Source organism: Triticum aestivum, chromosome 5B (genome assembly GCF_018294505.1).
Source record: "Triticum aestivum cultivar Chinese Spring chromosome 5B, IWGSC CS RefSeq v2.1, whole genome shotgun sequence".
In the NCBI taxonomy this organism is placed as follows: Eukaryota; Viridiplantae; Streptophyta; class Magnoliopsida; order Poales; family Poaceae; genus Triticum; species Triticum aestivum.
Window position 1 is genome coordinate 355,005,717 of NC_057807.1, and position 72,089 is coordinate 355,077,805.

Here is a 72,089-nt window from a genome sequence, read left to right on the forward strand (position 1 = left end):
GGCCTTGAGGTGCTGCTTAAGGATGAGCTCATCCAACAAGGTGAGGATCTCCTCTGATTTTTGCCAAATTTTCATTCTGATCCACTATACGATGAATTGCTATGAGCTGCTTCTGCTTCTGCTATATGATGCATTGCTATGAGCTGCTCCTGCTGTTGCTATATGATGAATTGCTATGAGCTGCTGCTGCTATATGATGAATTGCTATGAGCTGCTACTGCTATATGATGAGTTGCTATAAGGTGCTCCTGCTGCTGCTGTATGATGAATTGCCATGAGTTGCTCCTGCTACTGCTATATGATGAATTGCTATGAGCTGCTCCTGCTGCTGCTATATGATGAATTGCTATGAGTTGGTGTTGGTATATGATGAATTGTACACTGCTGCTATTGCTACTGTTGTATGATGAGTTGTCATGAGTTATTGCTGCTGCTATATGATGCTTTCAGGTGGTGCTGCTATATGATAATAACCAACCACTTGGAGCATTGAATTTCAATTAATAATTGTTCTTCATTTAAATGTGGGTCATGTGTTCTTCGTTTAAATTAGGCAATGGGATCTCTATGGAAGACATTAACCAAAGTAGATTGTGCCAAGTAGATGGTATCTTTGTATTTGCATTTTGAACAAATAGTGATGGTTTGTTTTCCTATCATATTATTTACTGCATTGGGTTCAATTTGTGATGTTTGCAAGTCAAATTATTTTTCATATGGGCAGCAAAATGAAAAAATATAATGCAATCTAGACTTATCACTGATCATACCAAAGATAAGCTGAAAAGGAAGGCAATGAAAAGAACTGGTTGGCTTATTACCTGGAGATTATATTCACAGCTGCTTAATTTCTTTGGATAACTCATAATAATTGTCCCTAAGAAACTTGGTGAATAGAACTGACATATAGATAACATGGCATGACGATTGCAATGGAGGAGTGACCTACCATTGCACATTGTATAGGCTCATCGCTGCCTCTCCTTTTTTGCGATGTTCCATGAAATTGCCACATACATCTTATACTTTTTCATTGTGTAACCCTATCTGCAAGTTCACACGGCTAATTTCAGACATCTCTACATGATAATACAATGCATATCCCTTGCGCATATTTAAACCACCTATTAATGATTGTGTGCATAGCATAAACTAGCCATGACTCTGTGTGATGGACTAGCAGGCACTCTAAGGGAGCCTAATGTAGTGCACTAGAATTCCTACATGCCACCTACAATATTGTGTAATGTACTACATCCGTTCCTAAATGTATGTCTTTGTAGAGATTCTAGTATGGACCACATACAGATGTATATAAATACATTTTTGAGTGTAGATTCACTCATTTTGCTCCGTATGTAGCCTATAGTGGAATCTCTAGAAAGACTTATATTTAGGAATGGAGGTACGAGGTAGTATCATGTATGACATCTACATATCTAATTTAGCAGCCAGTAGTAGAAATCATTGTCTGCACAAAGGGATTACTGGTCGAAAATCCTAGCAAAGCACGTTGGCAGGCACACAACAATACAAGACAGAGAGAGACGCACTTACAAGATTATAGCAATGCCTCAGTCCAGGATCTTGGTTGGCCAAGCTGTTAGATCCAGAAGAAACATCGTCCTTGTAGTTTTTGCCAGCTTCATAAAGGTAATAGTGACCTGTTAGTATATTTGAAGTACATCGCAGGGGATGCTGGATGGGTTTAAAGGTGACAAGTACCTAGGCTGTGGCGCGTGGTTGGCATCTTGCCAGACGATGGGAATCAGGTTAGAAACGTCAAGGGTGATGACGTTGCACTGGCTGTCGGGGTCCGGTAAGGAGATCTAGAACCGTCGAGTAGGGTGTTTGTGGGGCGGCTCCGGTAGGGTGGACTACGGTGTGGGCGAAGCGAATCTATGGCCGTGGACGAGGGCGTCGGTGAAGCTGCTCCGGTTGTTGGGTTGAGGATGGTGTCAATGATGCGGATCTGCGGCCGTGGACAGGGCGTCAAAAGCAGCTCTGGTAGGTTGGATGAGGGTGCGACGAAGCGGATCTGTGGCCGTGGACTTGTGAGTTGGCAAAGCAGCCCCGAGAGGGTTGAGAATGGTATAGGCAAAGCTACTCCGGTAGGGTTGATGATGGTGTCGGTGAAGCGGCTCCGATAGGGTTGAGGAAGGTGTCGGCGAAGAGGATCAGAGGTCGTCGGTGGGGCGGCTACGGGGGGGGGGGGGGTGGACGAAGCATCTCTGATGGGGAATATGAATGAGCTGCTGTAGATGCGATGCGGTTGACGACAGTACCGGCAAAGCAGATCCGGCACCGTGGACAAGGCCGACACTGAATGGGCTGTGGTATAGTGGTGGATGAGCAATCTACTTGTTTCTAGTGGAAGTGGGAGGGGTAGATACAGTCGCAGAAGCAGATCCGGTGAGGTGGACGCCGTTGGCAGTGAATGGGCTCTGGTATGCTCGTGGATGAGCAGTCTAGGGTTTTGAGAGGGAAGGGGTAGAAAGGCCGATGAAGTACGGACGGCGTGATGTAAGATGCTCTGGTGCTATGAAGTTAGTCGTTTTTGCGGGAGGGGGAGAGGAAAGGGGGGTGCCGTGTGGTGGGGGGGATAGGAAGTTACCAAAGCAGACCTGACCTATTATGTAGATGAGGGCAGTATTGTTACTGTTGTTCTACGTGCACCAAGGACAAAAGGGGAATTTCGCATGCTAAAGACTAGGTGGCGGAAATTTTAGGAGGCGGGAGATTTTGCCGCCCGCGGGATCGTTCGTATCCAGTTTCAACTAATTTTGGACCGTACTAACGGGAAGGTTTTGCGAGACTATGTACACGGGGCACGCGTCAGCAGTTAATAACTGGTGTGAAGTCCACCCCAGAAAAAAAGACAATAACTCGGGATGATGCGCAGATAACTTGGACGTTCACACGGGCGCGGCCAACCGTATGGGTGTAGAGGCGTGTTCACAAAAAAGGGATCAAACGCTCAGCCTATGTATTTCTCGTGTAAATAGATAATTTAGTGCCATTAGTTATTTACTTTAAACATAATGTATTGACGTGTTAGTGTAGAGGCACACAAAAAGAAATGGATATTGTAGTCCCACAAAAGAAATGGATATTGAAGTCCTCTACTTAAAAGTGTTACCTCATATGATTACATACGCTCCATTTCATAAATTGCGTACCCGTTGAATTCATATATGAATATTACATATATTACTTCATAATAGAACCTTAAATCATCCAAGACTAATGAATTTGAATGCAAGAGTAACAATGGTGCATATACATGATAGCTACATTTGTTGTTTGAAGAAACATCACTGTAACTTTGGCATGCACAATTGAAAAGGTTTATTTAGATAGAAAAAATGTGATATGTGAGTGTCCAATCTTTATAGCGTTGAGTCGATATTGTACCTTTGGCCACGATACGAAGTAGATATTGATTTATGTTCAAGCAATGCACGTCCACAATCGCTAGATAGTGATACATGAATGAATTGTGCAATCTCTCTCACACGCATACATATCTCATTTCCCCGTGGGCATTAGAATCACACACGCGCACTTTATGTATTTCTCTCCCTCCTTCAAGGTTAGAATTCGTCTTTCTACCCCGTCCTACAAGTCTATCACATAGAAACATACACGCTCTCTTTGTCGAACATGCCCACCCCTTTAATTCCACCCACCCACAGCCACTAATGTCTCAAAGGATAATTATGTCTCTCACACATATGCCTAAGGTTAATTCGAGTCCGGAACCATATGAATACATACAATGGGATTCCAGCAGAGCACCTTTTGTTTTGAGATCTTGCTCTCTCTCTCTCTATCTCTCTCTCTCTCTCACACACACACGTAGACGTTGTTTATCGCTTCATTTTTCCGGCACTTGCATGCACACCATTTTTTATCTCCGTGATGCTTTAAGTATGCCTCGCTGCCTATCCCTATCTACCTATCCCTTAATATAGATATGGGTCACACAAACTCCTTCTCCCTACTAGCAAGATGCCCATGCGTTGCACGGAACATCAAGATGCATTTGTATGATTAGTTTATCTTGTGGGAGAAAAGGATGAATGAGGGAATGCCTTATTTGCAAATGTGGAGAGGGGTGTGGGTATCTTTTTGCAAAATTGCCATAGTTTCCTTCCTATTCATCAGATATAAATCGTATGGCCTATATTGCAGGATGGCAGGAACACTATCAGCACCAACTCTGTTTTTTTATAAGAGTAGGATTTGTAAGTGTCACTGCCCCCCCCCCACCCACACACACACATAGTTCCCGACACTGAAGGAGTAGGGTGACACCTCAATCTTGATACTAATCTATCGACTGGATTCTCTCTCAAACACGCACACACACACACACACACACACACACACACACACTACCCGACACCGAAGGAGTAGGGTGGCACCTCGATCTTGATAGTAATCTATCTACTCCTCTTTCAAACACACATAGATACACACACACACACACACTCTAGTTGTGCCTCTGTGCCTACCGTGCACACTCTCGATACATATTTCTCTCCCTCCTCTCCCCCCCCACAACCCCAACAATGATAGTAGAAGGGTGACAACTCGATCTGATCTTAATCTGTCAATCGGTTTCTCTCTCAAACATTGTGTCTCTATGCCTCGCTCAAACACATGAGATACGTCTTTTTCTCCGTAGCCCCCTCGATATGTAGACTTCTCGTGCACGCACAACTGTAGTGACGATGATGCTGAACCCAATGTGCCCTGTTTTCACCGGCCTCATGTGATAGTTTTCACCATGTTTTCTGTTAATTAAAAAGACAACCTTTTCTTTGTTACTACTACTGAATCTGAAATCATTCGGGGAAGACATATAATATATCACTTCAACCCAATTCGCAGTAACTGTTTTAAAAGAAACTAGCTAGATGCCCGTGCATTGCACGGAACATGAAGATGCATTTCTATGAGTAGTTTATCTTAAGAGAGACTAGCAAGATGCCCATGCGTTGCACAGAACATCAAGATGCATTTATATGAGTAGTTTATCTTGTGAGAGAAAAGGATGAACGAGGGAAGGCCTTATTTGCAAATGTGGAGAGGGGTGTGGGTATCTTTTTGCAGAATTGCCATAGTTTCCTTCCTATCCGTCAGATATAAATCGGACGGCCTATCTTGCAGGATGGCAGGCACACCATCATCACCAACTCTGTTTGTATCTCTAACTCCTATAAAAGACTAAGTTGGTGAGGATGGTGTGTCTGCCATCCATCATTTCTGACCATCAAATCTGCATCTGACGACTATGATGTAAGTCATGGCGTTTCTGCAACAAGACACCACTTCTCTGCTCCAATTTGCAAAAAACCCTTAGTATCTTGAAACCAACCACATCCCTCCCACACCTCATCAAAACAGCCACAAGGAATATATTTTGAGTGAAACCTAATACGAGTATATTTTTAGTGATATATACACCAAACTAAAGTGTTTTTCTTTCAAGTTTGTGAACATGTACTATTCTATTTTGGATCCGTTGCAACGCACGGGCACATTGCTAGTAAGAGTATAGAAAAGGATGAACGAGGGAAGGCCTTATTTGCAAACGTGGAGAGGGGTGTGGGTATCTTTTTGCAAAATTGCGATAGTTTCCTTCCTATCCGTTAGATATAAATTCGACAACCTATATTGCAGGATGGCACGCACACCATCATCACCAACTCTGTTTTATACTCCCACCGTTCCTAAATATTTTTGTTTTTAGAGATTTCAATAAGTGACTTCATACGGTGTAAAATGAGTGAATCTACACTCTAAAATATGTCTACATACACATCTGTATGTGGTACTCCATTTGAAATCCGAAAAAGACAAATATTTAGGAACGGATGGAGTATAAGAGTAGACATGGAGATATATCTCCAGCATGGTCTATAACAAAAATATGCTGGATTGGTTAGCGTCGGATGCTCACAACGCGATGACCTGAGTTCAAATTATGTCTTTAACTTTAGATTTTTATATTATATATTACTTATTTAATATATACTTCTTTCGCTATTGTACTGACAGTGGAACCCATAGAGTACTTAGAATACAAGATTAAGGACGAACTTGTTTCTTTTTAACTTTCTGTACGAAGCTGTATCCACCATGCAAGCCATGTGTACACTGTACATGCAATTAACTTTTTATAGAGGGAGAATCATACACGCAATTATATAGGGCGGACGGGAGGAGCTCGGCTGGTGTTGCGTTTAATTCTGACCCGCTCATGAACAGACGTGTGGCCGGAGTAGGTTTCTCGGTTTGCATGCGGGTTTAATAGACAAGTTTGATGGAGGCGAGGAGGCGTGTTCAGCCGGGCGTGCAGCGGGAGGCACAGTACTATTCAATTTGACAGCGGACGGCGCAGTTCATGATATGGCTTTAATGCAGACGAGGGAGGGGTAGCAGTTCCCGAAATGTTGAACGACCAATGATGCATCCTCCTTCGATTAGCATTGTACATGCATGAGGGAAGTAATGGGAGGATGACCGGAAAAAGTGGTTGCACGATGTGAATGTAACGCAGTTTGCACTCATATAAAGACGCCCCTCCATTCCAATGCATCTACCACATCGTACGCACCTAAGCATTTGCCTAAGCACCTACACTAAGCGCAAAAGTGCTCACTCCAAACCCATGGCGGCGATGCCACCCTAATCGGTCTCCATGGCCGGAACCTCTTTCAAGCACTAGTGGCCCTGCGACTGCCCGCCAACACCATGAAGAATATCCACCTGGAGGTCGTGCTTGCCGCGAGGCGCCTTGCCCTGCAAGAATTCGTCGACCTACACATCCACATGTATGAGCAAATCGTGTACATAGGTATCTACAAGGCCATTGAGGACGCTACGACGTTGGCCTTCCTCAACCGGTGGAAGCCTTGAATGCCTTTGCTGAGAAGCACCTTGACCTCGCCACAAAAGTCGCCCCTCCTTAGCCGTCGGTCGGTGGCCCGATGCACTAAGTTAAGGAGGAGGAGGAGGTCGTACATTGATGGATGCATCTTTGTTCTTGCCTCCCATAACCACCACTACGATCGCATCATCGTGGCCTTAATTCATATTGTGCTATTGCATTCTCGTTCCAGTCAATATCGACATGTGCAATCCCTTTGCTTAATTATATGCATCACTGTAACTAGTACTCCATCCGTCAATTTATAAGTTGTGATTACCTTTTCCATCAACTTCGTGCAACGCACGGGCATCTTGCTAAAACACTAGAACATGTCGTACCGCATGTGACCAAACCGACGATGCGCCAACCTAGCTACTACGTACCCTGCTTATCTGGCGGAAATAGCCTCGCCCTAGAGTTTCCAATCGTTATTTCTATCTATCGATCGTGCCAAGGAGCAGAACCAAATGTTATAATTTACACATTTTTTCTACTCCTACTCCTACAAAAGACTCAGTTGGTGATGGTCGTGTGTCTGCCATCCGTTGTTTCTGGCCACTAGCAAAGTGGCCCGCTCGATGCGCAGGCTAGGATTTACAAATGTAATTTACATAGTCAATATCTTAGCCTTTTATTATGAGACCATATTATTTGATTTGTCTAAAGAAGAAATGGGACCAAATTGGGTATCATTTACAAAATGATCCTTTCGCAACATAATTTCATCTTGGATATATTTGTTTTATTTTTGACATTGGAATATATATGTCTCCAAGTAAGCATGTACCAGTAGCAGTGATTGGTGATCATAACAAAAGGGTGAGTATCTAGTATACACTCACTATGTGTAAGAAAATACCAATTCATGAAGTATTATGGTCGGGTACCTTGGTAATCGGTCAGAAACGTATCAGCAAACTTTTCCTTGAGGTCACCCATCTCATCCATGTGCTATAACACCATTGACAGCAAAATTTCAAGAGACATAATCATGTGTATATAAAAAATAAGACTACAAACTTGAGTTTACAAACCAAAGATAAGAGAGTTGAACTGAAATGTTCAATAGATTTTCTATAAAACAACACAATGGAGAACAATAAAGTTTCGAACAGTCTCTCTGGTTGCATAATGTGGAGGATATTAGAATATTATACCGATTAGTATTTGTGTTAGTGTTATTTTTCACATCACATAGGAAATGACATCTCTTTTGTTGTAAGTATCTGAAACTGTATGCATTGCAAGATTGTAATTAATCAAGAACCTCTAACAATAGCCAAGAGACGTAGAACATTTGAATCATTTCTAAGACCATCTCTTCTGTTGAAAGTTATTGATTTTTTTTTACAATTACATTTACATTGGAAATGAACATAATTAAGTGTTTGGACGCAAATAGGATGAATAGAAGAAAACTATTGGAATATCCAGGGTTGTAATAACATTCTTATCCTCCGAATACGATGTCATACTTTTTGCAACTAAAATGTATAGTCATACTTAGCATTATTTGTTGTTTACAACTGTTTTACCAAAACATTTTCTGTCCATCAGTCTAATCATATACACATAGTTTGATTTTCTATCTTGCTCATCTTGTTTTTGCCTATTATCGTCGGCGAATTTCTGACACTGTAATTATCCATGAGAAAGTGATCCTAGTTATGGGTGTAGAGTGCATGTACAGTGTAAAAACCTAGATAATAATCATTGCAAATATTAATTTATGTTCATATGTATTCGTATTACCAATGTCTTTCTAGAGATTTCATCTATAAAAATTGTATGTTGCTTGTATATTCTGAAAAACATCTCCATGCCTCACCCATGTCATTCCCTTGTTATTTTGGATTACCCCACATTGTTTTGTTATGACTTATATATTATAGAAGAACCGGAATTACATTGTTTGCACAATTAATATCATAATTAACATGATCTATTGTTTTTGGCTTTTATTATTGCCGAGCAAAATAGTTTTCCTTCCATCATATGAAACAACTTACACATGTATAATATTGGACTCGATCCATGCCTGGTGTCATGCTTGTCTTGCACTAGGTTTTGTACATGCATTTTCTTTTCTTTCCAGATTAACAATTGTATTGTGCTTACAGATAGCAGCTGTGAACATAATCAGTGGTTGTACCAGTCAAAGAAGAAAACACCTAATCTCGTATGTGTGCCTTTACCTCGCTTTATATTGTCCATGGATAAATCGGTCTTGCATTGCATATTTTTAGGCTAATCTGTCTTGCATTGCATGGTTGCATGTATGGTGCATACAAAGGCAAGATTAAAAGCTCAGACGCTGATATGCATACACATGGATGATAGAAACGGCTGGCCAAGGGAACCAAGTTGAATATTCTGTGTAGATACCTAAGCAGATATGTAGACTGGAACACGACGGCTGGTCGACATAGTAGATACCTGAGTTGATACATTGATCAGAATACGCAATGCAATGGCGGTGGCCGGACATCATACATAGTAGATCGGGCAGCATACGTTCCTAAGATGATAAGTATTCCCTTCGTTCCTAAATATAAGTTCTTTTAGAGAATCCATTATAGACTACATACTAAGTAAAATGAGTGAACTTATACTCTAAATATACATCCGAATGTAGTCTCTTATTGTGAAATATGCATAAAAGAATTATACTAATTTTGGAACGGAAGCAGTAGGTCAGAATACAACGACGGCGGTGGACATCGTACATACCTGACATGCTATTGGGTTGGAGTCAAGAAGCATTTATGCTGCATGTGATGGATGACTGGATGATCAGCCTCGGGGTACCCCGAGGCCAATGGGACAGGGATGAAATCTTACGTGGGGATATGCAAAGGGGAGTTCGTAACACTTTTTTTTAATCTTTTACACTTGAGAATGCATGGGTGCTATAAGCAAGCTAGGTTGGCTTGGGCCGTAGCGTTTTTATAGAGGAACATAATAGAATAGAACGTGCTCATATATATATACATACATATATGAAAACATAATAGAATAGATGTTTGAAATCAGAATTGATTACAGTGATAACATGCTCACGGTAGCCGCAAGTTGTGAAGGTATCTGGAAAAAAATAGTTTACACTTACATACACTTTCCTGGATTATGGACGTGAGATCTATACATGTGTTGTATGTGCAAGGGTATGCGTATTATTTTTCTTCTATAGATTGATACGTGAAGGGTGGGTTTCTTATCCCTAGAAAAGTATGTGACAGATGCTACATAAAAAATAAAAAGGATACATGAGAGATGTGTAAGCCCCTGATGGATACGTGAGGGAGATTGGTTTTTTCACTTGGAAGATTGATACGTGTGGGACATTGCCTTCTTTTTTTCCTTCATGGGTGGATACGTGAGAGGCAGGTTTTCTTCCCTGGGACATGTGAAAGTTAGAGTCCAATAGATTATAATGGCAGTGGTGGGTAATTTGTTGACATACAATCTAATCTAATGGCCATAAATACTTAGTCTATTGAATTGACGGATGGATGTTTCTAATTTTTGTGGTAATTTCTAAACTATTTCTCTTTTTTCTGGTTAACCCGTCAAGTACTTTTTATATATAAATAGATTAGATCTGCATATAACGGCTGTGAGGTAAGTTGTGGCATTTTTGCAACAATAGCCCACTTCTCTGCTCCAATTTGCAGAAAACCCCTCATTATCTTGAAAGCAACCACATCCCTCCCTCACCTCATCAAAACAGCCTAAGAAATATATTTTGAGTGAAAACTAATATATTAGGAGTATATCAAAACAAGAGTGATTTCTTAAAATGTTTGTGAACAAGTACTACTATTCTACTACGTTGGATCCGTCGCAACGCACGGGCACGTTGCCAGTAAAAGGAAAAGGCCTGCCGCGTTTGCATCGCACCCCCACACGCCCGGGAGTCGGGAGTACTCCACGGCCCGTCCGGCATGCCACATAGCTAGGGAAGGCGTGTTGCCTAGCATTTTCACTTTCATGTGAGACCATCATTGAGCAAACCGACCATTGGCAAACCGCACCCCGCCCGCCGCCGGGTTGCAAAACAGAAACGAGGGAAAGATCTAGCTGTAGCACGAAAACATAATAGAATAGATGTTTGAAATCAGAATTGATTACAGTGATAACATGCTCACGGTAGCCGCAAGTTGTGAAGGTATCTGGAAAAAAAATAGTTTACACTTGCGTAATCTTTCCTGGATTATGGACGTGAGATCTATACATGTGTTGTATGTGCAAGGGTATGCATATTATTTTTCTTCTATAGATTGATACGTGAAGGGTGGGTTTCTTATCCCTAGAAAAGTATGTGACAGATGCTACATAAAAAATAAAAAGGATACATGAGAGATGTGTAAGCCCCTGATGGATACATGAGGGAGATTGGTTCTTTCACTTGGAAGATTGATACGTGTGGGATATTGCCTTCTTTTTTTCTTTCATGGGTGGATACGTGAGAGGCAGGTTTTCTTTCCTGGGACATGTGAAAGTTAGAGTCCAATAGATTATAATGGCAGTGGTGGGTAATTTGTTGACATACAATCTAATCTAATGGCCATAAAAACTTAATCTATTGAATTGACGGGTGGATGTTTCTAATTTTTGTGGTAATTTCTAAACTATTTCTCTTTTTTCTGGTTAACCCGTCAAGTACTTTTTATATATAAATAGATTAGATCTGCATATAATGGCTATGAGGTAAGTTGTGGCATTTTTGCAACAATAGCCCACTTCTCTGCTCCAATTTGCAGAAAACCCCTTATTATCTTGAAAGCAACCACATCCCTCCCTCACCTCATCAAAACAGCCTAAGAAATATATTTTGAGTGAAAACTAATATATTAGGAGTATATCAAAACAAGAGTGATTTCTTTCAAGTTTGTGAACAAGTACTACTATTCTACTACTTTGGATCCGTCGCAACGCACGGGCACGTTGCAAGTAAAAGGAAAAGGCCTGCCGCGTTTGCATCGCACCCCCACATGCCCGGGAATCGGGAGTACTCCACGGCCCGTCCGGCATGCCACATAGCTAGGGAAGGCGTGTTGCCTAGCATTTTCACTTTCATGTGGGACCGCTGTTGAGAAAACCGACCATTAGCAAACCGCACCCTGCCCGCCGCCGGGTTGGAAAACAGAAACGAGGGGAAGATCTAGCTGTAGCACGGAAGCCAAGAAATTTGGTGTCTGATGGGGCTCATTGATAGAATGTTATTTATTCATAACTAGCAAGATGCCCATGCATTGCACGGAAAATCAAGATGCATTTATATGAGTAGTTTACGTTGTGGGAGAAAAGGATGAACAAGAGAAGGCCTTATTTGCAAATGTGGAGAGGGGTGTGGGCATCTTTTTGCAAAATTGCCATAGTTTCCTTTCTATCTGTCAGATATAAATCGGATGGCCTACATTGCAGGATGGCAGGCACACCATCATCACCAACTCTGTTTTTTATAAGACTATAGATATAGATATAGAGAGTAGAGATTACTAGTTGGTTACCAAATCTCATGTGTGCAATGTACGTGTAGCTTACTAGTTGGTTACCAAATCTCATCAAGGTTTGGCACGAGCTTGTACTACGGGAGCACCACAAGGCCTGCCGCAGGAGTTACATTTCCCTCTCGGGGCACACGGGACCGAGCTTCAGTGGCTTAGTGCACCGGCCTACGAGTCAATGACATGCGGACCTTAAATGTGGCTGGCCCACATGCCATTCTCATGGTGGTGGCGTGGTTTGCGACTCACTCGTTCGAGATGAACCGGTCGGTGGTGGCGTGGACGGGGTGAGGGTGCCACAGCTGGGCGTCGAGACATTACGAGGCATAGATGGCCACACCGGTGGGTACTACCTGTAGTACAGAAGTACTCCAGTTGAGGATTGATGCTCGGGACGAAATGTGTCACAGCCGCTGGATGAAAATTCGATGGTGCGGGAGTACAAATCGAAGCAGGCAAACCGCGTCCAATCGGGTATGGCTGTGGTAGAAAGTTGATGGTCGTCGCAGTTCTGCTGGCCCGCATGTCATGCACACAAAAGGCAGAGGAGCGGTGGGGCCGAGAGGGATGAGGCGCATGTTGGGGGACGTCATGCCGTGGGTTGGAGCGGTGTCTTGTGGGAATCGCGTGTGGGTGTGGCAGTGGTAGAAACAAGAAATGTGATGGTCATCGTGGTTCAACTTCCATGGACAAGCTGTCATGTCTGCTGACACATGCATTGCATACCGCTCACTACAAGGAGCAGTAGTAGAGAAAACTTGTTCCAAAGATACCATTTTTCTGATAAAATTCTCGAGATATCATTAGTTTTTACACATGGGTTACTCCTGCAAGTGTCAATCACAATAGGTGTTTTGTAAAAAAAATGCATCTTGATGTTCCCTGCAATGCACGGGCATCTTGCTAGTTATAGAAGAAGGCCACACGGGCATCTTGCTGTAGAGTGTGCCATCGATCGAAACTCAATTTTTTTTCAGACGATTAGTGCACTGGATGCCGTGCCATGCTACAAAATGTTAAAAAAACAGCTCCAATTTTTTTAAACCTATTATCTTCAAACCATCAAAACAGCCTGAGGAATATATTTTGATCGAAGCATGATTTAATTTTACTGATATATGTATATCAAAACTAGAGTGTTTATATTTCAAGCCCGTGAACAAGTATTATTCGACTACTTTGGATCCATTGCAACGCACGGGCCAGCACATTGGTAGTAGTAGTCTCTATCTCTATCTCTACTCTACTCTTATAAAAAACAGAGTTGTTGATGATGGTGTGCCTGCCATCCTGCAGTATAGGCCGTCCGATTTATATCTGACGGATAGGAAGGAAACTATTGCAATTTTGCAAAAAAATACCCACACCCCTCTTATACTAGCAAGATGCCTGTGCGTTGCACGGAACATCAAGATCTTCTGGGAGAAAAGGATGAACGAAGGAAGGCCTTATATGCAAATGTGGAGAGGAGTTTGTCGGATAATGGGTTCCGGCAAAACCCTGGGGTGACCACGAAGATCTTCTCCCTACCGAAACACGCCCACAACCTCGCCGCGATTCTAAGCTAGCACGATGAACAACACAAGAGACACGAGGTTTATACTGGTTCGGGCCATCGTTGTGGTGTAATACCCTAATCCAGTGTGTAGTGTGGTGGATTGCCTCTTGGGCTGACGATGAACAGTAGAAGGGAAGAACAACCTCGCGAGGGGTGTTCTTGTGGTGGTGTGCTTGGAGAGGAACTGATCTGTCTCTGTTGGCTCTAGATGAGATGATCCCCCTTCTGCTGTGGTGGCTCTCTCTATTTATAGAGGCCCTTGTCCTCTTCCCAAATATTGAGCAGGAAGGGAGCCAATGTCGGATATCGGGTTCCGGCAAAACCGTTAAGGTTCAAACTCTGGGGTGCGCACGAAGATCTTCTCCCTGCCGATCCACGCCCCAAAACCTCGCCGCAAATCTAGCTAACACGATGAACAACACAAGGGACACGAGGTTTATACTGGTTTGGGCCACCGTTGTGGTGTAATACCCTAATCCAGTGTGTGGTGTGGTGGATTGCCTCTGGGGATGATGATGAACAGTACAGAGGAAGAACAACCTCGCGAGGGGTGTTCTTGAGCTGGTGCGATGTTCTACTTGGGAAGGATTCGATCCCATCCCCTCCTACTATGGTGGCTATCTCTATTTATAGAGGCCCTGGTCCTCTTCCCAAATATGGAGCGGGAAGGGAGCCAACAACGGCCCTTTTGAAGGGGGACAGCTAGTACAAGCTATCCTGACTAAAGGTGGTCTTCCACTGCCAAAGGCGCTGGCGATGACGCTGTCTTGGGCTCCACGGTGACCTCCGTCCTGCCACTCTGTTGGTCTTGGTCTCGTTGCACCGATATGGAAACCTTTGTCTGATGCCTCGGTACTCCGCGTCTGAGCTTGCCCCCTTTGCACCAAAGAGGAAACAAGGACGCTGCGCAGGCTGGCGCCCGCCGGGTCTCGATCGTCATGACTTGCGTCACGAGCACCTCGCGAGGTAGTCCTTGCCTTGATCTCTCCGCCTCCTCGCGAGCCTGCCTGGTGAGGCCGCCCCTGAAGAGGCCTTACGTCATCCGCCCCGCGAGGCTTGGCCCCTCGCGAGGGTCTTGAACTTGGGTTGATGAAGACGGGCCATACTGGGCCTTGCTTAGCCACGCCGCAGGCCGCAGGCGGGCAAGTGTGGGGACCCCCATTCCCAGAACACTGACAGTAGCCCCCGAGCCCAAGGTGCGCTCAAACTTGGCTTAGCAGCGAAGCCAAAGGGCAAGTGCGGAACGCCGCAGGCCCCAACAGCCTACGGCCTTGGTCGCCGCGTGGCGGTTGATTGGACGTGGGTGTCTCCGCTTTCCCACGCTACCTCGGCAATTGCCCGATTTGACGAGTCCCTGCTACATGCAAAAAGAGTCATCATTACCTATGATCATGGAGGCATACGGTTGGCCTCCCCTGGACTATAAATGGGGAGGGGCGGAAGCCCCTGTTATCCATCTCTTCTTGCTCTGCTCGCTTCTTCTTCTTCCTTGCTCTGGTTGCTTGCAACTCCCATGGCGCCCGTGAAGAGGTTCTCAACCGTGGAAAAGGGGAAGGCTTGCCAGGAAGGGCCTGGCTCTCCTCCGCCCAAGCGCGGTCGTGGTCGTCCCTGCAAACATCCCGTGACTCCCACCGCAGCTCCTCGTGGTCGCGGTGGTGGCCCTTCACTTGGCAGTGGCCGCCCGTACCGGGGCAGCCCAGTTGGTGAAGGCAGGCGCGCCGTGGCTGCGTGGCCTCCCCGGCCACGCTTCCATTCGGCAGAGGTGCTGCCCGAGTTTGTTGTGTGGTCGAACAACCTGGCTGGCAACTGGCTCCAGCTCCCTCGCTTCTTTGCCGGTGAACTGCCGGCCACTGGCCCTGGAGGGCTCTGGCTGCAGGTGGACGGCTGCTGCAGCAGGGCCTCCTGGGTCGCGGTGGAGATCTCCGCTGCCTGGAACGTGGCCCTGGCCCGGGGCTGGCAGACGTTTGCACGCGCGCGTGCCCTAGGCCGGCGGTGCACCTTCCACTTCAAGTACGACGGCGACGCAACCCTCTATGTGAGGGTGTTCGGAGAAGATGGTCGCCGCGCTGGGTGCTGCCCGGAGGACGACGATGATGAGGTGCTCGGCCTTGGCGATGGCCGTGACGAGGGCGAGGGCGGACCTGCCCCAGGTGGCGTCCGTAGCTCATTGAGCTTCAGCGGCTCCTCCTTCGGCGACAGCTACTCCAGCGGTGGCGGTGATCAGCCGCCACGTCGCCGTGCCCGCTTCGAGGGCGGCAGCGGGTCGTCCCGTCGCCGCGCTCCGGTGAAGCGCGAGGCGGAGTCTGATTGAGGTTGGGAGGACGATGCGGATCCCTCCTCGCAAGCTGTGGCAGAGCGCACGCCATTTTATTTTGTTTTTTTCCTTTTCCTGCATTGAGAGAGAGAAGTATGGAGCTCCGTGGGGGCGTGCAACAGACTATGGTTCCCAATTATCGTGCTATTTTTATCGTCCCTGTGTTGTGTTATGGTGTTGCGGTCATGTACTTGCGCTTAGGAACAACTTAGCTTGGGATGTTTGTCGTAGTTTTCGCCTCGCGAGGTACCTGCTCGAGGCCTCGCCGGGCATCTTTAGGTCTGCAAAGATCAGTCGGGAGCATAGTTTCCGAACCTTGGTCACGAAGGTTTCCAGCTTAGGCCCAGCCCTTGGTGTCGCGATGCCCGTGGGGCACGGACTGGGAGGGGTGCTCCCGCTACGAACTTGAATGAGGGAGCCTCGCGAAAACCAGGCAAAAAAAGGCTCGCGAGGGCGCCCGCGCAGCCCCCTCGCGAGGTTTGTGAGAGAAGGAGCTAGCCAGACGAAAGCCAAAAACAGAGAACTAGGGCAGAGGACAGCAAACAACACTAGATGCAACTTCAATAAAGGTTCAAACAAGGGAGAACAAGCCAACTACAAAGAGCAAATGAAAAGCCGCGTCCGGCACCTAGTCTAGTCTTCAACATCTTCTCACCAACGCGGAGCTAAGTGCTGCCACTGGGCGTGGGCGGGAGCCCCCAAAGCCCAAGGGCGGCACTCTGGAGACTCCAGGGCATGTACAGCCCCAACTCATTATTACGTGAGAGTGTCACGGGCGGCGAGCTTCACAGGCACTGGGCCTTCTTCACGGGCACCGGGCCTTTCTTGGGGCGGTGAGCTTCACAGGCACCGGGCCTTCTTTACAGGCACTGGGCCTTCTTTACAGGCACCGGGCCTTTCTTGGGGTGGCGAGCTTCACAGGCACCGAGCCTTCTTTACAGGCACTGGGCCTTTCTTCAAGGATAGAACTTCCGAAGGTGCTGAATGTTCCAAGCATTTGGGATGGGCACTGAGGGAGTCCTGGATTAAGGGGTCCTCGGACAGCCGGACTATATACTTTGGCCGGACTGTTGGGCTATGAAGATACAATATTGAAGACTTCGTCCCGTGTCCGGATGGGACTCTCCTTTGCGTGGAAGGCAAGCTTGGATATTTGGATGTGTAGATTTCCTTCTCTGTAACCAACTCTTTGTAACCCTAGCCCCTTCCGGTGTCTATATAAACCGGAGGGGTTAGTCCGTAGAACAACAATCATAATCATAGGCTAGCATCTAGGGTTTAGCCTCTATGATCTCGTGGTAGATCAACTCTTGTAATACTCATATCATCAAGATCAATCAAGCAGGAAGTAGGGTATTACCTCCATCGAGAGGGCCCGAACCTGGGTAAAACATCATGTCCCCTACCTCATGTTACCATTAGCCTTAGACGCACAGTTCGGGACCCCCTACCCGAGATCCGCCAGTTTTGACATCGACATTGGTGCTTCGATTGAGAGTTCCATTGTGCCGTCCCGATAAGGCTTGATGGCTCGCAACATTACCTCCGGAGGATCCTTGGATGTAGGCCAAACTCTCCGGCTGGGCGATTTCGTCATGGCCACCCGTTCGGCCGTCGCGCCAATGATGACATCGCAGGTCATCAAAAACAACCTACGCGTCAGCCCAGAATTCACCGAGCAGATGGATCCAATGGAGCTCTCCTCCTTGAATGAGATCTTGGATTGCATCGCTGCCCTGGGGGTCTCAACAGATAATGATCAGATCAGGCATAAACCCGACCTAAGGGATATTAACTCTCCGCCGGTCACCCATCAAATAGCGGTGGTGGAGGAACAAAATGGCAATTCTTCCTCTATTTTGCGGAGGAACTATGTCTGGATTCCCGAGCTCTCTAAGCCGGATACCCATTTACGGGAGAATGTGGCCCAGGCTCTGAACTTAGAATCGGATAGCGGGCCACAAATATTGGGCAATATCTTGGAGCCCGAGCTGCCAAGCTCATGAGCTCCTTTGCCCCTGGGTTCCAGATTGGGTCAGGACGTGGACTTAATTTCACCCACCCACCCAGATGCAAGCGATCTTTGCCATATCAGACAAGAGCCCAAGAGGAAGTACACCACTTCTGGGCCACATTCCTCCTTGTAATGAGCAAGGTTAAGGACTGTCACGAGGAAGACGCAATGTCATTCTTTTGCAAAAATTGCACGGACATGGGAATTCTCAATGCCACAAGTCGCCGTGACATAGCACACTTTGCCGACCTGACGGCCATAGTACAGAAGTACTGCATGATGGAAAGCGCCTGGAAGACCCAAACAAAATTCTGGGATCCCCCAGCCCTAACTAAACCCCTCGTCCGAACTAAAAGGGTGCACTTTCGCAAGTCACCCAAGCCAAAGCCCACTACATGGAGTGGAACCGTACTAGAGGGATGGCTCAATAGGCCGTGCAAAATTCACATGACACCGGACACCATACCAACACACAACCTTAGAGCATGTTGGATACTCCGGCAGGTGGCCAAGAGCAGTGAGGACCTTCTCATCAACAATATCGCAGTGCACCATCCCGCAGAAAATAACAATACAGTACTGACCGTCTTCGAGACTTTCGCCTCAAACAACAGGTGCAAGCGAGCACTCTGCAGCCTCGCCAAAATCTGCCATGTCGCAGCAATAAACCTGTGGAACGACACGACCATAACCTTCAGCGCCAGTGACGAACCTCAATTCCAAACAGTCCGAGCACCAGCCACTCTGGTCCTTAGTCCAATAGTGGACGGATTCTGGCTTACTAAAGTGCTGATGGATGGCGGCAGCGGATTAAACCTCATCTATGAGGAAACTCTTAACAAAATAGAAATAGATAAGAGCTGCATTGAGAAAAGCAGCATGACCTTCAGGGGAATCATCCCTAGTCGGGAGGCACGATGCGCAGGGAAAATCACATTGGATGTGGTATTCGGCACACCGGAGAGTTATAGGTCCAAAGAAATCACATTCCAAGTCGCCCCGTTTAGCAGTGGATACCACGCCCTTTTGGGGCGAGATGCATTCACAAGCTTCCAAGCTATACCCCATTACGGGTACATGAAACTCAAGATGCCGGGGCCCAATGGGATCATCACTCTAGCTAGTGATCCGGACATAGCACTCCGTGCCAAAAATAAAACTGCCGCACTAGCCTTGGAGGCATTATCCGAAGCCCTCGCGGCCGAAGAGTTAACTACGCTGCGTTCCATAGAGGACAGGGATGACGTGATACTCAACAAACGACCCAAGTCCACCTCTTTCAAACCAGCAGATGAAATAGTCAAATTCCAGGTCCAGCCAACGGACCCTACAAAAACAGCATCAATCAGGGCACAACTGAACCCCACAATAGACGCCGCACTACGAGAGTTCCTGTGCGAGAATTGGGATATTTTTGCCTGGCATCCTTCATACATGCCAGGTATCCCACGCAGGTTGGCCGAACATAGCATAAACATACTAAAGGGATACAAGCCGATCAAACAAACTCTTCGGCGCTTTTCAGAACCCAAACGACAAGCCATGGGAGAGGAGCTAGCCAAGCTACTTGAGGCCGGTTTCATTAGAGAAATAAAACATCCGGAGTGGCTAGCAAACCTGGTCATGGTACCAAAGAAGGACAAATCCTGGCGCCTATGCGTCGATTTCAAAGACCTTAATAAAGCTTGCCTTAAGAATCCCTTCCCCCTCCCCCGCATCAATCAAATTATCGATGCTACTGCAGGACATGATTCATTGTGTTTCCTCGACTAGTACTCCGGATACCATCAAATCAAGATGGCGAAGTCCGATCAAGCTACAACGGCATTTATCACTCCATACGGTCCCTTCTGTTTTAACACCATGCCTTTCGGGCTCAAAAATGCCGGTGCAACCTATCAACGCATGATCCAGACATGCCTGGAAACTCAAATCGGCAAAACAGTGGAGGCTTACATAGATGATGTGGTCATTAAAACCAGACACGTCGAATCATTAATAGACGACTTGAGTCTTACGTTCGACAATCTCCGAACATACGACATCAAGCTCAACCCGGAGAAATGCGTTTTCGGCGTACCAGCCGGAAAACTCTTGGGCTTTATTGTCTCTAATAGAGGAATCGAAGCAAATCTGGCTAAAATCCGAGCTCTGTCACAGTTGGCTACCCCAACAAACCTTAAGCAAATCCAGAAATTAACTAGATGCGTGGCCGCCCTAAGCCACTTTATCTCCCGATTAGGAGAAAAGGCGCTACCTCTTTATCGCCTTCTTCAACGCACCGAACACTTCGAGTGGACGGATGCGGCTACGACATGGATGGAGGAAATAAAAGCCCTCTTGGCCAGAAATCCAATTCTGGCAGCGCCAAATGTCGGCAAACCCATGTTGCCATACATAGCTGCAACATACCAGGTTGTAAGCGCAGTGCTCGTCGTCGAACGAGAGACAGATGGACATAAATTCCCATTACAAAAGCCGATATACTACATATCCACCGTCCTCACTCCATGCAAGTCATGGTACCCACATTATCAAAAGAAAGCATACGCGGTCTTCATGGCATCCCGAAGACTACGACACTACTTCCAAGAGTGTTCAATCACGGTGGCCTCCGAAGTACCACTCAATGACATAATAAATAACCGCGATGCCATGGGCCGGATTGCAAAATAGGCTATCGAGCTCCTCCCGTTCGACATAACATACAAACCATGGCGGGCCATTAAGTCGCAAGTACTGGCTGACTTCGTCGCCGAATGGACAGAAGCCGAGCTCCCTAAAGAGTACGGCGCGTACTCCAATTGGATCATGCACTTTGACGGATCTAAAATGCTAGCTGGTCTAGGGGCTGGTGTTGTCCTGACGTCCCCCACCGGAGATACAGTCCAATACATACTCCAAATACTTTACACAGATTCCAACAATGCAGTAGAGTATGAGGCTCTGTTGCACGGTCTTTGAATGGCAGTCTCCATGGGCATTCAACGTCTTGAAGTACGTGGGGATTCAAATCTTGCAATATCTCAAATAAATGGAGACTTTGACGCCAAGGACCCTAAAATGGCGGCTTACCGTAATGTTGTTCTCCAAATGTCAGCTCGATTTGAGGGGCTCGAATTCCACCATGTGGTTTGAGAAAACAATCAAGCGGAGGATATCCTTGCCTGCATCAGCGCTAAATGTGACCCCGTCCCACCAAATATCTTTTTGGAAAGGCTGTTCAAGCCATCTATGGTATGGGAAGGGGAGTCCGGCAATACTAATCTGGATCCGCATACAACCCAAGATCCCGAACAATCTGACGTAATCGGAGGCTCCGCCACCGAAATCACACCTTCAGCCCACGTGATCATGGCGGTCATCGCCCCATGGACACAATCCTTCCTAGCTTACTTAAATAGGCAGGAACTCCTGGAGGACCAAAATGAGGCACGCTGCATTGTGCGGCGCTCTAAAGCCTAAAAAGTCCATGAGGGAGAGCTTTATAAGAAAAGCACAACCGGATTACTCCAAAGGTGCATCTCCGAAGAGGAAGGGCGGCAGCTCTTGGCTGAAATTCATGCCGGACTCGGCGGCCACCATGCCGCAGCTCGGGCGCTCGTAAGCAAGGCCTTTCGTACAGGTTTCTACTGGCCAACAGCCCGGGCAGACGCACAAGACCTTGTCCAACATTGTGTCGGTTGCTAGCTTTTTGCAAACCAAAGCCATATGCCGCCCACCGCCCTCCAAACAATCCCCATAACTTGGCCCTTTGCAGTCTAGGGGCTCGATATGGTTGGACCCCTTAAAGGAGGAAGCCATAAGAAGAAATACTTGTTGGTCATGGTCGATAAATTCACCAAATGGATAGAAGCCAGACCAGTTAAAACGTCTGAATCCGGACCAGTGATAGACTTTATATCCGGGGTCGTACACCGCTACGGTGTCCCCCACAGCATCATCACGGATAACGGCTCTAACTTTACAGCCGATGAGGTGAAAACCTGGTGCAGCAAAATGGGCATAAAACTTGATTACGCTTCCGTCTATCACCCACCAACAAACGGTCAAGTCGAACGAGCAAACGGTCTTATTATGAGCGGCATCAAACCCAGACTAGTGCGATCCTTGAAGGAATCAGATACGCACTAGGTCGAGGAGCTTGACTCTGTATTATGGGGGCTGTGGACCATGCTGAATCGCACAACCGGATACACACCATTTTTTATGGTGTACGGCGCAGAGGCAGTGCTACCCTGCGATATCATCCATGATTCACCTAGAGTGCGCATGTATGAAGCGAGGGAGGCCGAGCTGGATCGGCAGGACAACTTAGATGCCCTGGATGAGGAGCGCAACGTCATGAAGGCCCGTTCCGCATTCTATCAACAACAAGCTCGAAGGTATCAAAGCAGAGAGGTGCGGGCCAAAACTTATAATATTGGCGAACTCGTCCTATGCCTACCAAAGAAGAAAAAGGACAAGCTCAAGCCCAAGTGGGAGGGTGCCTTCATCATTAACAAAGTTCTCACTGGAGGCGCGTACCATCTGCGTGATGCATCAGACAATCGACTCGAGCCGAACCCATGGAACGCGGCCGGACTCCGAAGATTCTATGCCTAGCGCCGAACTCCGTGTTTGTCTCCTTACCTCCGCCTTGCCTTTTAAATTATATCCTCTCTCTCTCTCCTTTTGCATTTATAGCCTTTTAGACCTAAGTATGCTTTGACCGCACACTCTGGCCGTGCTTTGCACGCTCATCATACCTGGTGGCTTCTTATATAGAAGCTTATTTGTCTTCTGGGCTTCATGCCCACCACATATGCGTCACTTCCATGTATGTGCCTTTTTTCACCACTATATGCATCGATATGACTTAAGTTTTGGCCAAGCTGGGTTGCTTGGCTCTTGTGTTTATGCCCTACGTTCCCGTTAATTCGGCTAGGGCATAAAGGGAGCACCTCTGTGATTGTTACTGCTGGGTCAGCCGGATGTGTACCTCAGATTGGGTGAAGTCGAAAGCTAGTGTTCTTAAGAGAATATTCGGTCCGTGAACAAAAGATGTATTTTTCCTATTACAAAACATGCCCCAGACGCTTATATCCTCTGTAAATTTTCGTAGTTTGGACATGTACATCGATGCATGCACACCCAGGGAAAGGAACCCTTAACGGAACTATTCTCCCTGGAAGATGTTTCTTACTACCCATGTAATATAACATAACTAGTTGGGTACTTGTCTGTTCAAGCACTTATGACCCCTACGCCTGGTTTCCACGCATGCCCTGGTTTTTACATAACCGAGCGGGTATTCGGACACACTCCGGACTATCGGGTCCAGAGGTTGAAGCGAAAAGGTTGACCAAGACAAATGATTTACAATCCGGCTAGGGACAAAATATGTCCTTCGAAGTAAAATGTCACTTAGACTGACTAAATTCTTCTTCTATACCATCCAACAGGGTGTCTATCCTACAGTACTATTGGGAATACTTAGCTGCTAATGCTACTTGGTCATACACCAGATGTACAGGGATCTCCTTCCCATCCGACCCTATAGGTCGGACCTCGGCCATATGGTTTGGGTCAGCCTTGGTGTACCGCGTCTTCACCATCGCCCAGGCCTCCCTTGCGCCTTGTCGGCCGGCCGATACCTTCCATAATCGGAAGCGTTGCCGCGCTCCCTTGAGCAGCTCGATCAGCTCACCCATGCCTCCTGGAAGGGAGGCGGATGGCCACAAGGCTTGGGCAATGTCCCGCATCACCTGCTGAACTTGTTCGTGCAGTTGTGAGAGCTCCGCCAGAAGATCGCCTGCAGATCTAGGCATCTCCTCTTCAGGACGACCTGTCATCATGCCTATAGACATAATTCTGTTAGCACACTTCTATGCCGAACTTTATAGTGGTTCGTCAGCACACTTACTGAATATGCCGCGTCGAAGCTTCTTATTCTCCTTCACGGAGTCAGCAAGCTGGGCCCGTACATCCTTCAATTCGGCGTCCAGCCGGACGTTCGTGTCCTGGAGAATACTTTTCTCCTTTATAACCTTGGTAAGCACACGATGGCAAGCCTTCAGCTGTCGCCGAACATGTTGCTCATCCTCCGGTACGATCTCCGGATTGCCTCTGGGATTGTCTGCAAGTTCTCTTGTTAGAATCGCATTCTTGCCGAATACCTAACTCGTATATACCATGACATTATTCTTGTTTAAATGCAAATATTACTAGATGGGGCCTTCGTAGACTCCTCCATCACGGCGGTTGCGGCCCGTAGTTGGGCCTTGCACTCCTCTAGCTCTTTGGATAGCTGGGTATTCTTCTCTGTCAGAACCTATGCACACGAGGATCCTTAAATCAGTTGTGCCAACTGTTTCAAGTCTTAGGGGCTACTGATATATACACTCATCAAATTTACTTACCAGTATATCCTTCACGTACTGGTCCGTGGCCCTGGCTAGGCCACCTTGAGGAGCACGGATGTACGCGTCCTCTGAGTTGAAGGCGTCAAACGCCTCTTTAGAGAAATTAGGGTCGCGTAGTGCGGCCCGTCAGCGCCTATGATTTATGGCGCTCTCCACTTCAGAGTTGGTAGCGGAAAATCTATCCGCATCCTCTGTAGGAGGATCGTCCGCGTTGACCTCCGCCCTTGAGTCCGGCCTCGGAGTCCGGCTGGTGGAAGCGTGACCGGCAGGCTCTCCGGATGTAGTCCGGCGAGCACTCTTTCTGTCAGAAGGCAGAAGACATCATTATATTTTAACAATGATAACTGTGTGGCAGGTTTTTAAACATACCTTTGCAACGGCGTCTCGGTCCTGACCGCCTTTCTTTTAAGCCTACCCGGCTTCGGTGCCCCTTGTTGGCAAGTCACCACAGGTTCAGCTTGGTGCCCTGATGGCCTTTTCTATAAGACGTAATACATGTATAGTGGGTGAAGTGTAAAGAGGGAATCCTTTTTGGAAGTCGGGACTGTGGATTTACTTACCTGGGATACAGGGAGTAGGCCAGGATAATCGGCTATGATGGCCACCATCACACCATCGCGGCTCAGCTGGTAAAATGTCCTGTCAACAAGCTCCACAAACGTATCCGGATCTTCTTCGAGTCCGGGGTCAAGAGCCCGGTTAGGGTCCTTTGGCTGGGGAGGCGGGCTGTGAACATCCTTCATGGCCCTTCGCAGTTCCTGCTATGAATTGACGGACTAAACATCTATGCTAAAAATAAGGGAAAGATCAGAATAAAAAAATAGCGACTCACCCAGCTCGGCAGGTTGTACATGGAGAATCCATCCCGTGGCTTGATATGGATGAACTCCTCCTCTTATCATTTGAACAAATCGGACAGTATCTTTGCTAGAGTGGCGGGAGAGTCCGGTCCTTTACGGCCACAGCGGGTGGCATCATCTTCTCCATTGAAGTGCCATATGGGTTTCCCCCGATATTGAAGTGGCTGCACTCCCCGCATTATACGTATGGACATGACTTCAATAATTGTCAGTCCTGATTTGGCCAATGTATTTATCCTGTCCATCAGGAAAAGGATCTCTCTGTTATCTTCCTCCTGGGGGCTCCTGGGGCGCCAGCTGTGGCGTTTCTTTAGCGGGGCATTTACAAACTCCGGATGGCCTTTTCGAACAGGGTCTGGAAGAGGGACGTCCTCCACATAGAACCATTCCGAGGGCCAATCCTCGGATGTCTTCTTCGGGGTGCCGGATCGATATTCGGTCCTGGCGGTGCACCATATTTCGGCTCCGCCCACTTGATATACCGACCCCTCCTGAGTACGGGGTACGAGGTAGAATAGACTCTTCCACAACTCGAAATGAGCTTCACAACCCAGGAAAAGCTCGCAGAAGGCAACATAGCCTGCGATGTGCAGTATGGAGGCTAGGGTAAAGTTATGCAGCTGGAGGTCGTAGAACTCCAGAAGCCCATGGAGGAAAGGATGGATTGGAAATCTGAGCCCCCTCAGCAAGTAGGGGATGGAGCACACCCGCTCTCCCTTGGGTGGGTTTGGAAAGCTCTCTGCTTGCTCCCCGCCATTATAAGTGGCTAGTCCAGCTCGCACGGGGACCATGTATGCAGGTGGGAGAAACCCCTTGGTCTGCAACTCTACTAATCGGCTGTGGGGAATAGAGCATCTCTCCCAGTCGCCTGGCCTAGTGCTACGGGAGCGAGAGGAGGAACCGCGACGACCGGCCATGGTGGTATGGATTTTTTCGAGCGCGCTCTGATGAAAACTCGCTGGGAGGGGATGTTGCGATTTGGATCTGAGAATCCTCGTCTCTTTTATAGATGATTTACTCGCATGGTTGGGGTGGCAAATGTAAAAATGCCTCGACCTCTCGCATTCGCTCGACACGTGGAAACAGCCATAATTAAAGCACAAAAAGCCGAGGAGCGACATTGATGAGAAATCGGACACTGCTCATTACCACAATGCTCTGGAGGATTTGGAGAAGAATCCGCCTTGCAATGCCGAAGATAATCTGCATGACGGACTAATCGTCATTGAAGCCTGGTTCGGGGGCTACTGAGGAAATCCTGGATTAAGGGGTCCTCGGACAGCTGGGCTATATACTTTGGCCGGACTGTTGGGCTATGAAGATACAAGATTGAAGACTTCGTCCCGTGTCCGGATGGGACTCTCCTTTGTGTGGAAGGCAAGCTTGGATATTCGGATGTGTAGATTTCCTTCTCTATAACCAACTCTGTGTAACCCTAGCCCCTTCCGGTGTCTATATAAACCGGAGGGGTTAGTCCGTAGAAAAACAATCATAATCATAGGCTAGCTTCTAGGGTTTAGCCTCTACGATCTCGTGGTAGATTAACTCTTGTAATACTCATAGCATCAAGATCAATCAAGCAGCAAGTAGGGTATTACCTCCATCGAGAGGGCCCGAACCTAGGTAAAACATCGTGTCCCCTGCCTCCTGTTACCATTAGCCTTAGACGCATAGTTTGGGACCCCCTACCCGAGATCCGCCGGTTTTGACACCGACATGCACCCCCTCCCGAGTCTCCAGGCGCGCGGCTCCGGGCCTGGAAACATGAACAACCTCGAACGGGCCCTCCCACATGGGGAGAGCTTGTGCAGCCCTTCCCTGAAGAGCACCCGCCTGAGCACGAGGTCACCTACCTCAAGAGTCCTGGGGTGGATGTTGCGGCAATGATACCGCCGCAGTGCCTGCTGGTATCTTGCCGCTCATAGTGAGGCTTCCAAACGGTGTTCCTCCCCTAGCATGAGGTCCATCCCCCACATGGCGTCCTGTTGTGCTTCATCGAATGCTAGGACACGCGCGGAGGGACGCCTGACCTCGTGAGGAAGGACTGCCACTGCTCCATAGACAAGGAAGAACGGGGTCCCGCCGATTGACTTGGTGGCGGTGGTGCGGATGGACCACAACACGGACTAGAGCTCGTCGTACCAGCCCCTGCTGCAGGCCTCCAGCTTCTTCTTGAAGGTCCAGGTTTTGAGGCCTTTCAGGACCTCTACGTGGGCGCGCTCGGCCTGGCCGTTACTCCGGGGGTGTGCCACCGAAGCGTAGCATATCTGCGTTCCAAGGTTAGCACAATATGTTTGGAAGAGATTGCTGGTAAACTGCGAACCGTTGTCATTGATGATGTGATTAGGGACCCCGAATCGGCTCACGAGGCCCTTGATGAACTTGACTGCAGAGCCAGCTGGGATGGTGCGGACATCTTCCACCTCAGCCCACTTGGTGAACTTGTCGAGGGCGACATAGAGGTAGCGGTAGCCCCTAGGCGCTTGAGGGAACGGGCCCAAGATATCCAGCTCCCAGACCGCGAACGGCCACGAGAGTGGGATGGTCTGCAGGCCCTGAGCTGGCTGATGGATCTGTTTGGCGTGGAACTGGCAGGCTTCGCAAGCCTTCACCATCTCGATTGTATTGTTGAGTGTCGTAGGCCAGTAGAACCCGCTACGAAACGCCTTGCCGACGAGGGTCCGTGATGACATAATGGTGTCCACAATCTCCGTCATGTATGTCAGCCAGCAACTCCTTCCCCTGTTCCCTGGAGATGCAACGCAGGGAAACATCATTTGGCCGCTTCTGGTAGAGCTCTCCGTCTTGGATGCAGTATGCCATGGCCTATCGGGCCACATGTTACGCGTCCTCCTCCTTCTCCGATAGAGTCCCTTGCATCAGGTAGTCCTTGAATTCCGTGGTCCGGCATCCCTCCTGAGGCTCCAGCGCCAGGAGCAAGCATGCTCCTGAGGCAAGGCCACAGGTCGGGGCTCCTGTGGCAGGTGGCTGAGGGAGCTCCTCCCAAGGTTGCATTGTGCTTGATAGTGAAGGCACTGTCGATGGTTTGAAGAGCCGTTCCTCGAAAACGCCAGGCTCCTGGGGCAGCCGCCTGGATGCCCTCCTAGCAATGTCATCAGCCTCTTGGTTGGTGTCGCGGGGCACGTGCTGCAACTCCAGCCCCCAGAACTGCTTATCCATCCTGCGCACCTCCGCAAGGTACGCCTCCATGTGCTCGTCCTTCGGCTCGTACACTTTGTTGGAGAAGTTGTCAAGGAGGTGTGAATCGCCCTTGATGGTGAGGCGCTTCACCCCCAGCGCTGCTGCAGCTCTCAAGCCTGCTATGAGGCCTTCATACTCTGCTATGTTCTTGGAGACCTTCTCACCATGCTGGAAGCAGAGCTGCACGACGTAATAGAGCTTGTCCTGAGTGGGGGATATAAGCACTGCACCAGCCCACGCGCCATGTCACGAGAATGCTCCATCGAAGTACATGACCCAGCCATCAGGTGCCTCACTCCCTGGGGAAAGTGACCGATCCTCGCCTGCCTTGAGCTCTGGCGCCTCTGTCCATTCTGCCACAAAATCTGCAAGCGATGCTCCGTTGACGACCCTTATTGTGCTGAGTTCCAACTAAAATGCTTGCAGTTCAATCTTCCATTCGGCGACCCTTCCTGCGGAGTTGGGGCCCCTGAGTAGCCTTTCCAATGGGTAGGCTGAGACGACCTTGATTGGGTGACCCTGAAAGTAGTGCCACAACTTTCGCGAGACCACCAACAGCGCGAGCAAGAGCTTCTGATGCATGGTGTAGCGTGCCCTTGCATCTCGCAGCACCGTGCTGACGAAATACACCGGATGCTCGACAAGGTCCATGCCCTCCGGAGGGTCAGGCACCTCCTGAGACGACAGAGCCCCCAGCGCTTGGCTGCCTAGCGCGGTCTCTTCAGCCCTGGGGGGGGGGTCTCCCTAATGAGGCTGGTCTTCATCTCCCGAGGCCGTGATCTTCGCGAGGCCTTTCGGGTCTTGTGTTGTCGTGGCCGGCACCATCCGGTCGTGACGCGGCCTTGACCCGGCGTTCTTCCCGAACCGCCACTAGAGCTGCACTGGCGGCGTAAGGCGTGGCGGCGAGGTAGAGCACTAGGGGCTCGAGAGGGCGCGGCGCCACCATCACAGGAGGGCTGTTCAGGTACTTCTTGAGGTCTTGGAACGCTTGGTCGGCCTCCTGTGTCCATTCAAATGGGACTTTCTTCTTCATTAGCTTGAAGAAAGGCAAAGCGCACTCCCCCAGCTTGGAGATGAAGCGCCCTAGCGCTGTCACGCGGCCGGTGAGCTTTTGCATTTCTCTGAGGGTTTGTGGCGGGCTCATGTCTTTGATTGCCTTGACCTTCTCGGGGTTGGCCTCGATCCCTCTGTGGGATACGAGGAAGGCCAGAAGCTTCCCAGAAGGAACACCAAACACACACTTCTCCGGGTTGAGTCGCAGGTCCACTTCGCGGAGGCTCGCGAAGGTCTCTTCTAGATCTTGGATCAAGGTCTTCGCCTCCCGAGAGTTCACCACAATGTCGTCCATGTAAGACTCGGCGTTTTTCCTGAGCTACCGGCCTAGGGCGATGTGCATCAACCACTGGAAGGTTGCGCCCGTGTTGCGCAACCCGAACGGCATGCAGGTGTAGCAGTATACCCCACATGGGGTCAGTAAGGCCGTCTTCTCCACGTCTTCTACCGCCATCTTGATTTGGTGATAGCCCGAAAACGCAACCAGGAAACACAGCAGGTCACACTCGACGATGGAGTCGACAATTTGGTCGATGTGAGGGAGTGGAGAACGGATCTTGAGGGCAGGCCTTGTTGAGGTTGGTGAAGTCGAGGCATATGCGCTCCTTTCCTCCCTTTTTCGGCACAACAACTGGGTTCTCTAGCCATTCTGGATAGCGAACCTCACGAATTACACCTGCCGCTTCCAGCTTGCGGGTTTCTTGAAAGATGAAGGCCTTCTTCTCGATCGACTGCCGCCTTGCTTTCTGCTTCACGGGGCATACATTGGGGCACACATACAGGTGATGTTCAATTACCTGCCTTGGAACCCCCGCTAGCTACTTGGGCTCCCACGCGAACACATCTTTGTTCGCGCGCAAGAACTATACCAGCGCTTCCTCCTGATTAGGGTCGAGGTTGGCACCTATGGTGAAGGTGGCTCCTGAGGACCCGTCCTCCTCAACTAGCACCTGCTTGGTCTCCGCCTTGTCCTGGGTGAACAACTGCTTCTTCTTGGTTGGTGTAGCCCCCTTGGCCTTGGAGACATCCGCACCGATAGGCTGTGCTGCTGCGGCTATCTTGAGGGCAAGCTTGATCGCCAGCAAAGCATCCTTGGCATCCCCGGCCATGGTGAGGACGCCGCTGCTCCCGGGAATCTTCATGAGGTTGTAGGCTGGATGGGTTGCTGCCATAAATTGGGCCAAGGTGGGATAACCGAGGATGGCATTGTACGGGAGGCTGATGTGGGCGATGTGGAAGAACTAGTAGACATTTCCCGGTAAGAGAGGCTACCAAGGATAAACAACTAGGTTGTCAGATCCCACACATACCAAGCATTTCAATAACATACACACAATATGCTCGATATGTGCAAATACAACTTGGCATCACAACATGACTCTATGACTCAAGTATTTATTTAGTAGGCTCCGAGGAGCGAGATATTACAAACATGGGTCTCATGACCCAACACTCAGAGCATACAAGTCAAAGCACAAGCGGAAGCTTAACATGTCTGAGTACAGACATCTACAAATGAAAAAGGCTGAGAAGCCTGACTATCTACTAGATCCTGCCGAGGGCACAAGATCGTAGCTGAGGTAACAAGCTAAACGTCGAAGTCCACGCGGTACTACTAGCGAGACTGAAGTCTCTCTGCAAAAAACATAAATTAAGCAACGTTAGTACAAATGTACCCAACAAGACTTACATCAGATCTAACTACATATGCATCATTATCAACAAAGGGGATGGTGGGGTTTAACTGCAGCAAGCCAGCTTTGACTCGGTGGCTATCCTGAACTACGACTACAAGTATCTCTCTTGAGGTGGTGCACACGAGTCCACAATTCACCATATCAATACACCAGTATGGATCCGCTCCCGTCTCCCTATGAGAACGCCATCCATAGCACTCACGCTTATCTTGCATATTTTAGAGTATCCACTTTCAATTGTCTATGAACTGTACAGGCAACCCAGAAGTCCTTTACCGCGGACACGGCTATTCGAATAGATCATATTAACCCTACAGGGGTGTACTTCTTCACACATGCTCTCACCACTTACCGTCGTTTACACGACATGTACTCGGCAACCTTCAAGCGAAAGCCCAGCGAGGGTGTCGGCCACGACCTAACTAACCACACAAGTCTCTCATCCAGGTTTATCGCCTATTCGGGTTCCATCCGCAAGGAGATCCGGCCGGGGTGTCGCTCACGGCCCCAAACGATGTGTGCAGGGTTCCCAAGCCCACCATCCGGGTGCCACTTGGTACACTGGGCCACGGTGCCTAGTCTGTCCCAAGCCCACCTGTACCGGGTGCCACTTGGTAGACTAATAACACTACCTACAAACACCAGAAACTAGTTGCAACTCCTGGACAGAGATCAAGTTGATTAATAAGTCGAGAGAGCTTGGAGCGCCCGGAGCCCAATGTGTGGTAGTAGCTGTTCATGGATCACGAACATAGAACTCAGTTCCTGAGGACGGCTGCAATGAGACAACCCACCATGTACTCCTACATGGCCTCTGACCGCTACCTTTACCAAATCGTGTTCACACACTTAGCTCACACACAGTAGGACATGTTTACACACGTCCAATTCGTGCCCGATGAATCAGACCTGACTCAACTCTAAGCAGTAGTAGGCATGACAAACAAACATGAATGAGTAGGCACATCAGGGCTCAAACATCTCCTACTCATGCTAGTGGGTTTCATCTATGTACTGTGGCAATGACAGGTCATGCAGAGGAAAGGGGTTCAACTACCGCAGCATGTAACAGCTGAATCGTTGTTGTCCTAATGCAATAAAAGAGAGCAGGAGTGAGAGAGTGGGATTGTATCGGAATGAACCAGGGGGTTTTGCTTGCCTGGCACTTCTGAAGATAGTATAGTTCTTCATCGGTGTCATCGATCACATCGTCGGTACACGTCTACTGAGAGGGAACAAGTACTAGCAATATGTTGTGGTTTGTGCTAATGCAACTAAAACCAGATTAAATGAAGTTGGTTTGAATCCAAGATTCAAATTCAAACTCCACATGTGTTTATTTAAATGCCATTTAATTGAATTGTCCTAAACAGTAGTCATAAGTTCTTCTGACATGCATGAAATTGGTACAGATGGATAGATTGGATTTTTCTGATAATTTTTCATATATAACTTATCTCATTTGGAGCTACGGTTGAATTTATATGAATTTTAGAAGTTTTGGGCATTTTCTGGATTTTTCTGATTATTTTAAATCCAGAAAATTATTAACTGCGTCAGCGTTGCGTCACTGTGATGTCAGCAGGTCAAAGGCGCTAGCCCAGGTCAAACCTGATGGCTGGGACCCACATGTCAGTGTAACAACTAACTAACAGGGTTAGTTAGTGTTAAGTTAGCACTAATCTAAATCTAACTAAAAGTTAACAGAGATGGGACCGCACGTCAGTGAGAGAGAGGGGTCAAACCTCTGGTTAGCTGGGGTCAAACCTCACCGGTCAACACGGTCAGCCCGCCGGCGTTTAGCCGCCGGCGACGATAGAGACGGCGGGGCGGCTCGGAAATGCTCTACAGGGCACCATTCGCTGCGCGGGTTGCACCTATGGGTTCCTGGGAGTGAGGCGCATCCATTGGTGGCGGTGGTAGGAGCTGCGGTGGTTGGGATCGACGGCGGCGACCAAATCTACAGCGGCCGGAGTTCGGGTGCTCACGGTTTTGGTGCTACGGCCTGCGGGAGGACCAGCCGTTTGCACCTACGGGGTCTACGAGAGCTCACGAGCCCAACGAAGGTACGCACGAGACCATTTGGTTACCGGAGCCTCGTCGGCGACGAGTTCGTGCGGTGGTGCGGTTCGGTCTTCAAGGGGGCGATGGCTACAGCAAGAAATCGAGGCGGGGAAGAGGGGGATTCGGTGCGGAAGCTCACAGTGGTCACGCAGAGAAGCTCAGACGGCTCGAGGAGGCGTCGGGGACGGCGTACGGTCGCCGGCAATCTCGTTGCAGAGGCGACGGGGTCGAGCTCGATGGCGAGGCTCCACTGCTTCCGGAGATGCGTGACTCGTCGAGGAGGAAGAGGGGGGACGAGGCGGAGCTTCTTGGCGCGTAGGCAAGGCGTGGGGTGGCCGGTGGCCGCGGTGGCAGCGAGCGCGGCGGCGATGGCGTCCGGTAGCTGCGTGCGAGAGAGACAAAGGAGGGGAGAGGAGGAGTGGACAGGCCAGAGGGGGTCGGGGGGTTGCGTGGCGTCTGCAGCCAGCCACCAGCGTCGGCGGAAGCAGGAGGTGGCTCGGGCACGTGCCAGCGCGCGGCGGCCACGCGCCTCTCGTCCTTCTAGCGAGAGGTTGGTGGTGACTGGTAGCGGTGGTGGGCTGGGCCAGCTCCTGGGCCGGCCAGCTGAAGTGCTGGGCCGCACAGGTAAGCCAGGTAACTTACAGGTAAGTTTCTATTCTTTTATTGTTTTCTATTTTCTGTTTTTTTATTTAATCTTTTTCCACTGTTTTGAATTCAAAACAATTCAAACAATGCCAAAAACTCCTCTGAATATTTTTATTTTGCTAGATGGACTTTTCCAAAAGCTCATAAAATATCTGAGCGGTATTTGAAATTATATTCTAATTATATGAATATAATTCAAATTCAAATAGCTAATGATTTAAATTCAAAGTCCCGAAATTAAGTCCTTCAAACTGTGCAGTATTTTTTGTTTGGGCCAGAACCCTTGCCAAAAATATCAAACATTTAAGAAGAGCATTTTGGAAACAATGAATCAGATTTTAGGGTTTTTGCCCTTCTTTTATTTAAATGTCTTGACGCTTTCCAATTTCCTCAGTTCAACTTTCAAAAAATGGACAAGATGCATGGATGCAATGCCACTAACTACAAGCATTAATCTAGGGCTGTGACAGCTCACCCCCACTAAACAAGAATCTCGCCTCGAGATTCAAGACGTGAGGTAAGAGGAAAGGGGGGGTCACAAAACTATCACAATCTTCATGATCCATTTGCCCTTCTTGAAGATGTTGACTCATTGCTTCAAATCGATCTTGACGTCTTTGCTTTCGAGATCTTCATTCAACATGATGACAAGAAGAAAGGGAAAACTCTAGAAGGATCGATCTCCTCGAAGATCGAACAACTTAGTATCAACTCATGGATTGAGACATGGAAACATCTTTCAAGCTGAGACACGGAGCATAAGACTAGAGTGATGGTGTAAGACAGATGACGAAGGTTCACTAGGTAGACAACAACTCCACACTTAAAGGGGTGGTGAACGGTTGTCAACGTAGCGAGGAGTTGAGTTGCCATGATACCATAACGATGCACCTTAGGGAAGGTGACTCGTAGAAATATCCCCTTAAGTGGCAAAAAGAATTACCTTTGATTTAGAGATCATTGAAACTCTTTATACCATCCTAAGGCAATTCTTGAGCGATCGTTTAGAGGGGTTCAGTAGAATGGCATACCCGGATTAGAATGGATGATGTGGATTACCTTGTTGAAAACAACACAATGGATTATTTTAGTAACTGGGGAGAAGCTCAACAGTAGAGAGTTAGTCCACTGTTTGAAAAGTTATAGCATAACCGAGGAAACTGAGAGCAATCCCAGTTAGTGCCGATGATAACACCTTGCACTTGTGCGTGCTCTCAAGAACTTGAACATTTCCATATTCATCAAGGTTTTACCAATATACGTGTCAAGGATCCTAGCAACACAACTTACTACCATGATGAATGGTGTTGGAGGATGCATATGCAAAGGAAGATAACACTTTCTCATATTTCACCTTAGCGAGGCCAAGGAAACAAAATCTGGATGATCGACCGAGAGACATTTAGCACTCCGCTTCTAATGTTCTCCTTGATGTACTAGCATATCCCAATCATAGATATGGTTTGATATCTAGAACATCAAGTAAAAGGTCGGACTTCGGAGACACAAAATCCATAAGGAATAACTATGGAGGTAAATCCTACGAAATCCTTATGGGGAGGTGGCCAACTTCCTCCATCATGATACTACAATAATGGGTCTTCCGGCTGGTGTGTTGGCCACGACATCCAGTTTACCGGGTTACAGAGAGTCCAGTATTATAGTTCTTGGGAAATGTTCCAACCATCACATCTGCCTGAGATTCAGATCTGGTTGGTGTTAGAATAATCCAGACTCATCGAGTCTAGAAAGAAAATGAAAGTTTGCAACACAAATCGACGAGATGACGTTGCAAGATTCTCAGGAAATGGACTACGATAGTAATCTCCAAAACATGATCTGGTTCTGCTACAAACATGTGAACACATTGTCCCAGACAAGAATGGCCACATAGTAGTCTTATAGTTAAACGCTACCGAGTTCAGGTGGGGAACCATCGTCGAGGATATCGAAGTCCTTGATTAAGCCCGGGTTAGCTATTAAAAGGAACTCCTTCTCCTGGAACAAATCAGTCAGTGGCTTGGTGTGCTAGGGAATACATATGGAGTGGAGGTAATTAATCTACCAAACCATAGAATACATTTGCACATGCATAACTGACTTGGGATGGTACCAGAGAAAACAAAAACAATCTTTCTCGAATTCACGGCGGCAACTTGCACCAGATGCACGTGAATCAGAGGAAGTCACTTCTTTCATCCAACACATGCTTCATGAACAGAGCATGAAGATAATGCTTATAGAAGTTTCCAACACTAGCTGGATGTTCAACAAGAATCATAGAGGAGACAAAAGGCTGCTGATGGGCTCAATAACAATTCATCCAGGTTTCCATATTAGTGGAATTCCACAATTATGTGAAGAAGGTGATAGCATTGGTCAGACCCGAAGGATATAATGGTGTATGCTCGAGGAACAACCACGAATAAGACAACATTACGGATATCGTTGGTTCTGATTTGATTTGACGATAGCCCATACTCACTCAAAGGTTTGGGTAAGATAATAGATCCAACAATTGATTGCAAGGACCAATTGATGAAGATATCATCTTTCTTCAACACACACACACACACAGAAAGATATCCCTTAACATGAACTAAGTCAGACAAGCTTTTATCTTCCAACTCTCCAAGTTGTTGTTTAGCTTGACCAACTAGCTCAGGGGTATCCCACACAGATTCTTGGAGAAGGGGTGGTTTACAAGAAACCAACTTGATCACGAGCTCACCATAGTGGTCAGGTGACAACCTAGTAATACTTCCGAGAAGATATACGGAAAATCATGAACCACCGATATGTCACTAAGCTCGAGAACAATCTTGCTTTTTAGGGCAAGACAATATGATCAAATAAGCGAGGGATTGGCACAATCCTAACTCATTGATCAAAGAGTGCATCGGAGTTAAGGACTAGGTAGCACAATCTATGTTAGAATGATGATTCAAGAACCAACACACTAAGAATAAAATTATTGTCCTTTAACTACCAAGCAACGGGGTTGCTAGAAGTATTGATTTCACATATCATGGTCCACTTGTCGGCATTCCGGTTGCAACAACACGGAAGCCGAGAAATGAATAATGAGGGCGAGAAGTATCACTGTATCAAGAGTTCATAGAATGGTGTGCAATTCCCATGATATTCTTGATATAAAGATGGTAATACTCCGAGGTAGAACAGAACAAGAGCTAGATTAGCATTTTGATCTGCAGAACACAACTGCTTTGACCCAATCCTGGATATGGAAGAGGTACTGGAGTTTTACTCTCCTAGTCATTCCGGATAGAATGGTTTGACGGACCACAAGGGTAACAAACATCGATGAACGAATGCATACATATGCTTGACTATCAATTGATAGATGAAGGTCAGAAGACAACTAAAGGGGGACAACTCAAAGGAACATATGATTTTCTGAGTCGTGGATGCATAGATTAGTATGTCGAGCAAAGCTCATCATATTTCTTTCGGATAACCCATGCAGAAGGGTAGAACTGGCAGAGTAACAACACAGAATCGAGAACTCGTCAAGAGCACTCTGGTTGTGATCTTTCGATCAACGAGGAACTTCTGCCATAAATGGTTCATAGTATTTGGAAGAAGGAAATACCACAGACCTCGAGGACTAACACAAAGGTCACTAATAACCTAAGGTAGCTAGCAATTACTATCAACATGATGTAAGTAGGGTGAATCTCGGGTTCAAAACCCAGAAGTGGAATACCTACATACTAAATTGCATCATGGGATGCTTTCAAAAATGAAGGCCAGAATCATCACACTGGGAACGCAAAACATGACTAGATTACAAGGTGGTTAACTAAGACACCTAGGGTCATAATAATAGCTCCAACTTATATATCGAGGCAATGAAGTACCTCAACACACTGGGTAGTGTGGTTAATCTGACCCAAAAGGACATCGAGAATAGAAAGAAATGATTTGCAAATGCATCAGACTATTTAGAAACCTGGGATGACTCGGACAGCATAACGACTGTAAATGCTCAAAATGATTTGAGACATCCTACAAAATGGTGGCATAACCACTCGATCATCACAATATCAAGATTCCGAGGCCAACTATGAATACACGGGAGTAGTAGGAACCAAACTGAAGCTTAGAACCATCAATCCTACAAGTCTACGGATTAGTAACACGTGATCCTGATAGAAGGAAGAGAGAGCCTAGTTCCTTAACCCCGCAAGAAAGATAAGATGACTCAGATCAGAAGGGCATAAGGTATAAGGAGTAAAAAGATCCTTACGTTCCATCCCACAATCAATTCCCCTATATATAACTAAAGAATTTCTAGACTCAACTTCGACCAGTTTGGCTTGGTAATCCTACAGGCAGTCAAGCTCTGATACCAAAGCTGTCAGGACCCCGATCCTGAGTCACACCGATCTAGCATGTAACACACCATATCACTTTGCGGCCTCATGCACGGTATTCCCACGGGTGCCACCTTACCTGGCCCGGGACCGTTTGCGCCTTTTGGCTCACGTATATGATAGTTCCACTAGCATCCATATGACAAAGAACCCGGGCTGACATGGCTAGTCATGAACCCAAAGTGGCACTAACTTACAGGGACAGGCATACATGACCCAACAACGAACGTGTCGGTCATCAGCTAATGAATCCGGGTTGTAGCAACTGGGCTAGCAGGACTCCGGTAAACCGGGCTGTAGCAGGCTAAGAGGACTCCGGTAGACACTTCGTGACATTTCCCCAAAGGGACAGACACAGGAACGAAGAAGGACACATGTCAGCCAGCCTAAGTGTTCCGGAGCAGTAGCAAGCTACTAGGGCTCAGTGGAAGCACTAGGAGACATTTCCTGGTAAGAGAGGCTACCAAGGATAAACAACTAGGTTGTCAGATCCCACACATACCAAGCATTTCAATAACATACACACAATATGCTCGATATGTGCAAATACAACATGGCATCACAACATGACTCTATGACTCAAGTATATTCAGTAGGCTCCGAGGAGCGAGATATTACAAACATGGGTCTCATAACCCAACACTCAGAGCATACAAGTCAAAGCACAAGCGGAAGCTTAACATGTCTGAGTACAGACATCTACAAATGAAAAAGGCTGAGAAGCCTGACTATCTACCAGATCCTGCCGAGGGCACAAGATCGTAGCTGAGGTAACAAGCTAAACGTCGAAGTCCACGCGGTACTACTAGTGAGACTGAAGTCTCTCTGCAAAAACATAAATTAAGCAACGTGAGTACAAATGTACCCAGCAAGACTTACATCAGATCTAACTACATATGCATCATTATCAACAAAGGGGATGGTGGGGTTTAACTGCAGCAAGCCAGCTTTGACTCGGTGGCTATCCTGAACTACGACTACAAGTATCTCTCTTGAGGTGGCGCACACAAGTCCACATATTCACCATATCAATACACCACTATGGATCCGCTCCCGTCTCCCTATGAGAACGCCATCCATAGCACTCACGCTTATCTTGCGTATTTTAGAGTATCCACTTTCAATTGTCTATGAACTGTACAGGAAACCCAGAAGTCCTTTACCGCGGACACGGCTATTCGAATAGATCATATTAACCCTGCAGGGGTGTACTTCTTCACACACGCTCTCACCACTTATCGTCGTTTACATGACATGTACTCGGCAACCTTCAAGCGGAAGCCCAGCGAGGGTGTCGGCCACGACCTAACTAACCACACAAGTCTCTCGTCCAGGTTTATCGCCTATTCGGGTTCCATCCGCAAGGAGATCCGGCCGGGGTGTCGCTCACGGCCCCAAACGATGTGTGCAGGGTTCCCAAGCCCACCATCCGGGTGCCACTTGGTACACCGGGCCACTGTGCCTTGTCTGTCCCAAGCCCACCTGTACCGGGTGCCACTTGGTAGACTACTAACACTACCTACAAACACCAGAAACTAGTTGCAACTCCTGGACAGAGATCAAGTTGATTAATAAGTCGAGAGAGAGCTTGGAGCGCCCGGAGCCCAATGTGTGGTAGTAGCTGTTCATGGATCACAAACACAGAACTCAGTTCCTGAGGACGGCTGCAATGAGACAACCCACCATGTACTCCTACATGGCCTCTCACTGCTACCTTTACCAAATCGTGTTCACACACTTAGCTCACACACAGTAGGACATGTTTACACACCTCCAATTCATCCCCGATGAATCAGACCTGACTCAACTCTAAGAAGTAGCAGGCATGACAAAAAACATGAATGAGTAGGCACATCAGGGCTCAAACAACTCCTACTCATGCTAGTGGGTTTCATCTATTTAATGTGGCAATGACAGGTCATGCAGAGGAAAGGGGTTCAACTGCCGTAGCATGTAACAGTTGAATCGTTGTTGTCCTAATGCAGTAAAAGAGAGCAGGAGCGAGAGAGTGGGATTGTATCGGAATGAACAAGGGGGTTTTGCTTGCCTGGCACTTCTGAAGATAGTATAGTTCTTCATCGGTGTCATCGATCACATCGTCGGTACACGTCTACTCAGACGGAACAAGTACCGACAAACAAAGAAGAAACACAATCAATGCAATGCAACAATATGATGCATGAATGTGACATTGCAATATGTTGTGGTTTGTGCTAATGCAACTAAAACCAGATTAAATGAAGTTGGTTTGAATCCAAGATTCAAATTCAAACTCCACATGTGGTTATTTAAATGCCATTTAATTGAATTGTCCTAAACAGTAGTCATAAGTTGTTTTGACATGCATGAAATTGGTACAGATGGATAGATTGGATTTTTCTAATAATTTTTCATATATAATTTATCTCGTTTGGAGCTACGGTTGAATTTATATGAATTTTAGAAGTTTTGGGCATTTTCTGGAATTTTCTAATTATTTTAAATCCAGAAAATTACTAACTGCGTCAGTGTTGCGTCACTGTGATGTCAGCAGGTCAAAGGCACCAGCCCAGGTCAAACCTGATGGCTGGGACCCACATGTCAGTGTAACAACTAACTAACAGGGTTAGTTAGTGTTAAGTTAGCACTAATCTAAATCTAACTAAAAGTTAACAGAGATGGGCCCGCACGTCAGTGAGAGAGAGGGGTCAAACCTCTGGTTAGCCGGGGTCAAACCTCCCCGGTCAACACGGTCAGCCCGCAGGCGTTTAGCCGCCGACGACGACAGAGACGGCGGGGTGGCTCGGAAATGCTCTACAGGGCACCATTCGATGCGCGGGTTGCACCTATGGGTTCCTGGGAGTGAGGCGCATCCATTGGTGGCGGTGGTAGGAGCTGCGGTGGTCGGGATCGACAGCGGCGACTAAATTGGCGGCGGCCGGAGTTCGCGTGCTTGCGGTTTTGGTGCTACGGCCTGCGGGAGGACCAGCCGTTTGCACCTACGGGGTCTACGAGAGCTCACGAGCCCAACGGAGGTACGCACGAGACCATTTGGTCACCGGAGCCTCGTCGGCGACGAGTTCGTGCGGCGGCGCGGTTCGGTCTTCAAGGGGGCAACGGCTACAGCAAGAAATCGAGGCGGGGAAGAGGGGGATTCGGTGCGGAAGCTCACAGCGGTCACGCAGAGAAGCTCAGACGGCTCGGGGAGGCGTCGGGGACGGCGTACGGTTGCTGGCGATCTTGGTGCAGAGGCGGCGGGGTCGAGCTCGATGGCGAGGCTCCACTGCTTCCGGAGATGTGTGGCTCGTCGAGGAGGAAGAGGGGGGGACGAGGCGGAGCTTCTTGGCGCGTAGGCAAGGCGTGGGGTGGCCGGTGGCCGCGGTGGTAGCGAGCGCGGCGGCGATGGTGTTCGGTGGCTGCGTGCGAGAGAGACAAAGGAGCGGAGAGGAGGAGTGGACTGGCCAGAGGGGGTCGGGGGGGTTGCGTGGCGTCTCCAGCCAGCCCCCAGCGTCGGCGGAAGCAGGAGGTGGCTCAGGCGCGTGCCAGCGCGCGGCGGCCACGCGCCTCTCATCCTTCTGGCGAGAAGTTGGTGGTGACTGGCAGCGGTGGTGGGCTGGGCCAGCTCCTGGGCCGGCCAGCTGCAGTGCTGGGCCACACAGGTAAGCCAGGTAACTTACAGGTAAGTTTCTGTTCTTTTATTGTTTTCTGTTTTTTTATTTAATCTTTTGCCACTGTTTTGAATTCAAAACAATACAAACAATGCCAAAAACTCCTCTGAATATTTTTATTTTGCTAGATGGACTTTTCCAAAAGCTCATAAAATATCTCAGGGGTATTTGAAATTATATTCTAATTATATGAATATAATTCAAATTCAAATAGCTAATGATTTAAATTCAAAGTCCCGAAATTAAGTCCTTCAAAATGTGCAGGATTTTTGGTTTGGGCCGGAACCCTTGCCAAAAATATCGAACATTTAAGAAGAGCATTTTGGAAACAATGAATGAGATTTTAGGGTTTTTGCCCTTCTTTTATTTAAATGTCTTGAGGCTTTCTAATTTCCTCAGTTCAACTTTCAGAAAATGGGCAAGATGCATGGATGCAATGCCACTAACTACAAGCATTAATCTAGGGCTGTGACAGCTGGTCAAGTACTTGTTGAGGTCTTCAAACGCTTGGTCGGCCTCCTGTGTCCATTAGAACGGGCCTTTCTTCTTCATCAGCTTGAAGAAAGGCAAGGTGCGCTCCCCCAACTTGGAGATAAAGCCTCCTAACGCTGCAATGCGCCTGGTGACCTTCTGCATTTCTCTAAGGGTTTGCGGTGGACTCATGTCTTTGATTGCCTTGACCTTCTCCGGGTTGGCCTCGATCCCTCTATGGGACATGAGGAAGCCCAGAAGCTTGCCGGAAGGAACGCCAAACACGCACTTCTCTGGGTTGAGTCGCAAGTCCACTTCACGGAGGCTCGCGAAGGTCGCTTCTAGGTCCTGGATCAAGGTCTTCACCTCCCAAGACTTCACCACAATGTCGTCGATGTAAGCCTCGGCGTTTTTACCGAGCTGGAAGGTTGCGCCCACGTTGTGCAACCCGAATGTCATGCAGGTATAGCAGTATACCCCACATGGGGTCAGGAAGGTCGTCTTCTCCACATCTTCTACCGCCATCTTGATTTGGTGATAGCCCAAAAATGCATCAAGGAAACACAGTAGGTCACACTCGGCGGTGGAGTCGACAATTTGGTCGATGCGAGGGAGTGGGAACGGATCTTGAGGGCAGGCCTTGTTGAGGTTGGTGAAGTCGACACACATGCGCTCCTTTCCTCCCTTTTTCGGCACAACGACAGGGTTTGCCAACCATTCGGGGTAGCAAACCTCACAAATAACACCTGTTGCCTCTAGCTTGCGGGTTTCTTAGACGATGAAAGCGTGCTTCTTGGTGGACTGCCGCCTTGCTTTCTGCATCATGGGGCGTACATTGGGGCACACATTCAGGTGATGCTCAATCACCTGCCTTGGGGCCCCCTCTAGCTGCTTGGGTTCCCATGGGAACACTTCCTTGTTCGTGCGCAGGAACTTCACCAGCGCCTCCTCTTGGTAGGGGTCGAGATTGGCACCTATGGTGAAGGTGGCGCCGGAGGACCCGTCTGACACGTCTCCAACGTATCTATAACTTTTAATTGTTTCATGCTATTATATTACCAATTTTTGGATGTTTATGGGCTTTATTTTACACATTTATATCATTTTTGGGACTAACCTACTAACCGGAGGCCCAGCCCGTATTGCTTTTTTTTGCCTATTTCAGTAATTCGAAGAAAAGGAATATCAAACGGAGTCCAAACGGAATGAAACCTTTGGGAGTGTCATTTTTGGAAGAAACGTGATCCATAGGACTTGGAGTGCAAGTCAAGAAGCAGCTGAGGCGGCCACGAGAGGGTAGGACGCCCCCCCCTATAGGACGCGCCCCCTGTCTCATGGGCCCCTCGGGCGGCCACCGACGTACTTCTTCCTCCTATATAAGCCTATGTACCCCGAAAACATCCAGGGAGCCAACGAAACACAATCTCCACCGCCGTAACCTTCTGTATCCGCGAGATCCCATCTTGGAGCCTTCGCCGGCGCTCCGCCGGAGGGAGAATCGACCACGGAGGGCTTCTACATCAACACCATAGCCCTCCGATGAGTTGTGAGTAGTTTACCCCAGACCTTCGGGTCGATAGTTATTAGCTAGATGGCTTATTGTCTCTTTTTGGATCTCAATACAATGTTCTCCCCCTCTCTTGTGGAGATCTATTCGATGTAAACACTTTTTGTGGTGTGTTTGTCGAGATCTGATGAATTGTGGGTTTATGATCAAGTTTATCTATGAGAAATATTTGAATCTCCTCTGAATTCTTTTATGTATGATTGAGTTGTCTTTGCAAGTCTCTTCGAATTATCAGTTTGGTTTGGCCTACTAGATTGATCTTTCTTGCCATGGGAGAAGTGCTTAGCTTTGGGTTCAATCTTGTGGTGTCCTTACGAAGTGACAGAAAGGGTTGCAAGGCACATATTGTATTGTTGCCATCAAGGATAAAAAGATGGGGTTTATATCATATTGCATGAGTTTATCCCTCTACATCATGTCATCTTGCTTAAGGCGTACTCTGTTCTTATGAACTTAATACTCTAGATGCAGGCAGGAGTCGGTCGATGTGTGGAGTAGTAGTAGTAGATGCAGGCAGGAGTCGGTCTACTTGTTGCAGACATGATGCCTATATACATGATCATGCCTAGATAATCTCATAATTATTCGCTTTTCTATCAATTGCTCGACAGTAATTTGTGCACCCACCGTAATATTTATGCTATCTTGAGAGAAGCCTCTAGTGAAACCTATGGCCCCCGGGTCTATCTTTTATCATCTTTGCTTCCAATCTACTTTTATTTGCATCTTTACTTTTGCATCTATGTTATAAAATACCAAAAATATATTTATCTTATCATACTATCTCTATTAGATCTCACTTTCGCAAGTGACCGTGAAGGGATTGACAACCCCTTTATTGCGTTGGTTGCGAGTTCTTTGTTTGTTTGTGTAGGTGCGTGGGACTTTTGAGGAGCCTCCTACTGGATTGATACCTTGGTTCTCAAAAACTAAGGGAAATACTTACGCTACTATTGATGCATCACCCTTTCCTCTTCCAGGAAAAACAACGCAAGCTCAAGATGTAGCAAGAAGGATTTCTGGCGCCGTTGCCAGGGAGGTCTTTGCTCAAGTCAAGACATACCAAGTACCCATCACAAACCCATCTCCCTTGCATTTACATTATTTGCCATTTGCCTCTCGTTTTCCTCTCCCCCACTTCACCCTTGCCGTTTTATTTGCCCTCTCTTTCCCAATCTCCTCTCTCTTTCGCTTGCCTTTTTGTTTGCTTGTGTCTCCATGTGCCTTCTATGTGCTTGCATCTTTGCTTGCTAAAAATCTATTGATCCTTATGCGCTCGTGCTGAAACCCCATTTAGCCTAGTTGATGGGAAATCTTTAGATGAGCATGCTCATTTTGTGCGTCATCGTTTGTCTAAAAAAGGGAAGGTCTTATGGTATCATATAAATAGTTTGCTAGGCTATGCTTGGAATCTTTGTGAAATTTGTGATTTTACTTGTTGCTCTAAGAACCCTAAAAAACACCTTCCCTACCTATGTGAGTTCAATGATAATGAAATCTTATCTTCTTATGCAAAGGGTGTTTATAGTTACTATGATATCGAACAAATTGAAGAATTTGTCGTTTTTAAGGGTGCTCATGAAGTTGCTTCTTTGATTGAAAAGTATGATTTTACTCTCAACAAGTCTGAAAATTCTGTCATACTTAATTATTGCAATGAAAACTTTGCTCATAATGTCTATGTCCAAGAATTTATTGAAAGAATGACCATTGCTTTGGAAGAAAATAATGATATGCATGAATCTATAGATAATGATGATTCCGATGATTTGGTTGAAAAATCCCTTGACCAACATGATGCTTGCTATTCTTGTGGCCATGATGCCAAATTTATGAAGATGAATTTGCTATAGTTCCTTACGTTAAACATGAGATCGTTGCTATTGCACCCATACTTGGTAGTCCCTTCGATGAAAAGGTTGATTGCAATAATTTTACTATAAATTCTCTTGATGTCAGTTGTGCTAATAATATGCAAAACCCTAAGCTTGGGGATGCTAGTTTTGCTATGTTTACTACTTATTGCAATGATCATGATTGGGGTGATTCTTCCTATGTTCTTGAAAATTTATTTAAGCCCCATGATGAATATGAGATTGATAATAGTGTTTTCAATAATACTGAAAGTGGGTTTGGAAGAGTGTTAACTTTAGATCCCACATATTTGGAGTATGTTGAATCTTATGATATTTTTGATAAAAGTGGGTTTGGAGAGGTCATGACTTTAGTTAATGTTAATCCCACTATCTTGGAAGAGTGTCAACTTTGCATGCATGTGGATCATGTTGAGAATATGTTTTGCGATAGCTATTTTGTTGAATTTTCCTATGATCCTACATGTAATTGTTATGAGAGAGGAAAATATGGTTGTAGACATTTTTATCTTATTAAATTACCTCTTGTCATGTTGAGACTGCTTTCGTCTCTTTCTTCTTCCTTGCATATGCTAGTTTTTGCTTGCCTTGTGAATTTGTTTGCTTATAATATTCCTATGCATAGGAAGTATGTTAGACTTAGATGTGTTTGTCACGTGTTTTATGATGCTCTCTTTGTGTTTCAATTCTTGTCTTTCATGTGAGCATCATTGAAATCTCAATGCCTAGCTAAAAAGGCTTTAAAGATAGCGCTAGTTGGGAGGCAACCCAATTTTCTTTGTGTTTTTTGTTTTTGTTCCTGTTTAGTAAGAAATTTTGCATCTACCTCCTGTTTAGATGTGTCTTTATCTTTTAATTAGTGTTTGTGCCAAGTAGAACCTATAGGATAACCTATGATGATAGTTGATTTGATTCTGCTGAAAATAGAAACTTTTCATGCACAAATTTAGTTTTGTTAAATCACAGAAACGTGATTTTGCGTTGATTCTTTTTGCTGATGATCAATAGAAAAAGTTTCCAGGACTTACTATTTTTGTAGGAGTTTTAGAGTTCCATAAGTTTGCGTTAGTCACAGATTGCTAGAGACTGTTCTGTTTTTGACAGATTCTGTTTTTCATGTGTTGTTTGCTTATTTTGATGCATCTATGGCTAGTAAAATAGTTTATAAACCATAGAGAAGTTGGAATACAGTAGGTTTAACACCAAAATAAATAAAGAATGAGTTCATTACATTACCTTATGTGGTGGTTTTGTTTTCTTTCACTAACGGAGCTTATAAGATTTCCTGTTGAGTTTTGTGTTGTGAAGTCTTCAAGTTTTGGGTAAAGCTTTTATGGACTATGGAATAAGGAGTGGCAAGAGCCTAAGCTTGGGGATTCCCATTGCACCCCAAGATATTCAAGGATAGCCAAAATCCCAAGCTTGGGGATGCCCCGGGAAGGCATCCCCTCTTTCGTCTTTGTTCATTTGTAACTTTACTTGGAGCTATATTTTTATTCGCCACATGATATGTGTTTTGCTTGGTGCATCGTGTATTATATTAGTCTTTGCTCTTTAGTTTACCACAATCATCCTTGCTGTACACAACTTTTGGGAGAATCCCACTTGATTAGAATTTGCTAGAATACTCTATGTGCTTCACTTATATCTTTTGAGCTTGATAGTTTTTGCTCTAGTGCTTCACTTATATCTTTTAGCGCACGGCGGTGGCTTAATTTTGAAGAAATTGTTAGTCTCTCATGCTTCACTTATATTATTTTGAGAGTCTTTTAGAACAGCATGGTATTTGCTATGGTTACAAATTTGGTCCTAGAATGATGAGCATCCAAGTTGGGTATAATAAAAACTATCATAGAGAGTGAATTGGATGCTATGATCAATTTGATACTTGATAATTGTTTTGAGATATGGAGGTAGTAATATTAAAGTCATGCTAGTTGAGGTGATTATGAAAAATGCTTGTGTTGAGGTTTGTGATTCCCGTAGCATGCACGTATGGTGAACCGCTTTGTGATGAAGTTGGAGCACAATTTTATTTATTGATTGTCTTCCTTATGAGTGGCGGTCGGGGACGAGCGATGGTCTTTTCCTACCAATCTATCCCTATAGGAGCATGCGCGTAGTACTATGTTTTTTATGACTTCTAGATTTTTGCAATAAGTATATGAGTTCTTTTGACTAATGTTGAGTCCATGGATTATACGCACCCTCACCTTTCCACCATTGCTAGCCTCTCTTATGCCACGCAACTTTCGCCGGTACCATACACCCACCGTATACCTTCCTCAAAACAGCCACCATACCTACCTATTATGGCATTTCCATAGCCATTCTGAGATGTATTGCCATGCAACTTTCCACCGTTCCGTTCATATGACATGCATTACTTTTGTCATATTGCCCTTTGCATGATCATGTAGTTGACATTATATCTGTGGCAAGGCCACCTTCACAATTTACATACATGTCGCTCTTGATTCATTGCATATCCCGGTACATTACCGGAGGCATTCATATAGAGTCATATCTTGTTCTAGCTTTGAGTTGTAATTCTTGAGTTGTAAATCCATAAAAGTGTGATGATCTTCATTATTGGAGCATTGTCCTGGTGAGGAAAGGATGATGAAGACTATGATTCCCCCACAAGTCGGGATGAGACTTCGAACTTTACAAAAAGAAAAAACTGAAAAGGAAAAAAAAGGCCAAAAAGGAAAAAAAAAGGCCAAAGAAAGAAAAAAAAAGAAAAAAAAATGAGAGAAAAAGAGAGAAGGGACAATGCTACTATCTCTTTTTGCACACTTGTGCTTCAAAGTAGCACCATGATCTTCATGATAGAGAGTCTCCTATGTTGTCACTTTCATATACTAGTGGGAATTTTTCATTATAGAACTTGGCTTGTATATTCCAATGATGGGCTTCCTCAAAATGCCCTAGGTCTTCGTGAGCAAGCAAGTTGGATGCACACCCACTTAGTTTCTTTTGTTGAGCTTTCATATATTTATAGCTCTAGTGCATCCGTTGCATGGCAATCCCTACTCACTCACATTGATATCTATTAATGGGCATCTCCATAGCCCGTTGATACGCCTAGTTGATGTGATACTATCTTCTCCTTTTTTGTCTTCTCCACAACCACCATTCTACTCCACATATAGTGTTATGTCCATGGCTCACGCTCATGTATTGCGTGAAAGTTGAAAAAGTTTGAGATTATTAAAGTATGAAACAATTGCTTGGCTTGTCGTCGGGGTTGTGCATGATTAAATACTTTGTGTGATGAAGATAGAGCAATAGCCAGACTATATGATTTTGTAGGGATAACTTTCTTTGGCCATGTTATTTTGAGAAGACATGATTACTTTGATTAGTATGCTTGAAGTATTATTATTTTTATGTTTTATAAGCTTTTATATTGAACCATTTGGATCTGAACATTCATGCCACAATAAAGAAAATTACATTGAGAAATATGCTAGGTAGCATTCCACATCAAAAATTCTGTTTTTATCATTTACCTACTCGAGGACGAGCAGAAATTAAGCTTGGGGATGCTTGATACGTCTCCAACGTATCTATAATTTTTGATTGTTTCATGCTATTATATTACCCCTTTTGGATGTTTATGGGCTTTGTTTTACACATTTATATCATTTTTGGGACTAACCTACTAACCGGAGGTCCAACCCGTATTGCTGTTTTTTTCCTATTTCAGTATTTCAAAGAAAAGGAATATCAAACGGAGTCCAAACAGAATGAAACCTTCGGGAGCGTGATTTTTGGAACAAACGTGATCCAGAGGACTTGGAGTGCAAGTCAAGAAGCAGCCGAGGCGGCCACGAGAGGGTAGCCCCTCCCCTATAGGGCACGCCCCCTGTCTTATGGGCCCCTCGGGCGGCCACCGACGTACTTCTTCCTCCTATATAAGCCTACGTACCCCGAAAACATCCAGGGAGCCAACGAAACACAATTTCCACCACCGTAACCTTCTGTATCTGCGAGATCCCATCTTGGAGCCTTCGCCGGTGCTCCGCCGGAGGGGGAATCGACCACGGAGGGCTTCTACATCAACACCATAGCCCCTCCGATGAGTTGTGAGTAGTTTACCACAGACCTTCAGGTCCATAGTTATTAGCTAGATGGCTTCTTCTCTCTTTTTGGATCTCAATACAATGTTCTCCCCCTCTCTTGTGGAGATCTATTCGATGTGAACTCTTTTTGCGGTGTGTTTGTCGAGAACCGATGAATTGTGGGTTTATGATCAAGTTTATCTATGAGAAATATTTGAATGTTCTCTGAATTCTTTTATGTATAATTGAGTTATCTTTGCAAGTCCCTTCGAATTATCAGTTTGGTTTGGCCTGCTAGATTGATCTTTCTTGCCATGGGAGAAGTGCTTAGCTTTGGGTTCAATCTTGCGGTGTCCTTGCCCACTGACAGAAAGGGTTGCAAGGCACGTATTGTATTGTTGCCATCGAGGATAAAAAGATGGAGTTTATATCATATTGCATGAGGTTATCCCTCTACATCATGTCATCTTGCTTAAGGCGTTACTCTGTTCTTATGAACTTAATACTCTACATGCAGGCAGGAGTCGGTCGATGTGTGGAGTAGTAGTAGTAGATACAGGCAGGAGTCGGTCTACTTGTTGCCGACGTGATGCCTATATACATGATCATGCCTAGATAATCTCATAATTATTCACTTTTCTATCAATTGCTCAACAGTAATTTGTGCACCCACCGTAATATTTATGCTATCTTGGGAGAAGCCTCTAGTGAAACCTATGGCCCCCGGGTCTATCTTTTATCATCTTTGCTTCCAATCTACTTTTATTTGCATCTTTACTTTATTCATCTATATTATAAAATACCAAAAATATATTTATCTTATCATACTATCTCTATTAGATCTCACTTTCGCAAGTGGCCGTGAAGGGATTGACAACCCCTTTATTGCGTTGGTTGTGAGTTCTTTGTTTGTTTGTGTAGGTGTGTGGGACTTTTGAGGATCCTCCTACTGGATTGATACCTTGGTTCTCAAAAACTGAGGGAAATACTTACGCTACTATTGCTGCATCACCCTTTCCTCTTCAAGGAAAACCAACGCAAGCTCAAGACGTAGCACCATCCTCCTCAACTGGTACCTGCTTGGTCTCCGCCTTGTCCTGGGTAAATAGCTGCTTCTTCTTGGTCGGCGCAGCCCCCTTGGCCTTGGAGGTGTCTGTGCCGGCAGGCTGCGCTTCCGCGGCTGTCTTGAGAGCGAGCTTGAGCGCCAGTAGAGCATCCTTGGTATCTCCAGCTACGGTGAGGACGCCGCTGCTCCCGGGCATCTTCATGAGGTTGTAGGCCGGATGGGTCACTGCCATGAACTGAGCCAAGGCAGGGTATCCGAGGATGGCGTTGTACGGGAGGCCGATGTGGGCGATGTTGAAGTTGACCAGCTCCGTGCGGAAGTTTTCGTGGGTGCCGAAGGTCACTGGAAGGCGGATTTGCCCCATGGAGATGGAGGAACTACCTCCGATGCCCGAAAAGGGCTTGCTGGGTTGGAGTCGTTCTAGTGGTACATGGAGGAGGCTGAAGGCCTCCACCGAGAGCACGTTGAGGTCGGCACCGCCATCGATGAGGGTCTTGGTGACGGCCACCTGGCAGATGGTGGACGTGCAAAGCATTGGGAGCGCACCCGAGCAGGCGGTGTTGACGGGGTGATCGTCCGAGTTGAAGGTTAGGTCGGCCTTGGCTGCCGCCCAACCCAGGGGAGCTCCTTGCCGCGCGAGGGCGGTGTCGATCTGACGGAAGAACGGCTTGGCATGGTGGTCTGAGGGTGGCGCCTGCGAGCCGCCAAGGAGAGTTGTGACGATTGGGGGCGCCGGCACAGCGTACTGGGTGAGGAAGAGGTCGCGCAGCTCCTCCCAGGAGGCCACAGGAGAGGTTGGCAGGTTGAGCAGCCAAACGCGCGGGGATGCTGGTGAGGGCCATGGGAAACCAGTTGGCCATGACCTTGTTGTCGCCTCCGGCCTTGAGGACGGCCCCCTCGTATGCCAGTAGGAAAGCCAGCGGATCCATCGCGCCGCTATAGCACGGCGGCATCTCTGGCTTGAACTTGTGCGGCCACTACACCTGCCACAGGGCGGGGGCCAAGGCTCGGAACCCTCTGGCCCTAGCGCTGGCATCGTCCGCTGAAGCCGGAGGCGCGTTGTCCGCCGTGAGGGCGAAGCGCGGTGTTGGTGGAGAGCAAGCCAACGGAAGGGAGAGCTCCGGCGCACCCCTACTTGGCGCGCCAAATGTCGGATAACGGGTTCCAGCAAAACCCTTAAGCTTCGAACTCTGGGGTGCGCATGAAGATCTTCTCCCTACTGAAAAACGCCCACAACCTCGCCACAATTCTAAGCTAGCACGATGAACAACACAAGAGACATGAGGTTTATACTGGTTCAGGCCACCGTTGTGGTGTAATACCCTAATCCAGTGTGTGATGTGGTGGATTGCCTCTTGGGCTGACGATGAACAGTACAAGTGAAGAATAGCCTTGCGAGGGGTGTTCTTGTGGTGGTGTGCTTGCAGAGGAACTGATCCGTCTGTGTTGGCTCTAGATGAGATGATCCCCCTTCTACTGTGGTGGCTCTCTCTATTCATAGAGGCCCTGGTTCTCTTCCAAAATATTGAGCGGGAAGGGAGCCAACAAAGGCGCTGGCAATGACGCCATCTTGGGCTCCACAGTGACCTCCGTCCTGCCGCTCTGCTGGTCTTGGTCTCGTTGCACCGATATGGAAACCTTTGCCTGATGCCTCGGTAATCCATGCTTACGCTTGCCCCCTTTGCACCAAAGAGGATACGAGGACACTACATAGGCTGGCGCCCGCCTGGCGCCCACCTTATCTTGATCGTCATGGCTTGCGTCATGAGCACCTTGCGAGGTACCCCTCGCCTTGATCTCTCCGCCTCCTCGTGAGCCTGCCTGGTGAGGCCGCCCCTGAGGAGGCCTTGTGTCATCCGCCCCGCGAGGCTTGGCCCCTGGCGAGGGTCTTGAGCTTGGGTTGATGAAGACGGCCCGTACTGGGCCACTGGTGAGCCACGCTGCCGGCCGCAGGCAGGCAAGTCAGGGGACCCCCGTTCCCAGAATGCTAACAGAGTGCGGGTAAATTGTCATAGTTTCCTTCCTATCCTTTAGATATAGATCGGATGGCCCATATTTCAGGATGGCAGGCACACCATCATCACCAACTCTGCTTTTTTATAGGCCGTCCGATTTATATCTGATGGATAGGAAGAAAACTATGGCAATCTTGCAAAAAGAAACCTACACCCCTCTCCACATTTGCAAATAAGGCCTTCCCTCGTTCATCCATTTCTCTCACAAGATAAACTACTCATACAAATGCATCTTGATGTTCTATGCAGCGCACGAGGATGTTTCCTTGGGAGTCTCTCCAGCGCGGTGTGGCCATAGTTACAAGTTGACGCCCCTTGAGATGTCGACGTTGAAGGGCACTCGGTTTTTGTATGATGAGCAGGTAAGATGAGTTTGATCACGTAGTAAATGCATTCTAAAGACTACTTCTGTGTCCATTTCCTAATTCTCCCCCTGCCCACTGTTTCACAGGTTAGGCTCGGTGGGAGTGGAGATTGGCTTGCATATGTACAGGAGGGTACCAACATCAATTTGCACAACATTTACAACGGTGACACCGTTCCCGTAGAACCTTTGTCCAGCATTGGGATCAGCCATGCAAAGGGCCACCGCCTGAATTGGTACAATGGAACCACGATGAGATTGAAGAAGATAGCACGAACCTTGCACATGGCAGTCAAAGGTGGACGATGTTGTCTGCGGCTGATTTGTTGCCGTACGAGTACGAAGACGTTGTGCTCCTTTCTAACCGCATCTTCGCGGTGACAAACCAGGGGACTTTTTTCGTATGGGACATGTCCAACGGTATACTCCCTCTCTCCCAGTTTATTTGTTTTGAATTTTTTGTTTTATAATTTTCAAATTCAAATTTAGAGCTCCCCATCACATGTTGAGATTACAATGTCCATTAAATCATTGCGTGCATGTATAGTAAAGAAACAAATCTCGAGTTTGCCACGAGTTCGTGCAGCGGTAGCACCACAAGGCCTGGCATAGGACTTACATTTACCTCTCGGGGCCCTCGGGTCTGAGCTTCAGCGCCTTACGACGCCTGCCTTTGAGTTAATAACATGTGGACCCAATAGGTGGCTGGTCCACATGTAATGCTCCCGAAGGCAGAGGGGCAGTGGGGCCGAGAGGGGTGAGCCGCAGGTCGAGGGACATATCGTGTCATGGGTTCGAGCGGCGTCATGGTAATCGCATGTGGCTGTGGTAGAAACTTGATGCTCGCCGGATTTCAGTTGGCCCACATGTCATGCACACAAAGGCAGAGGGGCGGTGCGGCCGAGAGGGGTGAGGCGCACGTCGGGGGACGTGGTGCCGTGGGTTGGAGCGGCGTCGTGGGAATCGTGAGTGGCAGTGGATGAAACGTGATGGTCACCGTAGTTGAACTTCCATGGACAAGATGTCATGTCTACGGGCACATGCATTGCATACCGATCACGGGAAGGAGTAGTAGAGAAAGCTAGGCGGATAAATAGTTCCTTATAGTCAAGCAGACCCATGCTACTACTTGTTCCAAAGACGTGCACACCATCGAAACAGTCCATCTACATTAATATACATAGAGAGGGAATATTTTTTTACAAGAGAGGAAATAGTTCGTCCATCCATAATGCCTAGCTGCTGGTGTAGCATCTTATTTTTCTTCTTCTTCTTCTTCTTCTTCTTGTTGTTGTTGTTGTTGTTGTTGTTATTGTTGTTGTTGTTGTTGTTCTCATTTTCTATGGGAGACGGCTTCACAACAAGCTCTCTGGACCTTGCAGCTATCTCGAAACTCACACGAGCATCGAGGGCAGCATATTTTATCCGCTTGTATGTCAAGGGATAATTCTCCCATCCAGACGACCTTAATGCGAGCGTCTTGTCACCCTTTTGAAGATTTGTTTCGAGCACAAAATTTGCTACGTCGAATAGGGATGGTGTCGGTTTATCACAATCTTCTATAGGAATTTTTATTTTTGTTTGTAGGTCAGCGATGCTTTTCAAATCAAGGTTGTACGGCTCCAACTTCTGTTTGTCCCCTGCGATGGCTGCCCCACAGAAGTATATGTCCTCCCGAGACAAGAAATCGTGAAGTTCACCTGGTATGGAGGGCGCGTGTATGATGTGGTACACTGAAACATCATCTTCCAGGCACAACTGAAGGACGGTGGCACGTTGTATCTTCCAAGTGGCACGCTCCGTGTACTCTGCATCGAGACCGATGACCTTCATCTCCACCTTTTGGAGGGAGTTGGTTACATTGTTGATCCACTTCCGAACAACCCTTGGTTGGTCGGTGACTGTGGCAACTATGCTCAATGAGCCTTCAATGAGGACATGGTGGACGCTAAAAACCTGTATCTCGATCTCTTTGTCCATTTGGAACCACTGGACCGGAGGGCTATGGTTTGGAGAATTAGGATTAGATGGCTAGTCTAACTGAAGAAGATGATTATTTATAGGGGCTTCGAAATTACTCCAGGAGGATGTGAAGAGGTTAAAACAATGTGAATGCAGTGTGGTTTGGATGCAAATGAAGATCAAGGAGTAGTGAAGAAGCCGAGGAAAATCGGTTCCTGATGGAGAAGTAAATGGGAGAAGTGGCCTGCAGGCAGTTGATTAGATGGCTAGGTAGACTAAACGAAAAGGCTACACGAGTAGACTAAAAAGTGGGGCCTGTCCCTGTACGGGCCCATCCTTCCAGCGCTCCATGATGTGGTTATCCTCAAAAAATAGAAGTCCTTATTCGTGCTTCCGCATGCACGAGAATTTGGTTCTGCTCGCAATATGGATGATACCTGGAGGATGAAGTGAACCCAGAGGCATGCTAGCACTGGAGTACTACTCATGTTCCTACTACTCCTACTAGTAGTAGTAGTACAACTGTGGTACACTTGATGGTCAAAATACTATTATTCATCCGGTCCTCACAGTGAAGTGACAAGACCCTGAGCCCGAGGTGACACCAGTCCAAGCGGTGTGTCCGGGTTACCAAAGTCAGCCTCACCTTGTGCACTGTGCAGTCACTGTCACCACTACTGTATAGCATGCCTCGCCTCGTCTCCCTCTCCCCTAGCACCACTCCATCTCCATCTCCGTCTCGCCAGAGATCCTGAGGTCACTCTTCATCATCTCACTATGCCCCCACGTACCCTCGCCTCGCTCGCCTCCCCTAGTACCACTATTCCCTTGCTAGTCGCTCCAGCACCGAAAGCCTTCTGTCGGTGTACTTAAATAAGGGCACTCTTTTATACCCCTTATTTGTGCACGGGCAGTCAGAGCCGCGCCCATGGCCACACTTAAGCAGGGGGGAGACAGGAGATCAGAGCCACAAGCATAGAAACAATCAGCGCAACGCCAAAGACCGAGACCACAGAGAGCAGATGGACGAAGCAGGTTTCCCCGGCAAGACCCTTGCCAGGGCAGCCTCAGCAGCCCCGGCAAGACCCTTGCCGGGGCGGCTCGCCCACACCAGCGGAGTGATCCACCCTCGAACCCATGGTCTCCAACACCATCAACCACGTTGGGCTAGGGCTCGGGAGGCACCTCCATGGTGGCATGCAGATCTTTGTGAAGACAAAGAATATTCAAGATCAGATGAGGATTGGAAGGCAACAATCCTCGACAAGATTCTTGCCGAGGAAACCCACAAGACCACCAGCAAGATCCTTCCCGGGGACAACAGCGCGCCACGGCAAGACCCTTGCCGGGCCACCCGGCAGGGCCCTTGCCAAGGGCGTCGGCGGGGCCACTACCAGGCCCGCACAAACCAAGTCTCCATCGCCGTTCACATGCAGCTGCCAGCTCAACCAGCTGGGCAGGCACCTGCGTGGCAACATGCAGCTTCCAGGCCAACTCAGCACATGCCTGCATGCCGGCATGCAGATCTTCGTGAAGGCTCCACCACCACGCCACCTCAGCTGCTTGCCTGCCTACATGGTGCCGCATGCATCGTTAGCCAGGGCGCATGTCAAAGCGAGGAGGAGCGGCGACGGATGGGACGGGCCTCGCTCCCGCCCCCGATAAAGCAAGAAGACACCTAAGCTGCACATTAAATGCTTCTTGTCCTATAATACGAGCGATAAACTCATAGCACTATAGGCCTTTCCACCTCCTGTGTGCCACTTTGGCAGCCCGTTTTGACTATAAAAGGAGGCCCATGGCGTACTGGAGGGGGATTTGGCTCTTTTGAACCACGCAGCCACGGTAGCTAGTTCAAGAGCACAAGAACACTCAATACATCCACCAAAGCAGGACTAGGGTTTTGCGCATCGTCGCGGCCCAAACCTGCGTAAACGATCCTTGTGTTGATTGCTAATCCTGCTCTTCTCACAGCCCTACGTCCCGGCAACCGTAGTAGGGATTCCTGTGAACCCATAGGTGTCGTTTCCTACTGACATCTTTGGCGTGCCAGGTAGGGGCGCAATTGTGAGAATCTGGTCTAGTAGTTGGCCTACCAGTTCTTCATCGCCATGGCTCCTAAGAAGAAGACGACCACGGTGATCCGTTCGTCCGGGACCAGACTGCAAGTACCGATGCGGACCAGTAGCGGGCCAGTCGTGGAGAGAACCCGTGGCGCGACCCGTGAACATCCACATCACCCTGGCAATCCAGGCCTGGTGAGCGGCGTCGTTCATACGCCAGGCGACGAGCCACTCGTCGCGAGCTCCAGAGATGGAGTCGGGCCCCCGCAGGCGGCGCGGGGCCCTCCAGGGGCGTCATCGTGCCACCAGACGGCGGCGCGGCGACCTCCAAGACACCAACATTGGTGCCCACGGCGCGCTCTTCTTAGGTCGTGCGCGATGAGCAGCGCCGTGCTGCTGGTGACCCTGGGCGCCACCCTGGGAAGAGTCCCATGCGCCCTTCACATGATGAGGAGGGCCAGCATGCGCGCCGAGGTATTGGCGGAGGTGGCGGACGGCTGCGGGGCCGTGATGGGGCTCCTTCTAACGCGGTTAGAAATCGAAGCGCATCACGGTCCACACAGGTTTCGCCACGCCCACGCCAGCAGAAGCCCTAGCACGCGCGCAGCTGCTCCGCGACTTTCCTCCCGCTGCGGAGAAGCTTGACGAATGGAGGGCCACCGTCCGGAGCCTCGTCGGCATCGCTAACAATGACAAGTTGCGGCCCGCGGGAGCCATAGGCCGTCGCTCCGTCGAACCACTGCATGCCAGTCGAGGACTGGCCGGAGGTGATGCGGCCACGGTGCACTCCCCTCCGCCGTACCGGCCACCGTGGGTGTCGATCCGTCACGATGACGCTCGTGATGATATCTCCATAGTGTCGTCCGACCCGCGAACCCACCACGACCAACGTCAAGTTCTTCGGGAGCGAGCTCATGAAGACGCTCGAACCACCATCGAGCGCCGGCGTGACGCGCACCACTAGTCAGACAGGCGGGAAAGGTCCACTACAGACCACCCAGCACAGGGGGGCTATGGTGGCCTACCCTGTGAGGTGGGTTGTCCGACCTTCACCCGTGAGCTGCGGCAGTTCCAGTGGCCCTCCAACCGCACATTCAAGCCCGACATTGGCGAGAAGTACAACGGCCAGACTCACCTGTCGGAGTTCCTCAGCATCTACACCATCGTGATGCAAGCTGCTGGGGCCCGTGATGATAAGGTGCTTGCCAATTACTTCCCGTTGGCACTCAACCCCAATGTTATGTCATGGTTGATGCACTTGCCGGTGGACTCCATTTCTTCTTGGGTGGATCTGTGTCATGAGTTTGTTTGCGCCTTTACTGGAGGCCACCAAGCTCATGGCCAGGCAAGCGACTTGCATATCATCCCCCAAAAAGAAGGAGAAAACTTGCGTAAGTACATCCAAAGGTCCAGCCAAGTGCAGTACAACATTCCCGACGTTCATCCTGCCGCCGTGATCATTGCATTCCATCAGAATGTGTGCAATCGCAAGATGTGTGAGGAGCGGGCGATGAACAAGGTCAAGGATGTGGCTGAGCTTTATGTTCTAGCCGATCGGTGTGCTCGCGCTGAAGAGGGAAGGAAGTACCCCAGCAAAGACGCCGGAACGGAAACCGACTCCACGGATGATACCGCCACCCCGGCGAAGAAGGGTTGGCACCGTAATAGGAAGCGCAAGGGCAAGACCGTGCTTGCTGTCGAGGGGTCCGAGGATACCGGCGCCACCAAGAAAGCCAAGGCGAGCGACCCCGGCAAGGAGGTTGCTGGGTGTGTCGCTTGCCGGGCCTTGGCGGCTGCCGGTAAGCCAGGGGGCTCCGACAAGCAGTATTGCAAGATCCACCGCACCAAGGGCCATGACCTCCAGAACTGCTGGCAAGTGGAGCTGCTCGCTGAGAAGCAGAAAGTCGAGTATGAGCGGCGGGACAAGGAGAAGGGCCAAGAGGGTGCCGAGGGTTCTGATAAGAAGCGTGGCAGCCAAGGAGGCCGCCGCGGCAAAGATAATTCACATGAGAGGCCCGCCCGGGGCCACGACAAGAAGCAGGAAGATGATGATCATGACGAGGACAATGAGTCTGGCGACCACGAGTTCCAGAAAGCCATAGAAGCCATGTGCATCGATGGTGGCACCTCGCTGCATACATCCCACCGCCAGCTCAAGCAGTGGGCGCGTGAGATCACAGTGGTGGAGCCGTCGTTCGACGCACGGAAGCCGTTGAAGTGGTCCAACACACCTATCTTCTTCGACACCGAGGACCATCCTGACCGCACTACTATGGTCGGGTGCTTGCCGTTGTTGGTTTCACCAACAATCCGCAACCTCAAGGTGACGAAGATGCTGGTTGACAGCGGGGCCGGTCTGAACTTGATCTCGCCTATTGTGATCAAGAGGCTGCAGATCCCTGATGGAGACCTCGAAGAGACGGGCACGTTCCAAGGGGTCAACCCGGGGAGGAGCCAGCCTAAGGGAAAGGTCACGCTGCCCGTGACGTTCGGAGGTGAGCTAAACTACTGGACGGAGAGGATTTTCTTTGATGTAGCCGAGATCCCCTTGCCCTACAATGGGATCCTCGACCGCCCGTCACTAGCCAAGTTCATGGCGGCTTCACATTACGCCTACAACACGCTGAAGATGCCTGGGCCGATGAACATCATCACCATCCCCTCCGACAAGAAAGACGCGTTGATTTGCGCTGACCAACTCTACCGGGAAGTAGTTGCAGCAGCTGCCGCCAAGGCACCCGCTCCTGCCGACGGAGTCCCGGGAGGGAAAAATACCGGCGAGACCCCTCGCACCCACTCCGGCAAGCGCACCTCTTCGGGGTGTTGCGCTCCCATTGAGGACGTGCCAGAGAGCTCCATCGGCAAGAGCAAGAAGTCCAGAGCTGCACCACCAGAGACCAAGAAGGTGCCCGTCAAGGAGGACGGCACGGGGGAGCTTTTACCATAAGCTCCACCCTCGATAGCACATAGGAAAGCGAGCTCGTCACTTTCCTGCGGGCGAATGTCGATGTGTTTGCATGGCAAGCCTCCGACATCCCCGGCGTTCCCAGGGAAGTGATTGAGCACCATCTTGCTGTCTGTCCTCATGCACGGCCCGTCAAGCAGAAGGTCAGGAAGCAAGCTCTGGAGAGGCAGGAGTTCATCACGGAGGAGATCAGAAAACTAGAGGCGGCAGGCTTGTTAAGGGGGGTGCTCCATCCGACATGGTTGGCCAACCCGGTAGTGGTGCGCAAGGCAAACAGGAAGTGGAGACTGTGTATTGATTACACAAACATCAATAAAGCTTTTCCAAAGGATCCCTTCTCGTTACCATGCATCGACCAGATTGTTGACTCCACGGCTGGGTGTGACCTGTTATCATTCCTCGACGCCTACTCAGGTTACCACCAGATCTTCATGACAAAAGAAGACGAGGAGAAGACAGCATTCATCACCCCATGTGGTACATATTGCTTTTTATGGATGCCTTTCGGGTTGAAGAGTGCTGGCTCAACCTTTGCAAGAGCAGTCCAAATTGGTTTTGAGCCCGAGTTACATAGAAATATGGAAGCTTATATGGATGACACAGTGGTCAAAACCAAGGACAAAGCAACAGTTGTGCAAGATCTGGAGGAAATATTTGCAAACCTGCGCAAGATCAACCTCAAGTTGAACCCTGAGAAGTGTGTCTTCGGTGTCATGTCCGGCAATCTTCTCGGGTTCTTTGTGTCGCAGCGCGGGATTGAGGCAAACCCAGATAAGATCAAGGCCATTGAGTAGATTGAGGCACCTAAACGGATCAGAGAGGTGCATCGGCTCACTGGCTGCCTTGCCGCCGTGAGCAGATTCATCTCCAAGTCTGCGGAGCATGCCCTTCCCTTTTTCAAGATCTTGAAGAAGACGGGCCCAATGGAGTGGACCCCGGAGGCCGAGGCAGTGCTGCAGGATTTGAAGAAGTACCTTTCCTCTACCCCAGTGCTGGTTGCGCCCAAACCACAAGAACCGTTGCTGCTGTACCTAGCGGCAACAAATTAGGTGGTTAGCGCCGCACTAGTGGCGCGAAGAGAGGTCGACGAAGAGGCAGTGGCAGCGGCAGAGTCAACGGATGGCGAGTTGGAACCCTCCCCGGCAGGGCTCGGTCCCGGCAAGACTGGGTCGCCGGCAGATGCTAACGCCAGTGCGACAGGGCCCGCGCGACTGGGTGAAGTGGCGCAGAAGAAGAAAATGGTGCAGCACCCAGTTTACTTCGTCAGCTCCCTCTTGCGGGGGGCTAGGTCGAGGTACTCAGGTGTGCAAAAATTGCTCTTCGGCCTCCTTATGGCCTCGAGGAAGCTGCGTCGTTACTTCCAAGCGCACGAGATCACCATGGTCACCCGCCTCCCATTGCAACGGATACTGCATAACCCAGATGCAATGGGGAGGATCGTGGAATGGGCCCTGGAGCTGTTGAGTTTCGGTTTAAAGTTCGAAAGCACCTCGACGATTTAGAGCAGAGTCTTGGCGGAGTTTGTTGCAGAATGGACCTCGACGCCCGATGAAGAGGTACATGAGACCACTCTCCCCGGCAAGGAAACGAGCCGCAACTGGATCATGTACTTTGATGGGGCTTTTTTGCTGCAAGGCGCCGGTGCTAGTATGCTTCTTGTCGCACCCACCGGAGAGCACCTCAAGTATGTCGTCCAAAGGCACTTTCCCCAGGACATGTCAACTAACAAGACCGTTGAGTACGAGGGCTTGCTTGCCTGTCTCAGGATCGCGGCGGACCTCGGAGTCAAAAAGCTCATCGTCAGGGGTGATTCACAGCTCGTCGTCAAGCAGATCAACAAAGATTACCAAAGCCCGTTGATGGAAGCTTGCATGGATGAAGTGAGGAAACTAGAGGAGCGCTTTGACGGTATACGAGAAGAGAATGTCCCTCGGACAGAAAGCGACATCGCCGACTACCTGTCATAGCGCGCTGCCCTCAAGCTACCTGTGGAACTAGGTACTTTTGTGCTTCGTTTAACTCAACCATCCACCGAACCAACAACTAGGCAGAACAAGCGGAGGAATCTAGGCCCCGGGAAGTACTTCCCCACCGAGCTCCCTGAAGCCGCTGGCGAAGATGTTGCCATGGATGCCGATCTTGCCGCGGGGCAACCAACTCCGGCAGGGCCTCAGGTCATGACTGTAGAGACGGCCGCTCCCATGGCAGAAGAGATGCCTTTGGTCATTGTCGTCGAGCCACGGGATCCGGCATGGGTGCAGCACACTGTCTGATTCCTCCAAATAGGAGAGCTTCCTAAGGAGCAGGAAGAGGCGAAGAGAGTAGCCCGCCAGTCTGCTCTATACCAATTCGTTGACAAAGTCTTGTACAGAAAAAGACCGAATGGGGTGAAATTGAAGTGCATCTCCCGGGAGGAAGGACTAGAGCTGTTGGCAGAGATACATGGAGGCATATGTGGTTCCCACATAGGGTCGAGGGCCCTTGCTGGCAAGGCTTTCCAGCAAGGTTTCTTCTAGACCACTGCCCTCCAGGATGCGACGACACTAGTAACCAAGTGTGAAGCGTGCCAGTTCCATTCGAAGAAGCTTCATCAACCAGCTCAAGCTCTTCAAACCATCCCTCTCTCCTGGCCCTTCTCGGTCTGGGGGCTCGACATATTGGGCCCTTTCCATCGTGCTGTCGGGGGCTTTGAGTACTTGTATGTTGCAATCGACAAGTTCACAAAGTGGCCAGAGGTGGAAGCGGTGAGGAAGGTGACAGCGCAGTCAGCCATCAAGTTCTTCAAGGGGCTAGTTTGCAATTTTGGGGTACCCAACAGGATCATCACCGACAACGGCACATAGTTCACAAGCCATGCCTTCATGCAGTACATTGAGGATCTCAGCAGCAAGATCTGTTTTGCTTCCATGGCACACCCACGAAGCAACGGCCAAGTAGAGAGAGCAAATGCTGAAGTTCTGCGAGGCTTAAGAAAGAAGACTTTTGACAGGCTGCGCAAGAGTGCAAGGCGCTGGATTGACGAGTTGCCGGTGGTTCTTTGGTCGATCAGAACGACGCCAAATCAAGCCACCAGCCAGACACCCTTTGCCCTGGTCTACGGGGCAGAAGCAGTTCTCCCCATGAAACTCACATACGGGTCGCCTCGACTGCTCGCTTATGATGAGCTTGAGAAAGAGCAATTGCGGCAAGATGACGCAACGTTCCTTGAGGAAGATCATCTCCGGGCGGCTGTGAGAGCAGCGCGCTACCAGCAAGCCTTGCGCCGCTACCATAGCCGCAAGGTTCATGCCCTGAGATTTGAGGAAGGCGACCTTGTTCTTCGGCACGTTCAGTTGGCCAAGAATTCCAACAAGTTGACCGAAGTGGGAATGCCCTTATCGGGTAACACGAGTCACCAGGCCCGGCGCAATCCGCCTGGAGACCGAAGATGCCATTCCAGTGAGCAACTCCTGGAACATCGAGCATCTTTGCAAGTTTTACCCATAAGGCGCGGCTGTTGGGCCCCCCAGCAAGCCCCCTCTTGTACAAGCCTTGCCGGCAAGGCATGTGACCCATTTTACAAAGCCAGGTGCAGACCCTGAGCATATATAAACGACGCGCTGGCACCCTAAGTCATAGCATGCATGCTAGATTGAGTCTCTCCCTCGGTTAGGGTTGATAGTGCTTAGCGGCGACTGGCCCCTAGCATAGAGGTAGAGTTTGCGTCGTTTTGTTCCTATCCATTCTCTTTGGTACGCAGGGTACATGATATGTTTCCGCCAAGTCAAGTGGAAGGAAACAAGCCAATGCCCCCTCGCCATGGCAGAAGGAAGGAGGGAGCAGGAATGGAGAGAAGTGGATGGCGAAGGATTGAGAGGCGTCATTCCTCCCGCTCCCCTCTTTATAAAGGGGCGGGGGCGGGGCTCGGCCACCCCTTTCGACCAATCTGGCTCATTGAAGTGACAACGGGCGGGGCCGTCGACCGCCCTCCCCGCCCGATTGAAGGCGCGTGGGGAACCGACCCATGCGCGCGTGACTTCCCATATCCCGCGCACTTGTCATTCGCTCTGATGCATGCAGTGAACATGGCACAAGATACGGGCGCAATGGGATGCGTGGAGTGACGGTTCCCAAGTGAGGGCAGTAAATGAGTGGTGGCCCTGCGGTCTCAAGGGGACACGCAAGCCGCCTCTTTACTATCCACCGCAAGATGACGCCAGCGTCTTCAGTCACGCACGCACGCGCGACCCCCATGTCGCGCATTCAATGCGGGTCATGGGGAAGTGCATCGGACGAAAAGTTTTACCGTGGTAAAAACCGCCCCACCTGCCCGCGCACCGTCCTGGGCCTGGCCCAACAACGCGTCGCGCTTGTGTGTGGACCAGGCCCGGGGGCTCCTGTTGGTGCACTAAAATAGGGGCACTCTTTTATACCCCTTATTTGTGCATGCGCAGTCAGAGCTGCACCCACGGCCACACTTAAGCAGGGCGGGGACAAGATATCGGAGCCACAAACACAAAAACAATCATCGCAACACCAAAGACCAAGACCACAGAGAGCAGATGGACAAAGCAGGTTTCCTCGGCAAGACCCTTGCCGGGGCGGCTCGCCCACACCAGCGGAGTGAGCCACCCTCGAACCCACGATCTCCAACACCATCAACCACGTTGGGCCAGGGCTCAGGAGGCACCTCCATGGTGGCATGCAGATCTTTGTGAAGACAAACAATATTCAAGATCAGATGAGGATTGGAAGGCAACGATCCTCGACAAGATTCTTGCCGAGGAAACCCACAAGACCCCCGGCAAGATCCTTGCCAGGGACGACAGCGCGCCACGGCAAAACCCTTTTCGGGACACCCGACAAGGCCCTTGCCAAGGGCATCAGCGGGGCCACCGCCAGGCCCGTACCAAGCAAGTCTCCACCGCAGTTCACATGCAGCTGCCAGCTCAACTAGCTGGGCAGGCACCAGCGTGGCAACATGAAGCTTCTGGGCCAACTCAACACACACCTGCGTGGCAGCATGCAGATCTTCGTGAAGGCTCCAACACAGCACCACCTCAGCTGCTTGGCTGCTTATATGGCACCGCATGCATCGCTGGCCAGGGCGTGTGTCAAAGCGAGGAGGAGCGGCGATGGACGGGACGGGCCTCACTCCCGCCCCCGATAAAGCAAGAAGACACCTAAGTTGTGCATTAAGTGTGTCTTGTCCTATAATACGAGCAATAAGCTCATAGCACTGTAGGCCTTTCCACCTCCTGTGTGCCACTGTGGCAGCCCCTTTCGACTATAAAAGGAGGCCCATGGCGTACTGGAGGGGGATTCGGCTCTTTTGAACCACGCAGCCACGATAGCAAGTTCAAGAGCTCAAGAACAATCAATACATCCACCAAAGCAGGACTAGGATTTTAGCATCCTCGCGGCCCGAACCTGGGCAAACAATCCTTGTGCTGATTGCTAATCCTGCTCTTCTCGTAGCCCTGCGACCTGCCAACCGTAGTAGGGATTCTTGTGATCCCATAGGTGTCGTTTCCCACCGACACCTTCTCCCCTGTAAATCAAGCCCCCCAAACCCCCACCTTCCAAACTCCAGCATGGCCGAACGTGAACCATGCAACATCCATATGAGCCGCGATTGGAGCAATCTCCCTAGTAACGTCCTCGATCTTTGCTGTTCGTGTATGGATATGTTGAGCGCCCTGCGGATGGCTGCATGCTCGAGCGGCATGCACATGGCCATCATCAAAGCGAGGCCTAAGCTTTTCAAGACACCCTGCTTGCTGCTATCTGGTCTTGCGAGATTTGCTCACCATGATACGGAGGCCTACATGATGCCCCTCGACTTCAATCCGACCTCCATTAGCTGAAACTTCTTTGCAGGTATGTAGTGGGTCGCCGTACATCATTTACCTCGACTTCGATCCGATCACCATTGCCCGAAACTTCTTGCAGGTATGTACCGGGTCGGCATGAACTCCCACTGGATGGTTGCCATCAGAGAAGACGGGGAAAAGTTGGTGCTCGTGAACTTCCAGACCTCCCATGAGATTATCCTTCCTTTATTGGATGATATAGAGTTTTACCTTCGCGGTCCAAGTCATCTAGATTACGTCGTCAGTTGGACACACCTTGTTTTGCAGAAGATTGTAATCTGCCAAGTGCCCACATGACATGCGGATTACACAGACTTCAAGCTAATTGCGTTGTTCGACAAGGGACTCACCTATCTTTCCGCCGGTGCCTTCTTTAGCTGGAGACAGCTCGGCTTGCAGTGGATCGTTGTCAAAGCTGATAAACACTTCTGTGATGCTATTGAACACAATGGTATCATCTACGCGATCAACAAAGCAGATGGGACCACATATTGCTGGGATGACATGTGTAAGTCATTTCCATCTGATGTTAATGATGGCGCCATGACACTGTTTGAACTTTTTGTGATGATTGACATATCCCTATTTGAGCAGAATTTGAGTAGAACTATGGCGAAGTATTAGAGACACCGTAAATCAGCTATATTTGGAATGAGTTAATTCATGTGATTGTGACCATGTTATTACAACCAATTTGTACCCCTGAATAATCAAACTATTAGGAAGATATTGATATTCTCCTTATTTTATAGTAATGTATATACTACTAAATATGAGTATGTATCAATGACCATGTTAGTTTCCTCATTTTTATGATGTAGAAACATGCATCACACTGTTGATTTCACCTAACCATACATTAGGGAAGTAAATGTGCATATGGAGAACTCTATATTTTGAAGTAGTGAAATCCTGTAATGCTTACCATGTGTACATACCTATGTTCGCCCTTCAGCAATCAATAGCTAGAATAATATGCTCATAAAAATTTTGCCCACAGAACATGAGTATATAACAATGCATGGTCTGTTAGTTTCCCTGAAGAATTTGTTTGTCAGGACAGAACATGATTACATAACATGCATGACATGGTAGTTTCCTATGAAGAATCGATTGTGAGATAACATGATTATAACCATGCATGGCACTTCTATATTTTCGAACCCAGTATAGATTTCCCTGTATTTTCCGCCCAGTTCCAATAGGGACATATCAATGTTGTTTCTTGCATTATCCTACTCATACTCTGAACAATGTTGATCTTATATTAATAATGCATGTCCTTTTTGATATGATGCAGTGTCCCTACAGTTACTGCCCTTTGTAATCACACCACCTTTGTCGGATTACGGGTTCTGGCAAAACCCTTGAGGTTCGAACACTAGGGTGCGCACAAAGATCTCTCCTTACTCTAGCTCACACCCTCACCTCGATCTCAAGGCTCAGCGCGTCGAACTCGCAGAACAAAGGGACACAAGATTTATACTGGTTCTGGCCATAGATGTGGTGTAATACCCTACTCCAGTGTGGTGTGGTGGATTGCCTCTTGGGCTGAGGAAGAACTAGTATAGGGGAAGAATAGCCTCCTGAGGAGAGGTGCTCTTGTTCTCGGAGAGCTTGTGTGGTGGCCTTGGTGGAATGGATTTAGTATAAGGTGATCTCAGATCAGTTCCGTTCTACTGTGGTGGCTAGTTCTATTTATAGAGGCCTTGGTCCTCTCCCCAAATGTTAGGCAGGAAGGGATCCCATAATGGCGTGGAAAAATTCGAAGGGGGACAACTAGTACAAGTTATCCTGACTAAAGGTGGACTTCGCCTACCAAAGGCTCTGGTGGTGACGCCGCCTTGGGCTCCACGGTGACCTCCATCCAGTCGTCCTGCTGGTCTTGGTCTCATTGCATTGATATGGAAACTTTTGCCTAATGCCTCGGGACTCCTTGCCTATGCTTGCCTCTTTAGCACCAAAGAGGAAACCAGGACCCTGCGCGCATTGGCGCCCGCCTGGCCTTGGTCGTCATGGATTGCGTCAAGGAACCTCGCGAGGTGCCCCTCGCCTTGATCTCTCCGCCCCTCGTGAGCCGGCCTGGTGAGGCCGCCCCTGAGAAGGTCTTGCATCATCCGCAACGCGAGGCTTGGCCCCTCGCGAGGGTCTTGAGTGTTTACTAGTGAAGATGGGCCGTACAGGGCCGCTAGTGGAACCACGCCATGGGCCGCAGGCAGGAAAGTCTGGGGACCCCCGTTCCCAGGACGCCGACAGTAGCCCTCGGGCCCAAGGCGCTTGGGCTTGGCTTCGAGGCGAAGCCAAGGGGCAAGTGCGGAGCGCCGCGGGCCCCAACAGCATGCGGCCTCAGTTGACACGTGGCGATTGATTGGACATGGGCGCTCCGCTTCCCCACTCTGCCTCGTCAACTGCCCGACTTGACGAGTCTCTGCTGCATGCAGAGAGAAATCATCATTACCTGCGATCGTGGGGATCACCGGTTGGCCTTCTCCCGCTATAAATGAGGAGGGGGCGGAGCCCCCGTCGCTCATCTCTACCTGCTCCACTCACTTCTTCTCCCTTGCTCCATTGCTAGTAGCGACACCCATGGCACCAATTCGAAGGTTCTTGGTCGAAAGGAAGGGACCCCCCCCCCCCGCGCGATGAGCCCGTGCCGCTTCCGCCGAAGAAGAGGCTGGCCCACCGCTGCGACGTAGCCATGTGGCCGGAGGTGTCAAGGCCTTGGTGCGAGCGGCCACCTCCTGGGTATCCGCTGCCTCTGTACGCCCAAGCCGAGGGCTCTGGAGGGAGAAGCGGCGAGTGGCAATTCCCACGCCGTGGCCGTGGTCGCCACGCCATGGTGATGCACGCCGTCGCCCCACGAGCCCATGCCGCAGACTCTTCGCATGAACTCATGACGTGGGCGGCGATGCCTCCGCGCACTTGGATTCGCTTCCCGCAGTTCTTCTCCGCCGAGATGCCGCCGAGGGGCCCCCTCTAGCTTTGGCTGCAACACGCCGATTGCGACACCCCGGCGACTGCAGCGGAGGTTGAGGCCGTCTCCCAGGAAAGATCTTCATGACCCGTGTCTGGGGAGAGGTTGCTCGAGTCTACCGTGCGGAAGGCGCCCTCGCCATCCACTTTGAGTATGACAGCACCTCCACCATGTTCTTCAAGGTCTTCGACGAGGAAGGCCACGGCCTAGAGTGCTGCCCCGAAGGAAGCCGTCGGGATGGCGCAGCGGCCATCGCCGAGCCTGCTGCTGGCTTCATCAACAGCTCCTCCAGCAGTAGTGGTGGCACTCGGGAGTCCAGCGACTCTCCTGAGCCCTAAGAGACCCCAGAGACGAGCGATGATAGCTACATGCCCCCGAGCTCTCACCGCTCCCGAAGCAAGGCTGCAGCGTCCGGCCGCCACCGTTGCTGATCTGGATGGGATTGGCACCAGACTCCCATGGCCATGTTGATGATGGCGTCGGCCGTGCTGGCGCGTTCATATAGGGCTCCTAGAAACTCCCTTCTTTTATTCCCTGCGAGGAATCGAGATGGACCCCGTGGGGGCGTGTAAAGGGTATGTAACGTCTTTTGTTGATATTATCCATATTATGAAAATTTGCGAACGCATGTCCTGTTTCGGCTCGGTATCCCCTTTCCAACCCCGCGGCAGCTTGGTGCTCTACACTGACAGGTCCCGGTCACCAGGCAGGCTGCAGCCATCGCTGGTATGCCAGGTCGCGATGCCGTGGTCAAGGCCAGGAGGTGAGTGGCCCGAGGTCCAGTAAGAGCTCCTGAGGCGCGATGCTCAAGAGGTCCCCTTTAGCGTGCAAGTAGCCACCGAGAGGTAGGAAAGGGAGGCGATCTTGCCGTAGCAAGGCTGCAACAAGTGAGAATCCTATGCCCTAGCGCTTTGTCGACCCAGGCGCGGAACTTATCTTGGCAGTCCAGAGTTGGTTCCTTGTGCTGCGCAAGACTCATGCATCGACAGCTGTAGTGTAGCTTGGTGGGCCCGTGCGAGCCTCCCCCTCTCCCACACGCTCTTCTATGTGCTCTACGTCCTCAGGTCCCTGCCCTCGAGCGAGCTCAACCGCCACTGGTATGCCAGGTCATGATGCCGTGGTCAAGGCCAGGGGGTGAGGGCTGGAGAGCCAGTAAGAGCTCCTGAGTCGCGATGCTTAGGAGCCCCCCTTTTAATGCGCAAGTGAATTGCATGGGAGAAGAGGGAGCCCGTGGTGCTGCCCGCCGCTATCCTCAGGAGATTCCTGCAGGTTAGCATGAGGATTGACGCAAATTGCCGCTACAATTGCCAGTCCGCCCCTGGTCGCTCCGCAAGAAGATGAAAGCACTGAGGTCCTGGTGAGGTGACGTGTGCGGGCGTGCAGCGAGTCAGTGCTCGACCGCTCAGATTTGTCAGCATTGTTGGAATAGACCTAAGCACAAGCGTTGTGCCAGCGTGAGTGGCTCCCGTTGCGGGATGATCGTGGGGAAGATTGGTGATGCGGGCAGTCACGATGGGTGACGATCAAGCAGGTGATAACCATATACAGCTTATGCATGGAAAGCGAACTAGCTCAGGTAAATGCAAGAATGGTATATGTCACTGGGACGGACCCGAGCGGCTTGGGGATGATGCGGCCCGAGGGGCGCCCCTAGCAGAGTAAGTTAAAGACATAAAAGGATACATGCCGCAGGGACAAGCCCACGCGACCTGGGAATAATGCAGCTCGGGGGCGCTCCGAGCTAAATAAACTTGGAAAATGTCACCTGGTTCCATTATCGAAGGGATGTTGGGGTAGCTGAAGATGCATGGCGAAGGGGTTGCTCCTCATGAGCCACCGGGGCCCTGAGCCTCAGGGGACTCTAGGGGTCCAGGCGATTCCTCGAGGAACGTCTCCATCTCCGCTAGGACCGCGTGATGCCTAGCCTCCTGGGTCGCCAGGATGCTCCGCAGGTTGCGCTGGAAGGCGACCGCCATGCTCGGCAGGCCGAATGGCATGCGAACATAGCTGTGAGGTGGGCCCTCGCAACGTCCCACGCGCGAAGGCCAGAGGCGCTCCTGAGATGCGGCCTTGTTGAGCCCTGGGATGTCGATGCAGACGTGCAGCCTACCATCCTCGCCGGGATGGGGAGCTACGTCAGGTGGGCGGCGGTCGCCGTGAATGGCTCTTGCTTCTTGTAGCTCCTGAGCGTCGGGCGCTCCTCACCCGGTGTCTTCCTGAGGGAAACGTGCCGCGAAGCACGCCTCCACGTGGTGCCCGAGCACCTCCCTCGTGATGTTGGCTAGGTCTGAGGCCCTCCAGAAGAGATCCCCTGAGCCTTGCCCGAGGAGGGCGCCGGGCGCGCCTTCCTATGCGAGGGAGGGAGGCGCCCCGGGTGCGGGCACTGATCCTGGCATGGTACTGGTAGAGGCACCGCTCCCCTGAGGTCCTGTGCGGAGTAGCTGCTTCTTCTTCTTGGGGATGGCCTCAGGAGGGTACTACATGCCATCGTTGTCGAGGGAGCACACCACATCTCTTTCTTCGCAGGGGACTCTGATGATCCCAC